The sequence below is a fragment of the Zea mays genome, chromosome 1, assembly GCF_902167145.1.
Source record: "Zea mays cultivar B73 chromosome 1, Zm-B73-REFERENCE-NAM-5.0, whole genome shotgun sequence".
Lineage (NCBI taxonomy): Eukaryota > Viridiplantae > Streptophyta > Magnoliopsida > Poales > Poaceae > Zea > Zea mays.
In genome coordinates, this window is record NC_050096.1 from 286959155 (window position 1) to 287030306 (window position 71152).

The window sequence follows — 71152 nt, forward strand, 5'->3', positions numbered from 1 at the left end:
TGGATAGCATCAACATCAATGTCTTTACATCTAGTGCAAATAGAAACATGATCAACAGTAGATGTAGAGGGCTTGCAAGCATTTAATTCATCAATCTTAGTATGTAAAATAGTATTCTCATTTCTAAGACTGGAAATAGAATCATTGCAAACAATCAAATCTTTAGCCTTGGAAATTAAATTATCATTCTCAGTTCTAAGACTAGAAAGTGATTCATTCAATTTATCAATCTTAGCAATTAAACTAGCATTTTCATTTCTAAGACTGACAATTGAATCATTGCAAACATTTGATTTTTCAACCTTAGCAATCAAACTAGCATTCTCAGTTCTAAGGTTGGAAATAGTTTCATGGCAAATGCTAAGCTCCTTAGATAAGTTTTCATTTTTCTCTACTTCCTGAGCATAAGCATTTTTTACTTTAACATGCTTTTTGTTTTCCTTAATAAGGAATTCTTCTTGGCTATCCAATAGTTCATCCTTCTCATGAATGACTCCTATAAATTCATTTAATTTTTCCTTTTGTTGCATGTTAAGGTTGGCAAAAAGAGTGAGCAAATCATCTTCATCATCACTAGAGCTACCTTCATCACTAGATGTTGTATATTCGGTGGCTCTAGATTGTACCTTCTTCTTTTTGCCGTCCTTTGCCTTGAAGCACTTGTGCCCGACGTTGGGGAAGAGGAGGCCCTTGTTGACGGCGATGTTGGTGGCATCCTCATCAGAGGAGGAGTCGGTGGAGCTCTCGTCGGAGTCCCATTCCCGACATACGTGGGCATCGTCACCCTTCTTGTAGTACTTCTTCTCCTTCCTTTTTCCCTTCTTGTCGTCACCCTTGTCACTATCACTAGACATAGGACATTTAGCGATAAAATGATCGGGCTTACCACTTTTGTAGCACACCCTTTTGGAACGGGGCTTGTAATCGTTCCCCTTCCTTTGCTTGAGGATTTGGCAAAAGCTCTTGATGATGAGCGTCATTTCCTCGTTGTCAAGCTTAGAGGCGTCGATGGGGAGCCTACTTGGTGTAGACTCTTCTTTCTTCTCTTCCGTCGCTTTGGATGCGACGGGTTGCACCTCGGGTGTGGAGATGCCGCCTTGCTCCAAGTTGATGATTTGTTTGGAGCCTTTGATCATAAATTCAAAGCTCATAAACTTTCCTATCACTTCCTCGGGAGACATTAGCTTGTATCTAGGATCACCACGTATTAATTGAACTTGAGTGGGATTACGAAATACGAGGGATCTAAGAATAACCTTAACCATTTCATGGTCATCCCATTTTGTGCTCCCGAGGTTGCACACTTGATTCACTAAGGTCTTGAGCCAGTGGTACATGGCTTGTGGCTCCTCTCCTTGGTTGAGGACGAATCGACCGAGCTCCCCCTCGATCGTCTCCTGTTTGGTGATTTTGGTCACCTCGTCCCCTTCGTGCGCGGTCTTTAGGACGTCCCACATCTTCTTGGAGCTCTTTAACCCTTGCACCTTATTGTACTCCTCTCGACATAGAGAGGCGAGGAGTATAGTAGTGGCTTGGGAGTTAAAGTGTCGGATTTGGGCGACCTCGTCCGAGTCGTAGCCCTCGTCCCCCACCGTAGGTACCTGCACTCTAAATTCAACAATGTCCCAAATGCTTGCGTGGAGTGAGGTTAGGTGATGCCTCATTTTACCACTCCACATGCAATAATCCTCACCATAAAAAAATGATGGCTTGCCTAATGGAACGGAAAGTAAAGGAGCGCACTTAGAAATACGAGGATAACAAAGTGGCATCTTATTATACTTCTTGCGCTCATGGCGCTTAGAAGTGACGGACGACGCGTCAGAGCCAGAGGTGGAGGGCAACGAAGAATCGGTCTCGTAGTAGACCACTTTCTTCATCCTCTTCTTCTTGTCGCCACTCCGATGCGACTTGACGTGTATAAGGGATTCCTCCTTGCCTTTGACGCCGGACTCCCTTGATGGAGCCTTCCCATGGCTTGTGGCCTTCTCGCCGGTTTTCATCTCCCTCTTGGCGTGATCTCTCGACATCACTTTGAGTGGTTAGACTCTAATGAAGTACCGGACTCCGATACCAATTGAAAGTCACCTAGAGGGGGGTGAATAGGTGTAATCTAAAATTTACAACTTAAAACACAAGTTACAAGTCAGGGTTAGCGTTAGAATTAAATCCGAGTCCGGGAGAGAGGGGAGACACAAATCAACCAAGAAATAAAGCGGATGACACGATGATTTGTTTTACCAAGGTTTGGTTCTAAAGAACCTAGTCCCCATTGAGGTGGTCACAAAGACCGGGTCTCTTTCAACCCTTTCTCTCTCTCTCAAACGGTCACTTAGACCGAGTGAGCTTTCTTCTTAATCTCACAGGTAACTTAGACCCCACAAGGACCACCACAAAATTGGTGTCTCTTGCCTTGCTTACAAAACACTTAGGAACAAGAATGAGGAAGGAAGAAAGTGATCCAAGAAACAAGAGCGCAAAGAACACGAGCAAAACACTCTCTCAAGTCACTAGGAGGTTGGAATGAATTTTGGCACTTGGAGAGACTTTGATCATTTGATTTGTGTCTTGGAGTGAATGCACTAGCTCTTGTATTGAATGTGGAACTCAGAAAACTTGGATACTTGGAGTGGTGGTGGTTGGGGGGTATTTATAGCCCTCAACCATCACAAAGCCATTGGGGCAGGCTGCTGTCGATGGGCGCACCGGACAGTCCGGTGTGCCAGCCACGTCACCCAACCGTTAGGGTTCTAGAGCAGACGACCGTTGGAGCTTTGTCTTCATGCGGCACCGGACAGTCTGGTGCCACTATCTGGTGCCACACCGGACATGCACTGTTCATTTTCCGATGCCCCTCTGACTTCTGCGCTCTGACTCTATGCGCACTGTTCACCACTGTTCACATAGTCAGCGCCTTTTGCAGTCGACCGTTGCGTCATTGCTCCGCTGTCACACCGGACAGTCCAGTGAATTATAGCGGAGCGCGTCCTCAGAAACCCAAGAGTGGAGAGTTTGAGTTTGTACGGCCCTAGTGCACCGGGCACAGTCCGGTGCGCCAGACCAGGGCACTATCAAGTTTCTTGCTCCTTTGAATTTGAACCCTATCTTTTATCTTCTATTGGTTTGTGTTGAACCTTTATGCACCTGTAGAACATATAATCTAGAGAAACTAGTTAGTCCAATATTTGTGTTGGGCATTCAACCATCAAAAATAATTATGGAAAAGGTTTAACCCTATTTCCCTTTCAGTTGCGATTTCAGCCATTGATGTGCAGGGGCGGGCCGTCCGGACCAGGGGAGCGGACTATCCGCGGTTGGTAGAAAGGAGGCAACGGCTAGGAAGTGGTTGGTAGCTATAAATACAACCTGAACCACCTCCATTCAATCCATCCAAGCATTCTACTCACTCATATTCAATACAAGAGCAAGCAATTCATTCCAAGACACATTCAAAGCTTCCAAACCTCTCTAAGTGACATAATTGTGACTAGTGATTAGTGACTTGAGAGAGTGTGATCCGATGTTTCATTTGTTGCTCTTGTTGCTTGGTTTTCTTAATTGTAATTTCTTTATTTCCTTCTAAACTCTCAAGTGACTTGTAAAGCTAGCAAGAGACACCTAAGTGTGTGGTGATCCTTGCAGGGTCTAAGTAACCCTCGAGATTAAGAAGAAGCACTCAACCGGTCTAAGTGATCGTTTGAGAGAGGAAAATGGTTGAAAGAGACCTGGCCTACGTGGCCTCCTCAACGGGGAGTAGGTTCTTTGGAACCAAACCTCGGGAAACAAATTGTTGTGTTCATTTGTGTTGATCATTACCTTACGATTCAATTCTTCCTCTCTCCTCTCTCTAAGTTTTCTTGCTTACAATCTTTTTGAGTTAGCTCCCAAAGTCATCCACATTAATTGAGCAACTAATAGCAAGAAGAATTCTCTTCGGCACTCCAATTTTGTTATTACTCATTTCTAATCCTAACCCTAGGTAAAGTTCATGTTCAAAGTTTATAATTTTCAGGTTTCACCTATTCACCCCTTTAGGCGACTTTTAGGAGCAATAGCGGAAGGACAATAAAGATAGGGTGGAGAAGAAACGGAGGAGGGTCGAGCATCAGATATTGATCGCAGGGATCGTGGCGCCGAGAGTGACTCGACCGATGAGTACAAGGACGAGGATGATGACACGAGTTCAGACTCCGAATTCTGGGTCATTCCAGATACGTCCCATACCGCGTCGACAACAAATTCTGTCTCGGCCTTTTTAGGTGGGTCGACAAGCGACTTCCCAGTCATGGAGGCAGCTGACTTCCCAGAACTTCCCACCCTATTCTCTAGGTCGATGGCTTTGGTGGCATTCGTTTCCTTACCCGTCGAACCTCCAGTTGGTCGCCCGTCCAGGGCTCCCTGCATGGGAAGCTTGTGCACCTCGGGCTCGTCGATGACTCTTGTCGGCGCTCCTTTAGAGGTGTCCGCTCCTCCCTCCGATGTAGACGACGACACTGGCGCTCTTCCTAGACGCCTCGGAGGTGCAGTGCCTTCTGTGGGACAAAGGTTTGTCGACGCGTGATCAGTCGGGCACGGGCCTTACCGGTCCCCGACATCTGACTTCTTATGTCGTCATAACTCCTAATCTCCTCCATATTTTTGAGCAATTGCCCCTAGCCTGTCGCCTTAATGTTGTGTGCGCAGAATGTGATTTCCAAGAGGATAAGGATAGTGCCCACCGTCGATGAGGGCGGTGGGGCGTTGGCGTTGTCGAGTTCTTTCCTGCCAACGCTTCCACAAGGCCCCTCCAGGGTCAAGATCCTAGGTTCGCTTCTCTTGACACCTCCGAGCTACCTGGTCCCGGAGAGGGTGATTGGGGGTTTACCCTTCTCTTTTCTTTTAGGGGGGCTAGAAGTCGACCTCGCCAGTGTGGCGGAGACCACAACCTCTAAGGGGATATCGTCTCTCCCCACTTGTGGGGAGCCTCAGACCGCACCACCGAGGCTTGATGGTCGAGTTGGCGTCCGACTTGCTATAGGCTGCTCTATAGAGGATGACGATCCCCTAGCCCTGTGCAGGGAGTTGACTGAGGAGGGTGATGCGTCCGAGAAGGCGTGTGGGACGGCCTCGATCGATTTTCAATCGCGTGCCAAAAACTTGCGGTAAGGCGTGTGTGGGTGGCTGGATGCGGGACACGTTCTTCTTGCTAATCCCCCATCGCTCGACTTTCTCTTTCCTAGTTGCTCATAGGAACACTAGCAGACATGCTTCGTCTCATATTGGAACAAAGGGAGGCATGGGAGTGTTCCACTATCGATATTCTGGCGGCAAGAAGTGAGGCCGCCGAAGCCCGCGCTCGCGCTGCGTCGATCTATAATGCTTACGAAAACCTGGTTGGTGCGGCGAGGAGGGACACGGAGTCGGTGACCCTTGCCCATCTCGAGAGTGCAAAGGCGAACTCTCATCTTCGCATCCTGGAGCGAGGGAAAGCAGTTACCGAGGCCCGAGTCACGGCTCTGGAGGAAGAGCTGAATGGCTGAACCAAGAAAGAGGACAAGCCCTTGGCCTCTTTGCATGGTAACCTCTTGTAATGATCTCTCTTGGGACTAGGTGTTTGTCGTTCGCTCCCTTCTTATTAAGGCTTACATTTTGTTCGTTCACATTGCAAGGGAAATTCGACATCGTCGAAGGGGACTTCCTCATGGTGCAGCACCGCTCGAAGCAGCTGGAGATGGATGAAAGCGGACTACGGTTACTACCGTTCCGCTGTGACCGGGTCTCTTGCGTATACTCCCACGACTCGCACTACTCCGTATTGTACGCACCACTCTAACGGCATAGTGTGCGCACCACTCAAGGACCCAGTCCTCTCGGTGCCCAGTTCATGTAATCTATATATGCACCGTGAGTTATCAATACAGAGATTGAGTTCATCGTATTCATTCTACATGGTATCAGCCTTCTTCGTTCCTACAGCAATCCTGTGTCTCACCTTCCACATCAATGGCTCACTCCCCACTCCCCTCCGATGACTCCTCTGATGACGAGCTCGTCGTTCCAGCACCCGCTTCCGTTATCCAAAGCATTCCCATCCGCCAGCACGTTCCTGTCGTCCTCGACATGGATGAGGGGAACTATGGGCAATGGCGATGCTTCTTTGAATCTGCGCTCGGAAAATTCGGCCTCACCAGCCATGTTCGTTCTTCCACCCCATACCGTGACCGTCCTGGTGAATGGCGCATGGTGGATTCCTGTATTGCCAACTGGATCCTCACCACAGTCTCCAAGGGCGTCTTCGACATCATCCGTCGCGACTGCAATGACGCCTTCTCTCTGTGGCACGCCATCGAAGACCTGTTTCAAGACAACGAACTTCAGCGTGCTGTGTACCTTGAAGCCGAGCTGCGTTCCCTGCAGCAAGGCGACTTGTCGATGAATGCCTACTGCACCAAGTTGAAGCGTCTCGCCGATCAACTTCGCGACATCGGCCATCCCGTCTCCGAACCCAGTCAGGTGCTCAACCTTCTTCGCGGGCTCAATCCAAAGTACCGCTACGTCAAGCCCGTGATCACCTCCAAGTTCCCAGCGCACACCTTCATGAGCGCTCGCTCCTTCCTCATGCTTGAGGAGGCCAGCATCGAACACGATGTCGCCGTTGAGGCCACCCACGCACTGACTGTCACACATGGTGACTCGTCCAGTGCTGTTCCTCCATCTGCATCTTCTGGCACCAGGGACAACTCCTCCTTCTCCAACACGCCACGCCATGACAATCGCTTCAACGCTGGTAGCACCTCCCGTTCTACCAACCGATCTGATCGCAGGCGCGGTCGTGGCAACGGCGGTCGTGGACGCTTCAACAACCAGTCTGGACCATGGACAGCAGGTCTCAATCCATGGCAAGGCATGGTTCAGGCATGGCAAATGCCTTTCCGTGCACCCGGAGCAGGAGTTCTGGGGCCACGCCCGCCGTTCCAACCTCAGCAAGCCATGGCAGCCTATCATCAGCCACCTCCTGCATCTACCGGCACCTTCGACAACAGCGCTCTTTATGCGGCACTGCAGGCTGCCGCAGTTCCAACTCATCCGCCCAACACTACTGACTGGTACTTCGACACCGGTGCGACGTCGCACATGTCGTCTTCCCCTGGTAACTTTCCACCCTCTTCCCTTCTCCCTTTTTCGTCTTCCATAACAGTGGGTAATGGTGCCCAGCTACCTGTTACACATCATGCACACACATCCATTCCTACTGCCACTTCCCCTCTTCAGTTACATGATGTTCTTATTTCCCCGTCACTCGTTAAAAATTTGGTTTCTGTTCGCCGTCTTACTCGTGATAATAATGTTTCCATTGAATTTGACCCTTGTGGTTTTTCTATCAAGGATCTTCCTTCCAAAGCGGAGATTCTCCGATGTGAGAGCAATGGCGATCTCTATCCACTCCGTCTTCCCCACCAGCATGCTCTCACTGCATCCTCGATGGCGTCGTTATGGCATCAGCGACTGGGTCATCCTGGACAACCAGTCACCTCCCATATTTTAAAATCCCTGTCTTTTCAATGTAATAAAGCTGATGCTCATTCCTGCTCCTCTTGTCGATTGGGCAAACATACTAGATTACCTTTTCGTGTTTCTGAATCACGTTCATTTTTCCCTTTCCAACTAGTTCATTCAGACGTCTGGACATCTCCTTGTTATAGTTATTCCGGATATAAATATTATGTTATTTTTCTGGATGATTATACACATTATCTTTGGAGCATCCCCCTCCGCAACAAATCTGACGTTTTTCCTACTGTTAGAGCGTTCATATCTTATGTTCATACTCAATTCCACCTCCCTATTCTTGCGTTTCAGACTGATAACGGTGGGGAATATGATTCTACTGCTATGCGTCTTCTTCTGTCATCTCTTGGCACCCAACTACGTCTTTCTTGTCCATACACATCCCAGCAAAATGGGAAAGCTGAGAGAATACTTCGCACTGTCAATGATTGCCTGCGTACACTACTAATCCATAGTGCAGCTCCTCTCGCACTTTGGGCAGAAGCTCTTGCTACAGCTACGTACCTGATCAACCGACGCCCCTGCCGTGCGACCCGCTCTACAACACCTCACGAGCTCCTCTTTGGCGTGGCGCCATCGTATACCGAGCTCCGGGTATTCAGGTGTCGCTGCTTCCCCAACACCACCGCCGTGTCCCCCCACAAGCTCGCCGCGCGCTCGACACCGTGTGTCTTCATCGGCTATCCAGCAGACCACCGCGGCTATCGGTGTTTCAACATCACCACGGGTCGTGTCATCACCTCCCGGCACGTGGTCTTCGACGAGGGAGTTTTCCCTTTCCGTGACACCTCCAACTCCACTCTACAACAAGCAACGCGCGCGTCCTCCTCGTCAGCAGTATCGTGTGATACTGACAGCGACATCGCGCCGCGCACCGGACCTTCGACGCCGTCTCCCCCACGCCTCCTCGACGTCCTGCTTCAGCATCCCACACGCGCCAGGACTGCACGTCCGGGGCGTACTCCCGTCGCTGGTTCTTCAAACCCCTCCGCCGTGGCTGGTTCTTCGAACCCCTCCGCCGCGGCTCCTCTGGCACCTGCAGCACCGTCGGCCACGCCATCATCGTCCAACCATCACCCGACTCATCCAATGGTGACTCGTGCACGCGCCGGGATCTCCAAGCCTAACCCGAAGTACGCCTTCGTGACCACGGAGACAATATTGCCGATTCCCCGCAGCGTTCGCACCGCTGTCAAAGATCCCCATTGGTATGCTGCAATGAAGTCCGAATTTGATGCACTGCAAGCCAACCACACTTGGACTCTTGTCTCTCGGCCTCCAGGTGCTCGGATCATCACCGGCAAATGGGTCTTCAAGCACAAGATGAATCCAGACGGCACCCTCGCGCGATACAAGGCACGTTGGGTCGTCCGTGGGTTCAACCAGCGGCCCGGTGTTGATTTCGGGGAGACGTTCTCACCGGTGGTCAAGCCGGCCACAATTCGTACCGTGCTGACGCTTGTGGCTACTCACAACTGGCCAGCTCACCAACTTGACGTCTCTAACGCTTTCCTCCACGGCAACCTTCAAGAACAGGTGTACAGTCAGCAACTCACTGGGTTTGTTGATCTCAGCCGCCCAGACGACGTCTGCCTGCTCTCCAGGTCGCTCTATGGTCTCCGTCAGGCACCACGGGCATGGTTCCAGCGTTTCGTCGAGCACGTGACATCCCTCGGCTTCATTCAATCGAAGGCCGATTCATCGCTCTTCGTGTATCACCACCATGGCGAGACAGCTTATCTTCTTCTCTACGTCGACGACATGATCCTATCTGCCTCGACGCGTCGTCTGGTCCAGCATGTCATCGCGCGTCTACACGATGCCTTCGCTGTGAAGGATATGGGGCCTGTTCACCATTTTCTCGGCATCGGCGTTCGACGGAACCGCATCGGCTTCTTCCTCTCTCAAGGACAGTATGCTGAAGATCTCCTCGAGCGTGCAGGAATGACGAACTGCAAACCTGTTGCCACCCCTGCCGACACCCAACAGGAGGCATCCGCTGGCGATGGCATACTGCTCGACGACGCCACTTCATACCGTAGTATCGTCGGCGCCCTGCAGTACTTGACGATCACCCGTCCGGACATTGCCTACGCTGTGCAGCAGGTGTGTCTCCACATGCACGCGCCGCGGGACGTGCATCTCACCATGCTCAAGCGTATTCTCCGGTACATCAAGGGCACCATCCACTTCGGCATCCAGCTGCGCACTGCCTCGCCTTCGACGATCACTGCATACTCCGACGCCGACTGGGCAGGATGCCCCGACACACGGCGCTCTACATCGGGTTTCTGCATCTTCTTCGGCAACTCCCTCGTCTCATGGTCGTCTAAACGACAGACCACCGTCTCTCGGTCCAGCGCAGAAGCTGAGTATCGGGCCATCGCCAACGCCATCGCCGAATGCTCCTGGCTTCGCCACCTCCTTTCTGAGCTGCTTTACAGGGTCCCCTCAGCAACAGTGGCATTCTGCGACAACATCTCTTCGGTGTACATGGCACGCAATCCCGTTCATCATCGGCGCACTAAGCATATTGAGCTGGACATCCATTTTGTGCGGGAAAAGGTCGCCATTGGTGAGTTGCATGTTACGCACATTCCCAGTGTGCGACAAATCGCAGATGTGTTCACCAAAGGTCTACCTTCGGCACTGTTCAACGACTTCAGAGACAGCCTCTCCGTCACCAACGCGACCGTCGAGACTGCAGGGGGTGAAAGCGGACTACGGTTACTACCGTTCCGCTGTGACCGGGTCTCTTGCGTATACTCCCACGACTCGCACTACTCCGTATTGTACGCACCACTCTAACGGCATAGTGTGCGCACCACTCAAGGACCCAGTCCTCTCGGTGCCCAGTTCATGTAATCTATATATGCACCGTGAGTTATCAATACAGAGATTGAGTTCATCGTATTCATTCTACAATGGAGAGGCTTCTCCTGTTAGAGGTAGTGAATGCGATGCTAGGGCGCTTCAGGGTGCTTCCATCGCTTGAGCTGAATCAGTTGTCTATCGCCTTGAAGGCCTCGTTGGTCGGTTCTGGGAGCTCGAGAAGGAATCCTTCTGCCGTGGGATCTGCCAGGATTTCACTGTCGTAATGTCTCACTATGAAGGGGATCAAGCTCAAGGAGCTGAGCAAAGGCTATTGCGACGCTTGGAGTGATTCAGACTTCACCGGCATGGTGAAGACTGCCGGGCCTTTCGCGTGGGAGCTCGGTGCAACCCTTCTCGGCATTGCTCCACCTGGGGGGCCAATGTGGTCCCACGCCTTTGTGACAGCTACGGGAGAAGAAAGAGGGCCTTTCTCTCCTTGTGTCTTATGAGACTCCTCACACTCGCATGTGTCTTCTGGCGCCTCGAGAGCGCCTTTCCCCTTAAATATGATCGAAACCAAAACACATTAACCGTTTGAATATTGTTTGCTAATAATGATAAAATTCGTGGGGCGCTCGGCACGCCTTGGCCACGGTGAGCCTCCACCGCACTTGGCTTTACAGGCTCTCGTCGGAAGTGTTGCGTCCAACGATCTTTTCGATTTCAATCATAGGTTCTCCATGCCACATGCGCAGGGTGAGGCAGAGGGCACCTAGGGTCTCTGACGTTGTGTCGGGGCCTTCAAACAAAGTTGGTCGGGAGGGCACCACCCTTACCATGTCGCTTTGCCAGCTGATGTCGGTGAGGTGGCCGTTGGCGACCCCTGCTCCCCTCGGCAGAGGGGTCGGGCTTGCGAGCCCTGGTGGCTTCTCCTTTGCTGATCAAGGGGAATGTAAGGCTCCAAAACGGATCACCATTCCGGGAGGTCAATTGTCGTCGTGGCTTGCCATCCAGAGCTTGGATAATCTCGTCGCGGAACACGCAATTCCCCTACCTGGCACGCAATTATCGGTGTTTCATACCTCTCTCCAACAAGTAATTTTATTGTGCGTGCTCCGGGCTCTAGAGGGTGCGCACGGAGGGCACAAGGTTTATAATAGTTCGGGCAGAACATCCCTACTTCCAGTCATTGGTTGCTTGTGCTACCGGCACCATTAATGATCAAACTTGCAATAGGGGTTACAAGCAGTCGAGAGAGGGAGGAGAGGCTCCTAGATCTATTGTCAGGGTGGAAGTGGAGCTTAGAAGCTACAGGGTGGAGTCCTAGCTAAGTCTTGTCTTGGCAGGGCTCCAGCATCCTGGTCCTCGATGGCACTCCTCCTCCTGTTCGTCCTTGTGGGCTCGTCTCTACGAAGGTGTCCGGTTGTCTCCAAGTCCGATCCCTCTCAATCCCACTGCCTTGCGGCGACCCTCTCCCTTCTATAGGCCGGGAGAGGGGTCGACCAATGGTGGCTTCTCTGGGAAGGAGCCATAAAGCAGGGGTAAAACTTAGAGACCAACTATAAAGTTTCTAAAGTTTCTATTGGAGGCTTGTTCTCAAATGCTAAGAATTAAGAACAAGGCAACACAAAAAGAGGTTAATGACCTTCGTCCTTCGAAGCGTTATTTCCCCTAGGATATAACGATCTTCGAACAAAGGTTATGAAGGACATACCTTCATCATCACAGTTTACATCGGTGAAAGAAGAAGTATATGAAACATGAGAAATAACATGAATAATCTTATAACATCATTTTTATATCCTTTTTCTATAGTCATGAATGGATAGGAACAATATTAAATCACATTTATACCTTCGACTTGACAGAAGACAAAGTTCAAGCGTGACGCACGAGTGAATCCCAGTCAGCGTGAACAGTACAGGGGTACTGTTCATCTATTTATAGGCACAGGACGCAGCCTGCGTAAAATTACATTCATGCCCTTCATATTCACTATTGACTTAATAACAATATGTCAAGGACTAGATAGCCTTTTCCTCCTTAAGTCGGTTTCTTTTTCTGCTACTAAGCCGAAGCTTCCTTGAGCGCAGCTTCGGCGCTGGTTCAACCTTCGTTCCGATCCTGCTTTCCATATTGTGTACAGCTTCATCCCGAGTCCAAAGGTTCCTATACATATATTATGCTTGGGAAACATTGTTAATCATGTTTTTGAGGACCTTCGGAAGACGAAGGCCCCCAACAGTAGCCCCTCGCAGTATTAATTCGTTATAATAACGAATTCAGACTACGACGTGAACGAAGGCCTTAAGCTGAAGGTCCGAAAAAACACCTTCCCTTTGCTAGAATAGCACCAATCAATGACAGACGGGGCCTTCCAAGTTGCAGCGTACTAGGCGTATAAATATGAACTCACACCAGCATCATTTGATACACTGTTTCTGCTATTTGCATTATTTTTCTCAAACTTTTAGCTCTTGCATACTAGCTCTCGCTAGATTTTCAAGCTTCTTGAGCTTCGGTTTAAAGTCACGTTTTCACCATGTCTGAGAAAAAAATATCCAAGGAAAAGAAGGTTGTTGCGAAGACGAAGCTAACTGAAGAGACAAAGCTGTTTGAGGAGAAGAAGGTTGTGGATCCTTATATTGCTGGATTTATTGAATCAATGGCAAAGACAAACACAAGGAAGATTACTAAAGAGATGCTGGAAGGTTTATCTGAAGATACTGGTGACAGCGATAGCTATGATGCAGAAAGTGGAGACAAAGATTCTAAAGATCGTTTGTGGCGACCGAGCCATACCATCTTCGGAAAATCGACTATCAAACAGAGTCACGTTGATGCTATGAGAGGAAGATGCTTCCGCGATATGACTATTCTGAGGGTTGGAGGGGACAGCACTGCTCCTGTTCCTGAAGCGAATGAGGTGGTTATCTACCGAAGCTTTTTGAAAGCAAGGCTTCGGTTTCCATTGAGCGGGTTCTTGGTTGAAGTGCTGAAGACATTTCAATTTTTTCTTCATCAACTTACGCCTGAAGCTATAATCAGGATGGGTTTGTTTGTCTGGGCTGTGAGAAGCCAAGGGTTAGAACCTAGCGCAAAAACTTTTTGCAGCATGCACGAGCTCCTGTACGAGACGAAGGCCACCGGGAAGGAGCAGTATCACAACAACTTCGGTTGTTACGGATTCGTTGCTCGATCCAATGCAAGCCATCCAGTTCCCACATTCTAAAAGAGATGGCCTGGAGCCTGGATGGAAGAGTGGTTTTATATTAAGAATGATTTAATTGAAAGGGAGGATATTAAGGAAATCATTCAACGCCCTATCTGGTCTCGCTTCGGCCTTCGGAGGCCAAAGGTGGTAATCGATCAAGATGACGAAGCTTGCCAGAAGGCTTTTAGTAAGGTCTGCGCCTTCATTGGTACAAGGGATATTGTTCAAGAGCACATAGCATACAGAGTATGGCCACTTATGGAAAAATGGGATATGCCGAAGGAAACTACTGCTGAATCAACTGAAGGTGGGTTGATTCGGCTAAAATATACTTTCAGGTTCAGAGACCGGTTTAATGAGCCAAATGATGATTGGCTAAAAAGTATTGAGGCTATCAGCGACGAACTACTTGGGACATATAGCAAGGCCGAAGATAATGCTTTGTCCGCAGCCTTCGAGGGCCGAGGGAAGAAAAGATTAAGCGGGGTATTTGATGCCATAGGTTTTATATACCCTGAGTATCACTACCCACTGCAAAGTCAAGGGAAGAAAAGAAAAAACTATTGCTTCGGCCCCCGCAGCTTCGGCCACCGCTGGTGTACCGAAGGGCAAGAAGATGAAGGTTTTGACCCACCCGCCGCGGTATATCGAACCAGCCGTGGTCCCTGACTTCGGCGCATGGTCTTCTTCAGCAGTCGAAGCAACTCAAACTGCTCCGATTGCACAGAGCACCATAGAACCAATTGTAATGCCGAAGACACATACAATTGAACCAGTCAAAGATAAGGTTGAAAAGGCTGAAGAGCCGAAAGTTGAAGAAATAATAAAAATGCCAAAAATTCTGAGCCCTCCGACAGAGGCAAATTTGCCGAAGGCGCAAAAAACTTCTGTCGCGACCCCGAAGAGGAGAAGGATGGCCAATGTGCTAGATGCTGTACTGGAGACTACAAAGGCGTTGAGCCCTGCTCCTGCAAAGAAAATTGTTTAAGCTGAAGCCAAATCGCAGGCCGAAGCTAGAACTGGGCGAAGAGAAGCCGAAGCTACACAATCTCAAGCTGAAGCCGAAGCTAGGCCTTCAGTGCCTGTTGCAGCAAAACCTGCCACGGTCGAGGAAAAATCAACAGGACATATTGCACCTGAAACTCCCACTCCCGAAGCTCCAATCGAAACTATTGACTACATCTTTCGACATGCTTCGGGGAAGAAATTGTCCGAAGATGAAATCGCGGAGGCCAGACATTATGCCCAAAGACTGAAATATCCAAAAGGAGCCTTAGTTTTTAATGGGAGTAATGAAGATGATTTCTTATACTGTCTCTCGGACAACAAAGAATTATCCGTTTGCCGAGAGATAGGTAGAAGCATCGAATTCTCGAAGCTAGAAGACGACCTTTTACTTTTGTCGAAGGATGAACTTGCTGACAGCCTAGCGTACAACAGTATGAAGGTATAGAAATTGACTTTGAATCTGAGAATGAAGTATTTTATTTGTCATAGTCAATTCTCTCCTTTTCTATTGCAGGGTTTAATTCTAAGTAACGCCCTTATGGCGCAGAAAGATATTGAAGACGAAGGGTATACAATGGCTCTGAACAATCTTCGTTCGGAGGTGATTGAATTGAGAAACATAGGTCTTGAAAAAGACAAAATCTTGATTTCTCTGGTTAACAAAGTGAAAGAAGATGAAGCTAATTTCAAAGCTCAAGCCGAAGCCCAAAAGATTGAAATTGAAGACCTTCAGAGGCAACTGGCTGAAGATAAGGAAAAATGCGCACTCGTAGAAGCTAACCAAGAAATCAGCGAATATTGGAAAAATCATTTAGAGAAAAATGTTGAAGAACTTCGCACATCCAAGGAAAGGTGCTTTGAAAAATCCTTGGACTGTGTGAAGAAAATAAAAGCTAGTTTCGCCAAAGTGGGTGCCTATTCTGCCGAAGAAAACTTCATACGAGGCGACCCCGAAGGCGTTATTGAATGGATAAGTGGAGAGGCCAAGACCTTCGAAGAAATTTTAAGTGATTGTGGGGATGTTTGCGCGTTTTCCGGTACACGGGGATTTCAGCCATCTTGGAGAAGGTGGGATGCGACCATGTTAAGACCATGGCACAGGCCGAAGCTGCCTTCTCCATAAATGATACGAAGGGTCCTTCAGCTGAAGCAACCTTGATGGGCGGGAAATTCTATAATGATATCTGGGTGAATGGTGGCCGAGAGATGACCCATGAAATTATAAAGAAGAGTGAAAAAGACACCCACGATGACCGGGCAGAAGTAAAGCGAGCTGAAGAAGCTGCAGAACGTGAAAGACGTATAGGTATTATATCTTGATTACCTAGATTTGTTATTTTCTTTAAGGCTTCGAACTTATGTGTTTATCTATTTCAGCTTAACTATCCCCGCCACCAGAGCCGTATGATCCCCTTGCTGATCCAGAGATGAAGAAATCATTGGATATCATAAGCACGACTGAATCCATTATTGATGAAGTCGTCAATAAATTGATGAACGAAATTGCTGAAAAGGTCCATAAAGAGGAATAGATTTTATTGTAATATTCACTTTGAGAGGCCTGATGTGTAAGATAACTGAAGGAAGACTAGATTTCTTTGGTAACAAACCTATGTAATGTCTGAGACATGTAATATTGAAACAAAATATGTAAATTATTGTAATTTATTTCTTTGCGATGCATGAAACGCACATACTGAAAGGGAATTAGGCTTACACCTATTTCCTAAATTGATTTTGGTGGTTGAATTGCCCAACACAAATAATTGGAATAACTAGTTTGCTCTAGAGTATATGTTCTACAGGTGCCAAAGGTTCATCTACAACTATACTAAAACGACTGTCCGGAATACCATAGATTATTCCGGACAAGAGAAGCTTTTTGGAAAAACAGACCAAGCGCGGACCGTCCGTAACACCAGGATGACCCTCGGACAGAACCAATGCAAAAATCCAAGTCTACACTACAGACTGTCCGGAGGAAAAGCAAGGATCGTCCGAGACCTCGCGCGGACCGTCCGGTAGGTGAGAAACCGAAAAACCCGAAGGTGACGGGTTCGGAAAAATGAATTATAGTGGCCTCGCGGACCGTCCGGGGTGCACGCCCGGACCGTCCGCGACTGGCTTTATCTGACATCTGACGACGCATTAAATGCAATATAGCCGTTGATATAGCCGTTACTGCTGACCGTTGTGTTTTCAGCCATTGATCTACAGGGGCGGACCGTCCGGACCAGGCGGGCGGACCGTCCACGCTCGACAGAATGGAGCAACGGCTAGGAAGTGGTTGGTGGCTATAAATACAACCCCAACCACCTCCATTCATAACATCCAAGCATTCCCACCTTCAACATTCAATACAAGAGCTAGCAATCCATTCCAAGACACATTCAAAGCCTCCAATCTCTCCAAGTTCCAAAGTTGAGACAAGTGATCATTAGTGATTAGTGACTTGAGAGAGAGAAATATCCGTGTGTTATTTGTCGCTCTTGTCGCTTGGCTTTTGCAATCGTGCTTTCCTTCTCATTCTTTCTTGAGATCAAATTCACTTGTAATTGAGGCAAGAGACACCAATCGTGTGGCGATCCTTGTGGGAACTTTGTGTTCCAAGTGATTGAGAAGAAAAGCTCACTCGGTCCGAGGGACCGTTTGAGAGAGGGAAATGGTTGAAAGAGACCCGGTCTTTGTGACCACCTCAACGGGGAGTAGGTTTGCGAGAACCGAACCTTGGTAAAACAAATCCACGTGTCACACTCCTTATTCGCTTGCGATTTGTTTTGCACCCTCTCTCGCGGACTCGATTATATTTCTAACGCTAACCCGGCTTGTAGTTGTGATTATTTTTGAGAATTTCAGTTTCGCCCTATTCACCCCCCCCCTCTAGGCGACTTTCAATTGGTATCAGAGCCCGGTGCTTCATTAGAGCCTAACCGCTCGAAGTGATGTCAGGAGATCACACCAAGAGGGAGATGGAGACCGGCGACAAACCCACTACGAGTCATGGGAGCACTTCATCGGAAGAGTCCCGCACCAAGAGGAAGGAGAAGAAGAAGAGCTCCTCCAACAAAGGGAAGGGGAAGGAGAAGAAATCCTCTTCCCACAAGTCGCATCGGAGAGGCGACAAGCACAAGAGGATGAGGAAAGTGGTCTACTACGAGACCGACACTTCATCAACATCGACCTCCGACTCCGACGCACCGTCCGTCACTTCTAAGCGCCAAGAGCGCAAGAAGTATAGTAAGATCCCCCTACGCTATCCCTCAAAGCGTACTCCTTTACTCTCCGTTCCATTAGGCAAACCACCGGTTTTTGACGGTGAAGATTATAACATGTGGAGTGACAAAATGAGGCACCATCTAACCTCACTCCACACAAGCATATGGAATGTTGTTGAGTTTGGTGTACAGGTACCATCCGTAGGGGGATGACGACTACGATTCGGACGAGGTGGCCCAAATCCACCACTTTAACTCCCAAGCAACCACTATACTCCTCGCCTCTCTAAGTCGAGAGGAGTATAACAAGGTGCAAGGGTTAAAAAGTGCAAAGGAAATTTGGGACGTACTAAAGACCGCGCACGAAGGAGATGAGGTGACAAAAATCACCAAGCGGGAGACGATCGAGGGGGAGCTCGGTCGCTTCATGCTTCACCAAGGGGAGGATCCACAAGCAATGTACAACCGCTTGAAGACCTTGGTGAACCAAGTGCGCAACCTCGGGAGCGAAAAATGGGATGACCATGAGATGGTCAAGGTTATTCTTAGATCCCTCGTATTTCTTAACCCTACACAAGTTCAATTAATTCGAGGTGATCCTAGATATAAGCTAATGTCTCCCGAGGAAGTTATAGGAAAATTCGTGAGCTTTGAGCTAATGATTAAAGGCTCAAAGAAAATCATCGAGCAAGGCACCTCCTCCACGCCTGAGGCACAACCGGTCGCATTCAAGGCGACGGAAGAAAAGAAGGAGGAGGCTACTCCAAATCGAACACCCATCGACGCCTCCAAGCTCGACAACGAGGAGATGGCGCTCATCATCAAGAGCTTCCGTCAAATCCTCAAGCAAAGGAGGGGGAAAGACTACAAGCCCCGCTCCAAGAAAGTATGCTACAAATGTGGTAAGCCCGGTCATTTTATTGCTAAATGTCCATTATCCAGTGATAGTGACAGGGGCGACGACAAGAAGGGGAGAAGAAAGGAGAAGAAGAGACACTACAAGAAGAAGGGCGGCGATGCCCACGTGTGCCGCGAGTGGGACTCCGACGAGAGCTCCACCGACTCCTCCTCCGACGAGGACGCCGCCAACATTGCCGTCACCAAGGGACTTCTCTTCCCCAACGTCGGCCACAAGTGCCTCATGGCCAAGGACGGCAAAAGGAAGAAGGTTAAATCCAAATCCTCCACTAAATATGAGTCCTCAGTGATGATAATGCTAGTGATGAGGAGGATAATTTGCGTACCCTTTTTGCTGACCTCAACATGCAACAAAAGGAAAAACTAAATGAGCTAATTAGTGCCATCCATGAGAAGGATGATCTCTTGGACTCCCAAGAGGACTTCCTAATCAAGGAAAATAAAAAGCATGTTAAGGTTAAGAATGCTTATGCTCTAGAGGTAGAAAAATGTGAGAAATTATCTAGTGAGCTAAGCACATGCCATGACACTATTGCCAACCTTAGAAATGAAAATGCCAAATTAATTGCTAAGGTTGATTCACATGTTTGTAATGTTTCAACTTCCAATCCTAGAGATGATAATGTTGATTTACTTGCTAGGATTGATGAGTTGAATGTTTCTCTTGCTAGCCTTAGAGATGAGAATGAGAAATTGTTTGCTAAGGCTAAAGATTTTTATGTTTGCAATGTTACAATTTCCGATCTTAGAGATAAAAATGATATATTACGTGCTAAGATTGTTGAACTTAATTCTTGCAAACCCTCTATATCTACTGTTGAGCATGTGTCTATTTGTGATAGATGTAGAGATGTTGATATCAATGCTATTCATGATCACATGGTCTTAATTAAACAACAAAATGATCATATAGCAAAATTAGATGCTAAAATTGCCGAGCATAACTTAGAGAATGAAAAATTTAAATTTGCTAGAAGTATGCTCTATAGTGGGAGACGCCCTGGCATCAAGGATGGCATTGGCTTCCAAAGGGGAGACAATGTCAAACTTAGTGCCCCTCCTAAAAGATTGTCTAATTTTGTTAAGGGCAAGGCTCCCATGCCTCAGGATAACGAGGGTTACATTTTGTACCCTGCCGGTTATCCCGAGAGCAAAATTAGGAGAATCCATTCTAGGAAGTCTCACTCTGGCCCTAATCATGCTTTTATGTATAAGGGTAAGACATCTAGCTCTAGGCAACCAACCCATGCTAAGTTGCCTAAAAGGAGAACTCCTAATGCATCAAATGATCATATCATTTCATTTAAAACTTTTGATGCATCTTATGTTTTGACTAACAAATCCGGCAAAGTAGTTGCCAAGTTTGTTGGGGGCAAACACAAGGGCTCCAAGACTTGTGTTTGGGTACCCAAAGTTCTTGTTTCTAATGCCAAAGGACCCAAAACCGTTTGGGTACCTAAAATCAAGAACTAAACTTGTTTTGTAGGTTTATGCATCCGGGGGCTCAAGTTGGATCATCGACAGCGGGTGCACAAACCACATGACGGGGGAGAAGAAGATGTTCTCCTCCTACGAGAAAAACCAAGATCCCCAACGAGCTATCACATTCGGGGATGGAAACCAAGGTTTGGTCAAAGGTTTGGGTAAAATTGCTATATCTCCTGACCATTCCATTTCCAATGTTTTTCTTGTTGATTCTTTAGATTACAATTTGCTTTCCGTTTTGCAATTATGTCAAATGGGCTACAATTGTCTATTTACTGATGTAGGCGTCACTGTCTTTAGAAGAAGTGACGATTCAATAGCATTTAAGGGAGTGTTAGAGGGTCAGCTATACTTGGTAGATTTTGATAGAGCTGAACTCGACACTTGCTTAATTGCTAAGACTAACATGGGTTGGCTCTGGCACCGCCGACTAGCTTATGTTGGAATGAAGAATCTTCATAAGCTTCTAAAGGGAGAGCACATTTTAGGACTAACAAATGTTCATTTTGAGAAAGACAAGATTTGTAGCGCATGCCAAGCCGGGAAGCAAGTTGGCACTCATCATCCACACAAAAACATCATGACAAGTGACAGGCCACTGGAGCTCCTACACATGGACCTATTCGGCCCGATCGCTTACATAAGCATCGGCGGGAGTAAGTACTGTCTAGTTATTGTGGATGATTATTCTCGCTTCACTTGGGTGTTCTTTTTGCAGGAAAAATCCCATACCCAAGAGACCTTAAAGGGATTCTTGAGACGGGCTCAAAACGAGTTCGGCTTAAGGATCAAGAAAATTAGAAGCGACAACGGGACGGAGTTCAAGAACTCACAAATAGAAGGCTTCCTTGAGGAGGAGGGCATCAAGCATGAGTTCTCCTCTCCCTACACGCCACAACAAAATGGTGTAGTGGAAAGGAAGAATCGAACTCTATTGGACATGGCAAGAACCATGCTTGATGAGTACAAGACACCGGATCGGTTTTGGGCCGAGGCGGTCAACGCCGCTTGCTACGCCATCAATCGGTTATATCTACACCGAATCCTCAAGAAGACATCATATGAACTCCTAACCGGTAAAAAGCCCAATATTTCATATTTTAGAGTCTTTGGTAGCAAATGCTTTATTCTTGTTAAAAGAGGTAGAAAATCTAAATTTGCTCCTAAGACTGTAGAAGGCTTTTTACTAGGATATGATTCAAACACAAGGGCATATAGAGTCTTTAACAAGTCCTCAGGACTAGTTGAAGTTTCTTGTGACGTTGTGTTTGATGAGACTAACGGCTCTCAAGTAGAGCAAGTTGATCTTGATGAGATAAGTGAAGAAGAGGCTCCATGCATCGCGCTAAGGAACATGTCCATTGGGGATGTGTGTCCTAAAGAATCCGAAGAGCCTCCAAATGCACAAGATCAACCATCCTCCTCCATACAAGCATCTCCACCAACCTAAAATGAGGACGAGGCTCAAGTTGATGAAGGAGAAAGAGATGAGCCACCTCAAGATGACGGCAATGATCAAGGGGGAGGTGCAAACGATCAAAACAAGGAGGATGAAGAACCTAGACCGCCACACCCAAGAGTCCACCAAGCAATCCAACGAGATCACCCCGTCGACACCATCCTCGGCGACATTCATAAGGGGGTAACCACTAGATCTCATGTTGCACATTTTTGTGAACATTACTCTTTTGTTTCCTCTATTGAGCCACACAGGGTAGAGGAAGCACTCCAAGATTCGGATTGGGTGATGGCGATGCAAGAGGAGCTCAACAACTTCACGAGGAACGAGGTATGGCATTTAGTTCCACGTCCTAACCAAAATGTTGTAGGGACCAAGTGGGTCTTCCGCAACAAGCAAGACGAGCATGGTGTGGTGACAAGGAACAAAGCCCGACTTGTGGCCAAGGGATACTCTCAAGTCGAAGGTTTGGATTTTGGTGAAACCTATGCACCCGTAGCTAGGCTTGAGTCCATTCGCATATTATTAGCCTATGCTACTTACCATGGCTTCAAGCTCTACCAAATGGACGTGAAGAGTGCCTTCCTCAATGGACCAATCAAGGAAGAGGTCTATGTTGAGCAACCTCCCGGCTTTGAAGATAGTGAGTACCCTAACCATGTCTATAGGCTCTCTAAGGCGCTTTATGGGCTCAAGCAAGCCCCAAGAGCATGGTATGAATGCCTAAGAGATTTCCTTATTGCTAATGGCTTCAAAGTCGGCAAAGCCAATCCTACTTTATTCACTAAAACTCTTGACAATGATTTGTTTGTATGCCAAATTTATGTTGATGATATCATATTTGGGTCTACTAACGAATCTACATGTGAAGAATTTAGTAGGATCATGACACAAAAATTTGGGATGTCTATGATGGGGGAGTTAAAGTATTTTCTAGGATTCCAAGTCAAGCAACTCCAAGAAGGCACCTTCATTAGCCAAACGAAGTATACTCAAGACATTCTAACCAAGTTTGGAATGAAGGATGCTAAGCCCATCAAGACACCCATGGGAACCAATGGGCATCTCGACCTCGACACGGGAGGTAAATCCGTCGATCAAAAGGTATATCGGTCGATGATTGGTTCATTACTCTATTTATGTGCATCTCGACCGGACATTATGCTTTCCGTTTGCATGTGTGCAAGATTCCAATCCGACCCTAAGGAATCCCACCTTACGGCCATAAAACGAATCTTGAGATATTTGGCTTATACTCCTAAGTTTGGGCTTTGGTACCCTCGGGGATCCACATTTGATTTGATTGGTTATTCGGATGTCGATTGAGCGGGGTGTAAGATTAATAGAAAGAGCACATAGGGGACTTGCCAGTTCTTGGGAAGATCCTTGGTGTCTTGGGCTTCAAAGAAGCAAAATTCGGTCGCTCTTTCTACCGCCGAAGCCGAGTACATTGCCGTAGGCCATTGTTGCGCACAATTGCTTTGGATGAGGCAAACCCTGCGGGACTATGGTTACAAATTAACCAAAGTTCCTCTTCTATGTGATAATGAGTGTGCAATCCGCATGGCGGATAATCCCGTTGAGCATAGCCGCACTAAACACATAGCCATTCGGTATCATTTTCTTAGGGATCACCAACAAAAGGGGGATATCGAGATTGCATACATTAATACTAAAGATCAATTAGCCGATATCTTTACCAAGCCACTAGATGAACAAACTTTTACCAAACTTAGGCATGAGCTCAATATTCTTGATTCTAGGAATTTCTTTTGCTAATTTGCACACATAGCTCATAAATATACCTTTGATCATGTCTCTTTTATATATGCTATGACTAACGTGTTTTCTAGTGATTTTTAAACCAAGTCATAGGTATATTGAAAGGGAATTGGAGTCTTCGGCAAAGACAAGGCTTCCACTCCACTCTATTACTCATCCTTCACCGTTGCTCCGCATCACTCTCCGTCCTTGGTATAATCTTCACTCATATTTTGTTTTACCAAAGGGGAGAAAGTTACTTCAAGGGCTCTAATGATTCCGTTTTTGGCGATTCATGCCAAAGGGGGAGAGAGCATGAGCCCAAAGCAAAATGACCGCACCACCACCCTAATTTTAAAATGATTTTCAATTGGTAAATTTCAAATTGTTATCTTATTGTGTTCAAAAGGGGGAGCAAGTAGTATTTTCAAAATTGATATCTTAAAACCCTCTTGAACACTAAGAGGAGAAATTTATTGAGGGGGAGTTTTGTTTAGTCAAAAGAAAAGCATTTGAAACAGGGGGAGAAAATTTCAAATCTTGAAAATGCTTTGCAAAATCTTATTCATTCATCTTTGACTATTTGCAAAAAGAGCTTTGAAAAGGATTTACAAAAGAATCTGCAAAAACAAAACAAGTGGTGCAAGCGTGGTCCAAAATGTTAAAAATAAAGAAACAATCCATGCAAGAACTTATATTGGCTCAATTCCAAGTAACCTTTGCACTCACAATTATGCAAACTAGTTCAATTATGCACTTCTATATTTGCTTTGGTTTGTGTTGGCATCAATCACCAAAAAGGGGGAGATTGAAAGGGAATTAGGCTTACACCTATTTCCTAAATTGATTTTGGTGGTTGAATTGCCCAACACAAATAATTGGACTAACTAGTTTGCTCTAGAGTATATGTTCTACAGGTGCCAAAGGTTCATCTACAACTATACTAAAATGACTGTCCGGAATACCGTAGATTATTCCGGACAGGAGAAGCTTTTTGGAAAAATAGACCAAGCGCGGACCGTCCGGGCCCTTGCGGCGGACCGTCCGTAACACCAGGATGACCCTCGGACAGAACCAATGCAAAAATCCAAGTCTACACTACAGACTGTCCGGAGGAAAAGCAAGGACCGTCCGAGACCTCGCGCGGACCGTCCGGCCTCAGGCGTGGACCGTCCGGTAGGTGAGAAACCAAAAAACCCGAAGGTGACGAGTTCGGAAAAATGAATTATAGTGGCCTCGCGGACCGTCCGGGGTGCACGCCCGGACCGTCCGCGACTGGCTTTATCTGACATCTGACGACGCATTAAATGCAATATAGCCGTTGATATAGCCGTTACTGCTGACCGTTGCGTTTTCAGCCGTTGATCTACAGGGGCGGACCGTCCGGACCAGGCGGGCGGACCGTCCGCGCTCGGCAGAATGGAGCAACGGCTAGGAAGTGGTTGGTGGCTATAAATACAACCCCAACCACCTCCATTCATAACATCCAAGCATTCCCACCTTCAACATTCAATACAAGAGCTAGCAATCCATTCCAAGGCACATTCAAAGCCTCCAATCTCTCCAAGTTCCAAAGTTGAGACAAGTGATCATTAGTGATTAGTGACTTGAGAGAGAGAAATATCTGTGTGTTATTTGCCGCTCTTGTCGCTTGGCTTATGCAATCGTGCTTTCCTTCTCATTCTTTCTTGAGATCAAACTCACTTGTAATTGAGGCAAGAGACACCAATCGTGTGGTGATCCTTGTGGGAACTTTGTGTTCCAAGTGATTGAGAAGAAAAGCTCACTCGGTCCGAGGGACCGTTTGAGAGAGGGAAAGGGTTGAAAGAGACCCGGTCTTTGTGACCATCTCAACGGGGAGTAGGTTTGCGAGATCCGAACCTCGGTAAAACAAATCCACGTGTCACACTCCTTATTCGCTTGCGATTTGTTTTGCACCCTCTCTCGCGGACTCGATTATATTTCTAACGCTAACCCGGCTTGTAGTTGTGATTATTTTTGAGAATTTCAGTTTCGCCCTATTCACCCCCCCCCTCTAGGCGACTTTCACATACCATTTTTGAGCCTTTAGCAAAAAAAACACATTCCCTTCTTTTCATGCTTCGTAAAGAGAAAGATCCATGCTTCGTAGAGAAAGATATCCTTGCTTTGTAAAGAGACATCCCTTCTTGTAACAAGACTGATAAAACTGTATTTTCTGAAGCTTACTCCATGCCTTAACACATTTTCATTTGGACGAAGCATTTTCCGAAGATTGGCTCCGTATTCGATTCTTGTCTGTTGATGCGATATGATGTATGATGTATGATATGACATGATGACATGATGCAAAAATGATGGGAATGCCGAAAACACATAGCCACACGCCCATACACAAAACTCTGCATCCCCTTGGGAATGACTTTGGAGTCTCTGCCGTTTATTTTTCGGCTTTACCGTTTATTTTTCGGTATAAGTTCTGCATCCCCTTAGGAATGTCTTTTGAACTTCTTCGCCTTATATTTCGGCGGTATAAGTTTTGCATCCCCTTAGGAACGACTTTTGAACTTCTTCGCCTTATATTTTGGTGGTATTTGGCTCTGCATTCCCTTTGGAACGACTTTTGAGCAGAAAACTTACGTTGCGCTCCCTTAGGAACGACTTTTTGTAGCTTCGGCAATTTTAGCTCTGCATTCCCTTAGGAACGTCTTTTGAGCACAAAACATACGATGCGCTCCCTTAGGAACGACTTTTTGTAGCTTCGTAACTTTTGAATTTCGTAAATTTGTGAAGAAAATATATTTCATTCTGATAGAAGCAAAATCATTATAAGAAATTAAAAACTAACATTGCTTATTTCTTATTAAAAAGAAAAATGGCATAGAACATAAAAGGATTTCAGAGGCAGGATATCACTCAGTATATATGCTTTGATTCTGGCACGGTACTATTGACTGTACGAGCTTCGGATTCCTCTCTGAATTCACGTTGCTGTTGAGAGTGTTGGCTCCCTTCTGGCTGCTGGCTTCGGGAATAAGTAGGTTGCAGTGGTGGTGGTGGTGGGAGCTGAGGCCAAGAAGCTTGTGAATGACTTGCCGAAGCGACAGAAGCTACAGAATGATTGCCCACATATTCTGGTATGTAAGGAGAGTGGCACGAAGCAGTGTGCAAGACCTGCTTCGGCTGATTCTGTCGAGCTTTGGCTTCAGCGATTTCCTTTTGCTTTAGAATAGTGATTTGCACATTCTTGTAGTATGGCCCTTGTCCTCACCACAGAATAAGCAATAGATTTTCCTGGGCTGATCCCCATATCTTCCTCTGAAGCCCCTGTCCCCTCTGCCCCTTGGAGCTAGTGGCCTGAAGGAGCTTTGTTGGCTGTCCCAAAGATTGTGAGGTGTGTTGTGGCCTCTGAAGCTAGCTTCCTTTGTCATCATTCTGACTGGAGCTGTGGATTGATCTGACATGCCTAGGGTGGATTCTTCCTCCGAAGCCCCTAGTCATCTCAGAGAATCTGTAAGCTTCTTCCCTTCTTTGGCGGAAGTCTTTGTCCGCCTGGATGTACTCATCCATTTTCTGAAGCAGCTTCTCCAGGGTCTGAGGGGGTTTCCTAGTGAAGTATTGGGCCATAGGCCCTGGCCGAAGACCCTTGATCATTGCCTCAATGACAATCTCATTGGGCACTGTGGGTGCTTGTGCTTTGAGTCACAAAAACCTTTAGACATATGCCTAAAGGTATTCCTCATGGTCTTGTGTGCACTGGAACAAGGCCTGAGCTATGATTGGCTTCGTTTGAAAGTCTTGAAAACTGGTGACCAGCATGTCCTTTAGCTTTTGTCATGACGTGATCGTCCCTAGCCGAAGAGAAGAGCACCATGACTGGGCCACGCTTTGGACTGCCATGACAAAAGATTTTACCATGACTGCAATGTTGCCTCCGTACGAAGATATAGTTGCTTTGTAGCTCATCAGAAACTGCTTCGGATCTGAGTGCCCATCATACATGGGGAGCTGAGGTGGCTTGTATGATGGGGGCCATGTTGTAGCCTGCAGTTCTGCTGATAGGGGAGAAGCATCATCAAAAGCAAAATTTCCATGATGGAAATCTTCATACCAATCATCACCACTGTAACAATTGTCTTGACGAAGCTCTCTATGTGGAGGTCTTCGGTCCTGGTCATCTTGAGTGAGATGACGCATTTCCTCAGCAGCTTCATCAATCTTCCTCTGTAATTCGGAGAGGCGAAGCATCTTCTCCTTCTTTCTCTGGACCTGTTGATGAATAGCTTCGAGGTCCCTTATCTCCTAATCCAGCTCGTCCTCTTGGAGGGTTGGACTTGTAGCCTTCCTCTTTTGAGTTCGGGCTTTGCGCAACGTGTCCTGGTTGATGTCTAGTGGCTGTAGTGCAGCCCCTAGCCCTGAAGCTTTCTTCGGCGGCATGACGAAGGTCACAGCTTGCCGAAGGTGGACAAATGAGTTCACCGGAGGTGGGCGCCAATGTTGTAGGCTTGTTTTCAAATGCTAAGAATTAAGAACAAGGCAACACAAAAAGAGGTTAATGGTTAATGACCTTCATCCTTCGAAGCGTTATTTCCCTTAGGATATAACGATCTTCGGACAAAGGTTATGAAGGACATACCTTCATCATCACAGTTTACATCGGTGAAAAGAAGAAGTATATGAAACATGAGAAATAACATGAATAATCTTATAACATCATTTTTATATCCTTTTTCTATAGTCATGAATGGATAGGAACGATATTAAATCACATTTATACCTTCGGCTTGACAGAAGACAAAGTTCAAGCGTGACGCACGAGTGAATCCCAGTCAGCGTGAACAGTACAGGGGTACTGTTCATCTATTTATAGGCATAGGACGCAGCCTGCGTAAAATTACATTCATGCCCTTCATATTCACTATTGACTTAATAACAATCTGTCGAGGACTAGATAGCCTTTTCCTCCTTAAGTCGGTTTCTCTTTCTGCTACTGAGCCGAAGCTTCCTTGCGTGCAGCTTCGACGCTGGTTCAACCTTCGTTCTGATCCTACTTTCCATATTGTGTACAACTTCATCCCGAGTCCAAAGATTCTTGTACATATATTATGCTCGGAAAACATTGTTAATCATGTTTTTGAGGACCTTCCGAAGACGAAGGCCCCCAACAGTTTCAATAGTATTACTCTAACCTAGAAACCAACTATAAATTTGAGACATGGAAATAGTGGATGAACATAATTTAAATAGATGGAAAATATCATAATGAACATTTTGCAATTTGAACCATCCAATTTGGAGTTCATATGACAAAGTTAAGAATTTTTGGAAGTTTTAGAATTCAAAATCCCTAATTGACACATTTTGTGATTAAAATAAAGTCAAGGGGTCTCTCTACAAGAAACCAGGGGCTCAGGCGAAAGAAACCAAGACGGCGGGTTGATTTCCGGGAAGCTGAGGGTTTCTTCAACAAAAAGACCACGTGAAGGGGTATCGGCTGTCCTCAGCCATCAGATCTTAGATCAACGGTCGAGTACAGATCCCGCGAGCGCGGGCGCGCGCGATTGATAGGTGGGCCAGGGCGGTCAGCGGCTTAGGGTGAGGCGGGGCTGATCGATCAGGCCCAGCGCCAGGAGCGCAGGCGACTAATGAGCGGGGCCTAGGGGTAGGGGCGCCAACGCGAACCAGTATCCGGAGATCCGATCGTTGGATCAGAGGCAGGCGGTTGAGATCGGGTGCCCAGGGGTTAACGGCTTCGGGGGGCACCGTTCTCTCCCGTGGCGAAGAGGTCATCGGAGACGAGGCAGGCTCGGATTCCAGTGGGTCTGGGGTCGCCGGAGCGGGCCAGGGCCGATGAGGGGGACCCAACGAACTCGGTGGTGGGGTTTTGGTCGTGAGAATGGGACTGGAAATGGGTGAACGACAGAGGGGGTGCTCCGGGCGGGGCGAGGGTACTCTTGCGAGCAATCCCGGCCACGGAGTGGGGTGATCAAGCACAACGAGGCCGGTGCGGGCTTCGGTGGGGGGGTGTGGGACACCTAGGGTCAAGACTTGGGCACGAGGCGGAGCTGCATCGGCTGGACACCTAGAGTACAAAGTAGGAAGATATTCAAGTATGAACTACTCAAACTATAACTACTCAAGTAAACATTACAGACCAACACACGGTGACACATATTTTATCCTGTGGTTCATCTCGCCACAAAGGCTTGTCTACCTCCATGTTGTTGAGGAGAGCCACAAAGGCAAAGGGTCACACATCCTACCTCGATCTCAAGCCAAGAGCTTTCGCTCTTAGTATGAGAGGGGTTTTCACTATAAATGGGGATGACCTACAAAAATCCAAGACTGCAATAACCTTTGCAACTCGTGGAAGATGTAACATGTCGACTAGGAGCAAGCTCCAAGAATTAAGAGTTGAATGTCAAAGGTGAACCGAACAAGACTTAGGGTTCTTATTGTTCTAGGTGTTCTTCATAGTTTGAGTGGGAGAGAAACCAGAAATTTTGAGCAAGGATGGAGTAAGTGAGGGAGAGAGGTTTCAAAAGAGATGGTATAAGTAGGCTTTCTGCCATATCCCTGTGTTATGATACATAGCAGGTGACTGTTGCGGACACAAGGAATAAACAATTCGAAGCTTCATATCCTCAACGGATATTTTAAAGTCCGGTAGTGTTGTACATATACATGACAGTGCCACATAGGTTAACTTTGGCACTAACTATCTAGACTTAGGTAGAGGTGATATATGGACTTTGAGCATTTGAGAACCAAAAATGACTGCAAACCCACTAATTCTTGATATTACAACATCTCTACACTATGAAATAGATAAAACATACAACATATTTTATAAGCTTCTGGTGTCCCTCCTTTATCATGAGCATTCTCCCTTTTTGGTGTTTTTCCTGTTACAATGCTTGGCAAATAAATTATTCCTCTAGTTGTATGGTCATTATCACCAAAACCCACAAATTAGGGCTTGATTGTACCTACATTCTTCAATTTGTTTTTGCGTTTTTGATCAAGCCCCTCCACCAAAACCGTGTCGCCGTACCCACGTCGGCACGCGCTCATGACGCTTATGCCGAGCCTGCCTCGGACAAGCCTTATCACACGCCAAACAAGCCTTGCCTCACTGTGCCCCACACTCGTTGAGGCGCGCCCTGGCCAAGCCTTGCACTCACCGAGAATCATCGCCATCGAGCATAGACACAAGAACCAAAAAATTATATAAGAGACAAGTGGGTCATGCATTAACAGTGAGCAGTTAACTACTACACAAACGAGATATTCTTACAACCAAGAGTTGGTTATATTACTAAACTCGCTCTAAGGGGAGAAGAGTGGTGAGAAAAGAGATGAAAAACTCAATTGTAATATAATCTTTGCACTCTGTTCTTCCTATCGCTTCTATGACTGGTCAAGTTCTTTGATGAAAACATGTTCTTCATATTGTTGCTACTTTGTGAAAATGTGTCATCGTGTCCTTTGATGACATGTTGATTTACAACCGTACATGTGAGGCCATTTGGTTCACTTGTCTCAAGTTTTAACCATTTTACAACAAGAACAATGGGTGGCCAAGTTATCATCCGTAAGGATATCCACTCACCTTGACAAGGTTGTTGCAGTACTTTCAGTTCAGTGGACCACTCTGGCTAATGTTCGGGAATATGTCGGGTTTCCTTGAGTTGGCCGGTTTTTGCAAAAAGATTGCTCACCATTTTTCAACCATTGCGAAGCCTCTAACAAATCGGTCGAAACACACACTATTATGTTGGACATTTGACCATCAACTGTCTTTGACACCCTTAAGGGCCTGTTCGGTTGTACCGGAATGAGCCAGGATTCATTCCAGCTCATCAAAATCTATATAAATTAGAGAAATAATCCGGCTAGGAATTAATCCGGGGCTCCAATCCGGAACAACCGAACAGGCCCTAAGGCAGCACTACTTGCAACTCCTGTGCTGGCCTTGCTGGACTTCACGGTTCTTTTTAAATCGAAAATGGTAGCGTTGGCATCCCTTAGCTTTTAGTATTATTAAGGCATAAGGTCTTAAACATATGAGAAAGAATACTTAGCCATATTGATTGCCGTCAGCATTGGATACGCTGCCTGCAGTTAGTTGAATTTGTCATATTCAAAAACCAGAAAAGCTCAGTGCACCACAATGAACAATGTCTGCACATGCTTTGGCAGCAGTGGGTGTTCACAAAGTTATTTGGTCTGCAATAAAAGAGATATTATACACAGTGGCCGGTGCACTTTCACACAGACCCCAGGAAATCAATTAATGAGCTCTCTACTATCTATGTTGGCCTTCCTCAATGGTGTGAGTATGTTATTCAAGGATATTCAATTGAGCCTCGTGCTGAGGATCTTATTTCGTATTTTCAGTCTGGTTTGCTGCGATAAAAAAACAAGGTTTGAATTAACTCTGATACAACCTTGCAGCATCAAATTGTTTAGGCATTGCACAGTTCATCACCTTGAGCTATATTAGACTTAGCTCATTTACTTTACAATAAAATTCAGAATAAATATAAAAAATTCACTCATACGCAAAAGAGTAGGAGTGCTAAAATCTCTACTACTATGAAGAACGCAAGAGGTAGGTTGTCTCCTTGGTTCTGCCATTCTGCCATCGATGAATTTAGACCGTCCACGCGTGATCCAACCGCGCTCCGCCCCTGACCCCAACCCGCTCATTCCCCTCCCCATCCTCTCTTTCTCCCTCGCGCTTGACTCCCCTGCCACCCCTTCCCGTCTCCACCCCGACGCCGACCGCACTCCGCTCCCCGTCCACCATCCCAGCGTGATGGCTGGGAGGACCGCGCCTGCCCCCTCCCCTCCTTCTCTCTCACGCCCTACTCCCTCGCCGCCCCTTCATCCCAGATCTCGTCATGGGCGCTACCATGACCAACAGTTCGGTGGAGCAGGCGCCGCACGCTACGCCATGGGACGGAGCCCGTCCCCACCCGACACCGACCACCTCCACCCCGAGCCCGTCCGAGAAGTGAGTGATTTCCATTTCTTCGATTGGATGGCGTGCGGTCGGGCCTCCGCACCTCCCTGTCCCCCTCCCCTCCTGCGGCGATAGCTTCCTCGAGGAGATGAGCGTGCCGCCCCCATGATCGGTCTACCTCCGCCGCCCCCGCGCGCACCGCAACCACCACGCCCCTCGTGCACCTTCTCGCCCGAGGTACGCACCCTACACCCTGTCAAACCCTAGCAGCTCAAGACCAACTAGGACATCAGTGATGAAACGGGTAGGGACGACTTTATTTGGTGCCCGCTCATGCTTTCGCTGCAGAAGGTGGTTTCCTTTGGTGTCCCCACGTGTTTTTGTCGTTGCAAGTTGAACTCGCCCTTTCATGCCTGATATTTTGCTCAGACTGCATTGGAGAATGGCTACACAAAGATCATGCTGCCAACATGTGCTTCTGGAATAGCATGCCCTATGCTATCTGCAACTATAAAGGTATATAGATGATCCGGTGATGTTTGAATTTTCTTGAGAATAACATGAGCGAACATTGAGTGCATAATGGATATACTAATTTTCCATGGGCAAGGCTAAGCTTTACCAGCCGATGTCCTGTATGTCGATGCACGATGGGAGGTACTTGTGGTTCTTCAACTTCATGGTTGTCTGGCCTAGCCGCCATCCGCCCGCGCAAACGCGGTACAGCTCCACTACAGCAGCAGGAGGCGGTGACGTCGCCAAAGGCTGGCAGGTCTTCTTGGGATGGTTATTCAACCGCGCTCCCAGTACTTTTCGTGTGAATTTGAGAATCCAAGAGTACTTCACTTCATTCAAATCGCGCTTGTGAATTGTACCAGATACTTGATGGCTCTTGATAAGAAGCCTATTGCAACTAAAGGCCACCACCTTTGTTGTCCTCACCCTAGCCGAGGACCTCATCTCCCAGGTGCTTCACTTATTATCTCACTTAACCTCTGAATTTGCATAGCATTGATATTATTTTCTTGCATCGATCCTAGCACTTCAACTCACATTTGATATTATTTTCCCTGCTGTTTCATATTATCGTTGTTGGTTAATAAATAAGCTATTAGATTCAGTGGCGACAAAATGGTCCATTAGTGGAAACACCAAGCATCATGGAGAGCTGTTTCGTCAGGTTATTACCCACTGAGAAAATACCTCAGTTTGCCCCTTGTGGATATTCCCCCATTTATTGATTGATTCTTGTTCCTTTTTCTCCCTTTCTGAAATCTACATTGGATCCAGGAGCTTCGAACGCGAGCCATAGACGGGGAGTTGATGCCACTGGGCTTATGGGCTCTTCTTTTGGGCACCAAAGCAAAGAGCAGTGGAGTAAGGTCCTCAATTTTTGTTGCATGTTGGAGATGGGTTCAATTGGGTGACAAATCTTAACCCAAGTCAGAAGGCAATGACCACCATTAATTTCTTTTCTATCAGTATAAAACTATACCAATGGGTAGTGAGCCTGCAACGTTGTGTATGTATACATGGGGAAAATATTTGGTTTGTGGCTTGTGTGAAAGGATAATTTAGGTTTGTATTCTATATCTGAGAACCATTCATAGCTTTTAGATTTTGTTATAATTGTCATCCCATGGTTCTGCTCGGTACAACTCTTTCTCCAGGATTTTTTTGGGACTGGTCATTGCGGGCATGTTGAGGGTATTTAGTTAAGCAATTTTGTTATTATTTTAGATTGAGTACATCAGCTTGCTGGTTGCTTACATTTTCTTGGTCCCTAAAGCTACTCACCTCGCTGGTTGTTTACATTTCCTTGTTCCTGGGATCCACTTTTCTAAAATGAATCTGTTTTGATCTTGTAACTGGAACTGGTGGATATTTTGATAGGGAAATTACGATGATTGATTTCTGGATTTGAGTTTCAGATTTTTTAACTTGTACTGGCCTCTTGAGATTGGAAGACTAGCGTTGTTGTGGGCTTGTGGCATAAGCTTCCTTTGTGGGTCTTTTCTCATCTGATGTAAACAATAATTTTTAGTCTGGTAATGGTGTAAAGGCAAATGTGGCATCATCACATATCTAGGCTTCCATTGCTTCTCAATCTATAGTGAAGATGAAGTATGTGTTCTTTTCAATTATACATTACTCCCTCTATTTTTTATAAGGTTCATTACAATTTGGAGAAGTCCTTAGAAGTGTATTTTGACCATCTAACAATAATCAGTAATTGTTACAAAAACAATCTGTATTTAGAAGATGTTCATGATGTGAATCTAGCGATACAGATTTTACCTACAAAGCATGCACATATTTTGCAGATAATTGTTGGTCAGACTTTAGTTTGACTTTATTGAATCCTAATGTGACATTCTATATGCAGTGATGTACATTTCTTGCCTTCAATATATTTATCCAGTTCTCTGATTTTTTTATCTTAACACTTTCAGTAATATTTGGAATGGTCATAAGTCAAACTAGACTTCCCTAGCGACAGCGATTCAACGAATAAGAACCAGGCCAACAGTTATGTAGTGCAGAGATCTACTCCCAGTCCCGGTGAGTTTGATTAGAAATCATGAATGTTCAGTACCTGACTCAGTTTTTATTAGCAGTGTAGTGAGACCGAGAGCATGAGGCTTCAGTACCTGTCTACTAACATCAGATGCATTAGTTGATGTCTTGATTAGTTGTAGCAGGTTAATCTCTATATCCATGTCACAACATCATCAACTTCACTCTTGATGCGCTAATGTTACCTGTACCGATCTTCTACAGGGAACCAGCTTCCAGTGCCTCTTGTACCGATCATCAGCAAGGGAGTGCTAGAGGAGGAGGTTATGGTGAGTTTTGTCGCGACTAATGGTGAGCCCACGACTACGGCCACATCAAAGCTGGTCTGGTGGAACCTCGTGGAGCAGATGACGATGACGCCGACATCCTGCACCTCTGCTGCGACGCTGCCGACCAGGACGCGGGCCCCTCCGTCGCGCGCGCTCTACAAGTCTGGATCCATCATCGTGCTCGGCAAGACTGACTTCCTTAGGCCAGACATGGTACGATTCTTGCCCCCGTCTTCTTATCTATACTGCTTATCATTTCTAATCCATCCATCGGCTTAATGTTTCTTGATTTCTCTATATTTTTTCTCCTTGTCTAGATTTTGCTTTTGCATTTCTATGACATATTAACTTAGAAATTTCACTAACAATTTACCATTCAGTGAATCTATTTGAGGCTTGCTTCAGTCTAAAGCACTCTTAGCTAGATCTTTTCCTTTCCACCGTAGAATATTTAGAATGAGCTGCTGCTCCACCAATTCTTTTGCAGCCTCCTTGCTTGACTCATGATGAAAACCAAGACGTAATATGCCACAAACCTAATAGAGTAAACATGTAATGTGTAGAATAATATCTAAATTGGCAGTTGTAAGAGTCGGCGCAATTAGCAAGTTTGCTAGTTTGGAATTGTGCATACAAACTGAGGTAGATGTTCTATTTGCAGTACCTTACTAGATTGTTTATGGTGCACTTTAGGTATGAGTAAAACAAGAAACCTTAACAGAAAAGGTGCCTACATGGACTTATTTTGGAATCAAAAGGATTGTGATATCCATATGAAATACACGAACCATAATCAATTTCGAAGGAACATGGCTTCCTACATAGAAAGATGGATTTTTCAGTGTAAAAAGAAATGCAGCTGTTTGTTATGCCTTTGACTGTGAAACTTATCACATGGATAAACATATACCTTCATTTTCTCTCATTTTAGCTATTTATGCTTCTCCTGGTGTGATTTTAGATACAAATGTATTAACATATATACAAACCAGGTTGTTCACTAGAGAAAATTTTAATCGCTTTCATCTGGTGTTCTTATTATAGGATCCCATAACCAGATGGACAGCCACAAAGAAAAGGTACATGCATTATTCCTAAGAAACTAGGACTGCTTAGGGTCGGAGTGAGGAGGTTTGTCTCAACTAGATCTCATTTGCTCTTCCTTGTTTGATCGGAACAAAAAAACTGCATCGATGTGATATACACATGGTCATGTTTTTAAATAATTATAAGTCTGAGCATCTCCAAAAGATCCCAAAAAAATCACCTCTTAAAAATAGTTTTAAGAGCAGCATAAAACAATTTTGGCTTGCATTTTCTGTGTTACCTCCAACAGTATACCTAAATATAATTGTAAAATTAAACAGAACATGGTTTCTTCAGCCCATATGTGTTCACATGCAAAAAAATGGAAGGGTAAGAACTAGAGTTCAATTGTAATCATGCTCGAAGGATGAAGGTAGCATATTTCTATACGTGAATGGAGTTCCAGTTTAATTTAAAGATTCAAGTTCACTACAACAAGATCTTACAGTACTGAGCCCATTTGACTTTCCTTGAGAAATAGCCAGTGCTTTTTTGGTCTGCGAGTTCTTGCACTTGGTTAATCAACTGTGTCACCTGATCTTCTACTTATTTGCGCAAGAAGGTCAAAGTCACTTTTGAAGCTATTAGTTCAGAACACACAACATCTAGCTAAATACATCACCTGTTTGAAGTAATTGATTGTATTCTTGATATCATCTTTATTCTTGAATGTCATTTGTGCCAGTTCATTTCTTGTGCTGCAAACCAACCTGATATCGTCAATTCATTTAATCTCTCAATCTCAGTTTCCTTTCTTTTTGTTTCACATTGAAGCTCCCTAATTGTTGCTTCTCGATGTGTAGTGGCCTGATTAGCTACAAGAAGCTCTTGTTCCATGGACTCGATCTCTGGACCGCACTATCGTTGCCTCAACCCCTAGGTCGTGCTGCCCTCTGGCCTCCTCATCGTACAATTCACCAACATCTCCAACGTAAGTGCAGCAGGTTCAGTAATGAACTCAAAAGTGGCATCAGAATACTCTAAGAGTTTTTTGTTCTTTTTGCCTGGATATATACCGAGGGCAATGCATTCAAAACTCCTATAGATGACGAATCCCATCTCTCCCTCTTTTCCCGGACATCGATCCCAGGTCCGTCTCCGCGCTTTACTCATTTGTTTTTTACAAGTTCAGATCCACTTGCGTACTCACACAGTGGACATCTGTTATACACATGTGTAAACCAGCATAAGAATTAGGAATTATGCTCATTTTATCTATGAAATCCTTACACTCGAAAATTCATGTGCTATTTTGCTTGAGAATAAAAAAAATTATTAGCAAGGAGAAAACAAAAAAATAGGACTAAAAATAGAGTCACATTGGTTTAAATTAGTACCTAGAAGTAAAAAAAGATGATCTAAATTAGATACATCGTACCAAATACCATATTACTATTCCAGTTACCCCTTCTACTATGCCTAGATATCATATTATGTATAAGTATCTATTAGCGCTACTATGTTCTTGGTGGTACTCCAGAATTAACTTGATGCCCATAGTTATTTTTTATACTTCAATCACTGGCATATAGTATAGGCATTATCATGCACTTGTTGGGTGGTTGAGCATTACTAGGACGCATGTAACACTTCTAAAATGGATCAACTGATGTAATATGTCATTCCTTTCTATTCAAGGAGCTTATCTGCTTGAATAACTACTTTATGTTTTTTTTACATCTGCAGTCTCTTCTTCAAGCAAGAGATGGAGCTTTCCTTGGTCGGGCTCCAAAATGCTAGGAAAACATCACTTGCAGCAGCTCGCAGCGACACCCCCGCCTCCTCATCATGGAAGTTGTATCTGTTTCAGAATAAGCAAGTGTCGTATTTAGTAAACCAGCTCGTGTTCTAATTCTTTTGCATGCTTCCATTTTGTTGTAGGCTACAAGAACACTTTGAGTAGGTGAAGAGGATTTGCGACACTACCACATTGTCTTTGGCCATGCATCATCTCAGTGATAAGATAACAAGCCAACTAGATATTTCAAAATTGACTGACAAGCTACAGTAAGGGAAGGTAGACTCAACTGCATTGACACCAAAGGAGAAGTATGAAACTTGGAAGGAGATTAAAATTATGAGTATGGTATTTCTTATATTATCTACGCTATGCATGACTTGCTGGGTCTATTCATTGTCTAATTATAAATATGCATTTCTAACAATGTTATTGTTTTTGTGGCTTTTCTCTGATTTCTTAGGTTTCAGAAAAATAGTTTCTCCAATGTGGGCAATGACATTGCTTAGCTTGTATGTTAGAGTTCATGTCACCATATTAGGTACCCATCTCTACTTGGATTTTGCCCAGTGTACAAATGGTGCACAGTTACAAGTACATCTATGCTCCAGCCTCCTCATTCTATGCTCAAGCATTTTCGTATGAATGGCTTTCAAGCACTCTAGATGTTTTGATAATTGAAATTATGTTAGAACACTGACTTAACTTGGATTCAAGTTGCTTCCTGACATGGGAATGTCTCATTTCTTTTATAGGCAGAATCTGACGCCTTTAATGTAAATGGACACAAGACCTTCGTTGCAATGGATGATTATCTTGTCACTGACAAAATCACTGCATTCATAGTGCAAACGCAACATGCAGCAACTGAAGTCCTTAAAGAGTAAATATATCTTCCCTTATCCATATGATACTCTTTGTGTCTCAAAATACTTGACCTTATAGGATTTCAATTTCAACCCAAAATACTTGACATATGACATGCACCTTTATCTTCTCCTAACACACATTTTTCTTTTTGTGTAATATGCATATATTTTTCTAGAAAAATGCTTGTTTATGTTACGTGCTGAAATTTATGTGAACTGAGCCATGAAGAGGATCCACACTTCTGTATTCAGCATAAATTTCTTGGTTTTGTACACAATGTCTCATTCTCTTTTTCTTTGAAACCTAACTGTGAACATGCTACCATTAAATGTCTTTCAACGAGTTGGTTGCCAGCTGGTTTTCTAGCTATCTCGTTTTCATAGTTTTGATTTTGTTCCATCATATTCAGTTTATTCCTTAAATAGTTTACGATTCTTAGTACAATGTTCATAAGGGTATCTGCTTAAATTTGCCTCAAATTAGTGATACATTGCATAGTCGCTTTGGCTGGCTCTTAGAAGTAACCATCTGGCTACCATAGTACCATCAGGAAATGTGTTCCTGCCTTCCTGATTGTGTATTTCCCTTAAGTGATACTAGGTACTGACATGTGAAAATTTTACAGAAAGCAACCAAAAGACTGTATGAAATGGACCAAGTATTGCAGACAATATTACAAATATTGGACACGTTCATGGCTCTTTCTGAAGATACTCATGGAGAAATTATCTTGTACCTGAGAATCCCCCTTATTTTTGCACAATTGATGGTTGTGTCCTGTAGTGGCTTTGATAATTCATCACTCCTAAACGATTTTAGAAAGCTATACCAACTAATGTGTGGAGGACCTGGGCAAGGGGTGGTAGTCGCGCTGGTTCGCTATCCACGGCGGCAAGCCGCCTACTCGAAGATCCCACCTCCGAGGACGCCGCTACGGGGAGGACATGGGCACTAATCTTGAACTAAAACTAGGGGGGTGTCTATGTAAGTTAATACTTTCTCTCACATTTGCATCAAAATTTGTTTTCCGATAATCAACAGATCTTGACATGTTTCTATGTACTTTCTCTCACATTGAGAGTTTTTTAGATTCAGTGCAAGCCATCTTTATTTGCTTAATGAGTCATCGATCTTGACACATTTTTCATATTCATCATAGTTTTTACTCATTCTTTACATGTTTTTGTCCTTTTCAGATTCAGTACATGTAAGCTTTCTTTGCTTGGACAATCTATTTCTCTTTACTTGGATATTTTCTTTTAGATTAAGATAGGCCACCTTTATTTGCTTAACGTGTGGTTGATCTTGACATGTTTTTCAGATTAATCATATTTTTATTCATTCTTGACATGCTTTTGTCTGTTTTTATATTAGTTTTTATTCATTCTTGATATGCTTTCGTCTGTTTTCTCAGATTAGTTTTTATTCATTCTTGACATGCTTTTGACTTTTTTGAAATTTAGATCAGTACATGTAAGCTTTCTTTGCTCGTACACCTGACCCCACATGTGTTAGCAGTCTCTAGGTCATGTTCATATTATTCATCCATCTCTGTTATATAGATAGTCGACACATCCATTTATATCTTTTTATAGGGCTAATCATTGAGATATCTCTTCCTCTTGGTCCTCGTGAATTTTTTGTTCGTTCTATGATGAGAAATCACAAATTCATATCTTTTTTTTTATTTTGGGGGCTTCACTTTTTTAAAAATAAAATGTAAATATTTGGACCCCGTACGTCGCGATCGCATCCAGGACGGCTGGTTCCGCCTACAACCACGTGGACAACTTCTTGCCCGACATCATCTCCCAGCTTGTTCCACCTACAACCGCGTGGACAACTTTTCACCCGACATCATCTCCTAGCTCCTCGCATTCGCCAACAAGTTCTGCTATGAGGGCTTGAAGCCAACCTACGACAATCGGGTCACAACCATGGTGTTGGCTCTTGACGACGCCTGATCCCTCATCGACATCGGCCTCTAGGAGGCCTCCCACCTCCTCGTCACCTCGTGCCTCTAGCATTCCTATGGGAGCCCCCAAAGTCACTCACCCACCTAGACATCGCCCGTGTTGTTATTTGGTGGTCAGTATGTCACAATATAGTCAGTTTTTTTTGCTTATGTTGTTGGTACTGATTTTATTGGATGTGAATTTATTTATCCTTTCATTGTATATTGGAATTCATGACATTATCTACATATGTACATGCTTACATATCTATTATATTTTTGTATAAATATTTTTTTGATAGTTTTTAATTTGTATGGCAAAGCAAGGACACATACCTATATATCTTGTAATATATGTAACTCTTTTTAATCTCTAAAAGATGCTAACAAGAAAGTATAACGATAATTAATGTTTCTGCATGCCAATATAACTTATCATTATATATTGACTCCGTAGCAACGCACGGGTATACACCTAGTTACATGAGAAGTGAAAGATTAAACCAATTTAAATAACTTGTGTATTGGTCAGTTCCTAAAACAACCATAAAACTGAAGTCGCAAGCGCACACATATTTATGTAATTTTTTCATTGTTCATATAATAATAATTATTATAATTTAATTTAATCTTAAAATTATGCAATTTGCTAACAACTCTACGTATTTAGAAAAAATAATGGAAATATAACGATTAACATGTTGTCTGAATCAAAGCACTTTCTAACTGATCTCGTTACCTATACTCTTGTCAATATTGAAATTGTAAATAAAAATATATTGTCATCAAGTGAATAGTTGAATACTCAAGAAACATAATTGCCATGTGGTGTACTCTAAGTCACTTCCAAGTTTGAAGGCAATGATTCTATTTCACTGAATAAGATATTATTTGAAAACAACCTAATTTTTAAGAAACTGATTTTTATTTTTTAGCTACGAGAAATCAGCCTTTTGGTTTTTAAGAAACTACAAATTTAATTTTCATAAACTAATACATAAATTGGTATGTTTAAAACTAACTCAATTTTTATATACTAGTTTCTTACCGACACAGGGAGACAGAAAAGGCAACAGTCGACTCTCGCCCAGGGCACGTGAGTGACGGTGTATTTGGGCGGCCCAACGCCCGCAAGCTGCCACATTTCAGCCCACGCAAACCAAGCCAGGCGAAAACCCGGCACCGGTGCGCCAGCCCAGCCACAGGCTCCCAAACCGACCGGGCGGCGATGGTGTTGGTGTCGGACTCGGAGCTGGTGGAGCGGCTGCAGGAGGTGCTGCGGTCGTCGGACCTCAACACCACGACCACCGCTGCCCTGCGCCGCCGCCTCGAGGAGGACTTCGGCGCCGACCTCTCCCACAAAAAGGCCTTCATTCGGGAGCAGGTCGACCTCTTCCTCGCCGAGGTCGCCGCCAAGGCCGAGCCGCAGGAGCCCAAGGAGGAGGAGCCCGAGGAGGCGCCGGTGCCTAAGGAGGAGGAGCCAGAGGAGCTCGAGGGGGTGGAGGAGGAGGGCGAGGGGGAGGACGAAGAAGAAGAAGAGGAGGAGGAGGAGGAGGAGGAATGCGAGGATGAGAATAGCAGCGGCGCCCGGAAGAAGCAGCGGTGAGGGGTTTTTGCTCTCCATCTCTCCATCTCTCTCTCTCTCTCTCTCTCTCTCTCTCTCTCTCTCTCTCTCTCTCTCTCTGCATGTGCTGCTTCGTTTAGATTCTGTGATGCATTGTTTGGACAAATCGCGAGGGAATGGCACCGTGCGCTTGTGGTGTGATTATCGATGCGAATAGTGATGAGGATTCAGGGTTCAGTTTGACATTCCTTCCTGGAGGTTTCTGGATCGCGCGGTAGGAAATGGTTGTTTGGTTAGTTTTGGTGGTGTGATTTTAGCCCGGATATTAAGATGTCGTGTGCCTTTGGTATTGCTAACCGCATAAAGCTGGTTACTTTGTTATTTTTGCGACTTTGGGCTGTTCGGTTGCTCAGGAACGTGGCCTGAAACTATTCCTGCCTAATTGTTTACTTTTATATAAGATTTCATCAGGTGGAATAATTCTGGTTCCAATCCTGGACAACCGAACAGGCCCTTATGCTGTTTTCTGCTTCAGATAACTCAGTTTTTTCTTACTTCCAGATTTGTTATGTGAATGCCAAAAGAAGCATCTGCCCTTGCATATTTTGTTGTTCATGGCTTGCATAGCCTAATTAGGGATGGTCTACAAATGATTGTTCTTGTGGGAGATTGGTGAATTTGTGTTCTTCTGTCTTGTTACTCAGCACCTCCTACCTTCTGTCTTCTGTAGAATTTTTTCACGCAAACTAGAATACAAATGTTTGTTGTGCTAAACTCCATGAATGTTGCTAATTTCTTCATGATAGCATAATGGCTTGTTTGGCTGCACAACAATCCACCACAATCTTCAATTGCATCCCCTGAGTAGTTCCATTTACATCCTAAGAGCAACTCCAAAAGGATGTTAAAAATTTTACCCCAAAAACTGATTATTAAGAGTAGGCTAAAAAGTTTTAAGAGTGAATTATGTTGGATACTCCAACAGTTCCTTTAAATGTGACATGTGGCACAATATGTACAGTCGTCGGGAGGCTATGGATGATCTGATACGTTGAGGAATGGATTGGGGAGGGATGAAACACACCAAAATATAAGAGAGATGAGGCTGTGGATGCGGGACGCTAATTTTTTGGGGGAAGAATTAGGGAGCTGTTGGAGTAAGAAAAACCATTATTATTGACTAGTATCTGTTTTGGGGTTAGTTTACACGTTCTTTTGGAGTTGCTCTAAGGGGACTCACTGCACTCTGTGTGTGGTGGATATTTGAGAGCACCTAGAGGGAAGGGGGAGGGGGTGTGAATAGGTGATCCTGCAAAATATAACTTAAAACACACAAACATGGTCTAAAAGTTAGAGTTAGTGCAAATTAAACCAAGTTTGTGAGGAGAGAAAGAAAGAGAAGTTCCCTTCACTTGATTACTCTATCAAGATATGAATTAGACTTGGAGCAATATCACAAGTGAGAGTAGAAAAACTTAGGAAGAGAAAAAATCTCAGTAAAGTAATTGGTACAATAGACACAACGATTTTTATCTCGTGGTTCGGTCAAAGCCTACCACCACGTTGTGGTGTCCTCCTTCGGACAAGGGTTGCAATCAACTCCTCTCAAGTGATCCAAAAATCAAACTTGAGTGCCATGGTTTCTTCCTTATATCACAATCCCGTTTGTGAGGAATCTCCACAGATTGGAGTCTCTCACAACCTTACAAGATGATCACAATCAAAACCAGAGTAAAGGAGGGAGAAAGAACACACGCGCAAGAGCAAACCACAGCAACACACGCAAGAGATGCAAAGACAAGAGCGCAAGAACACACTGACGGAGTTACAACTCAAAAGCAGCGCTCAAATCTCTCTAAAATCACTCGGAGGCGTGGTCGCCGCAGCGTATTGGAATGTTGTGCGGCTCTTGAGGTGCTTGGGTACTGGTAGAAGACGTTTAGGGGTCCCTTTTATAGTCCCAAGGGACCTAGGAGTCGTTGGAGCTTCATTTGGAAGCTCCACACCTTCCCCGTCTGCGTGTGCATCGGACTGACCGGTTTGCACCGGACAATACACAATAACGGCTACATAATCAACTTGATTGGTTGCTTTCCCATTCTAGGGGGCATCGGACTATCCGGTGCACCTAGCCGACCGTTGAATGTCGCAGTGGAAACCGAAGTAGCCGTTGGAGATAACGCACCAGGTTGAGGAGTTCGCCGTATAGGCCACCGAACTGTCCGGCGTGTCCACAGACTGTCCGGTGTGCACCGGACTGTCCGATGGTGCCCAGTCCAGTCCACAAACTTCTCTTTTGAGCCAAGCTTCCTTAACTTCCTTTGGCTTGACTTGAGATGTTCCCTATCACTTGGACAATTATAATTAGCACACAAAACAATTGACTAAGTGTTGGGACCATATCTTTTTCACCAAATTTCTCCAGGATTTGCAACATGCCTGAGACTAAGTCCAAAACACACTTTCTTTGCACAACTGAGTTAGTAGCAAAAACATAGTGTTAGAAACATAGAGTAGGGTGTGTGCAACTTATCCAAACACTTAAACCTCATGTTTATGTTGGTTTGCTCAAAGTTGCACTTTTGGCCCTTCAATTTAGCTCATATGGACTTGTTGGCTTCAACTTGCTTTTGCTATACCCTGTTGATAGGAATACGATCCCTACCACGGATTGGCCTTAGGTTGTATGAGTGCGAGGGGGCTGGGCGAGGGAGGAAACGCCCACTGCGGTGTTTGGGCGCCGTGGATGCTGGGCGCAGGGAAAGAGGGAGTGGGCTGCTGAACAGAAGAACACATTGATGAACAATAGCGCGATGAACAGTGGCGGCCAGGGTTTCTCCCAGCTCCCAAAGGGAAGCTGGAAACTATAATTGTTTCTGCTTAATTCCATATAGGGTGGTGCTTACAATTATTTATACTCCCTTCTAGTACTTATCTAATGAGATTAAATCCCTCTTTTCTCTCTAACAAATCTTATCTCCTTAATCTTCTAATCCTTATCCAACTAATCTGCATGTCTAGATCCTTATCCAACTAATCTGCATGTCTAGCCGTTGCCTCTGCTGTTATCCGGCGCCTGTAGTGGCGGTCGGTCATAACATCTCTACTCGCATGCGCAAACAGCTCGTCCTCGAGCTGGAAGTCGGGTAGAGGCCCCGAAAGTCGTCGAGCGGCTCCCATGTAGCTTCCTCCAAAGATAGGCCCTGCCATTGCACCAAAATGTGCCACGTTCCGCGCCGCTGTTGAGCACGCAGCACCTTCAGCGGCGTCGGTAGTAGTCTGCCATCCTGAACAGGGGGTAACCCCGCACGCTGCTCCGGTGGTTCACCCTTGTGGCGCTTGAGGAGGCCCACATGAAATACGTCGTGCAGGCGGGCTCCCTCCGGCAGCTCCAGCCGGTATGCCACCTTGCCGATGCGCTCCAGGACTCGAAATGGTCCGACGTAGCGAGGGTCGAGCTTCCCTTTGGCGCGTGGCTCCAGGGACTGCACGGGCCGATGTAGAAGGCGTAGCCACACCCAATCCCCGACAGCCAGCTCCATGTCGCGATGACCGGCGTCGTAGTACCGCTTGGACAGCTGCTGCGCCTGAACGAGGCGTTGCCGAACCTCCGCAAGGATGTCGTCCTGGTCACGCAGCAACTCCTCCACCGCTGCCGTCCGTGCAGACTCGGGCTGGTATGGTAGGATCGGCGGTGGGGGGTGTTCGTACACCACCTCAAATGGCGTGGCACGGAGGGCGGTGTGGAACGAGGTGTTGTAGCAGTACTCCGCCCAAGAGAGCCAGTCCACCCAGGCCCGAGGCCGATCACCTGTCACACAACGAAGGTACATGGCAATCACCTTGTTGACAACCTCGGACTGGCCATCCGTCTGTGGATGGAACATCGTGCTCAGGTGGAGGGAGACGCTGGCGCACTTGAAGAGGTCGTGCCAGACGTGTCCGGTAAACACAGGGTCCCGATCGCTGACGATGGAGGAGGGGAACCCGTGTAACCGGACGACCATCGAAGAAGGCCCGCGCGACCGATGCCACCGTATACGGGTGGCCGAGCGGAATGAAGTGGGCGTACTTGGAGAAGCGATCGACCACCGTGAGGATGACCGATTTGTCGCCCACCTTAGGCAGCCCCTCGATGAAGTCCATGGAGATGTCGGCCCACACCTGGGACGGCACCTGGAGGGGTTGCAGCAGCCCCGCCGGCTACAGGGTCTCTGTCTTGTTCCGCTTGCACGTTGTGCACGTCCGCACCCAATCAGCCACCAAGGTGCGGTCGCCAGGAACGTAGAACTTGGCGCGGAGGCGATGGAGGGTTTTCTGAATGCCCTCATGCCCCGCCGAGTGGGCCAGGAGGATGGCCTGATGTCAGAGGTCGCCATGGTTCGGTACGTAGACGCGCGAGCCGTGAAGAAGGAGGCCATCCTCTAGGCGCCATGGGGCGGTCAAGGTGCCGTCCTGGAGCTGCTGGCACAGGTGGCTGCTGTCCGGGGATGTCGCTGTGGCACGGCAGATGTCGTCGAGGAAGGCGGGGAAGTCGATCTTGTAGTAGCGAGGGGGAGCCTGTGCCGCCTGGCCATAGCCTAGGCCAGCAGCAGGCTCGACGACCCCGGAGGAGGCTGTCTGGGTCGTGGGTTCATGGAAGAGGACTCCCTCGACGCCTCTGTAGAAGACCCCCCCAGAGGCCGGCGCGTGGGGGGCTTCAGACTGCACCACCGACGATGTGATGGTCGCCGGGGTAGAGTAGATCGGCGGCTGCAACACATATGACGGGACTTGCGACGGTGATCGGGGCCACTGCATCAAGTGCAGCGGTACGCCAGGCGCAGCCCCGGCCGTGGAGGATGCAGCAGCGGTGGCAGCGGTGGGTTCTGGGCGCCGGTGATGTAGGTATGGATGGAGGAGATGTTCCCCTGCATCGCGATCATGTTTCCCTGCATGACAGCCATGTTCCGTGAGATTTCCCGGACTACCTCAGCGAGGGAATCCAGGGTCAGGGGAACAGATGAGGTGCCTGGCGGCACATAACCGGTGGACGGCACCGCGGCTAATGGCAGCGACGCCGACGCCTGAGAAAGCGACGGCGCTGATGGCGAGGACGGCAGCGGCGCGGACGGATCGCTGGACATATCCGATACCAGATTGATAGGAATACGATCCCTACCACGGATTGGCCTTAGGTTGTATGAGTGTGAGGGGGCTGGGCGAGGGAGGAAACGCCCACTGCGGTGTTTGGGCGCAGGGAAAGAGGGAGATGGGCTGCTGAACAGAAGAACACACTGATGAACAGTAGCGCGATGAACAGTGGCAGCCAGGGTTTCTCCCAGCTCCCAGAGGGAAGCTGGAAACTATAATTGTTTATGCTTAATTCCATATAGGGTGGTGCTTACAATTATTTATACTCCCTTCTAGTACTTATCTAATGAGATCAAATCCCTCTTTTCTCTCTAACAAATCTTATCTCCTTAATCTTCTAATCCTTATCCAACTAATCTGCATGTCTAGATCCTTATCCAACTAATCTGCATGTCTAGCCGTTGCCTCTGCTGTTATCCGGCGCCTGTAGTGGCGGCCGGTCATAACACCTATGCTCATGCTCATATTAAAGTGGTTAGTCCAATATGGTGTGTTGAGCATTTAATCACCAAAACAACTAGAAATGGCTCAAATGCACATTTCCCTTTCAATATTCTCCCTTATAAGGGCTGGAGATGTCATGTGGGGTACATAACCTCTGGTAGGCACAAAAAGGTCTGCGAAAGTTGCTGCATCTTTGCTAAACCAGTCCAGAGTTAAGTTAGCTAATTTTATATTGAGATTGGTAACCATATCTTATCATTGATGTGTTGGAAAACTATTTCTATATGGAGCCCAAATCGGATTGGAAATTTATCTCTAAATGGCATAATGCAAGGCAGCCAAGCTTCAATTCATCATCTCAGTCTCAACCCTGCCTAGGCAGTGCGGTAGTTGATCCCAGCACCTCAGCAGCGCGGACATGGTTCAGGGAGATGCCCAGAATATTGCCACAACGATCCCTTGCTATGTCATCCACAAATAAATCCCAACTAGAGATGGCAATGGGTACCCGCGACCTGATACCTGATGGATATTTACTCCATTAGGGTATGTATGTGGGCTAAATATTCTACTCGTGGATCTGTTATTGGGCAAAAATCTTCACCCAATGGGTAAACGGGTATTAGAACGTTCCGCCTTCACCCATACCCGTTAACCCGTGGGTATAAAATACCCAATATAAATTTAGCCAAGCATGAACTTAGACTTTAGTCATCCATCCTTTTTACTATTTAACAACCTTTTAGGCCATAATGTAATAGAAGGATTAACGACAATTTAATGACCATGTAATGGAACATATAATGTGCTATGTAGTACTATCCTAGTGTTACTACTTTATCCAATTATCTTTGGTGTGTTGAATGGATGGTTAAATGATGCTAGAAATTTTGTAATGGTATTTAGATGGATATACTTGAAATTTGTATGATATAATGTTTTGATAGATGTTTAATTTTTGTGGGTACGGGTGACCCGATGGGTAACCCATACCCACATGGGTATGGGTATGGGGGTAAATTCATACCCGCCAATGTATATGGGTGACCCGATGGAGTTATTTTTGTATCGTGGGTATGGGTATGGGGTACTAATACCCGGTGGGTATTTACCCATTGCCATCTCTAATCCCAACACATGACATGGAGTGTGAAAACTTAGCTATTTGGATTTCCTTGTATATCTTGAAAGATGATATGAGTTATGGAATGTTGTATTCATGTCTGTTCCTTTTTACTATGGTGCATTGAAAGGTTGCACTGGTGTTTGTTAATTTAACAAACTCAATGAACTGTTATTTCGATTTCGATTAGGATGGAATATCGTACTACGGTACTAGTATCTTTAAAGTTCATTAACAGATAACCTATCAGTGGCTCTCATTCGTACTAGTTAGTTTTAATTTGATTCTCAATTTTCATTCCTTTGTTCGCTATATTCTCTGGTAAGTCAGGATTCAGGATCACAATGGAGTATTTCTTAAATATGTGGGTGTCAGACATTTGTAGTTCTAATGCCGTTGGCATTGGTTTTATTATAAATATCTGTTCTCAGGTTTTGCCCACCTGAATCTTTGTTTACCATTCTTCCTGTGCTTATAGTTACTTTGGAACTTTATTCTTACATGGTAAGATCTTAAATGGTTTATAAGATTAGAAACCAACCTTATCACGACATCATGCATATTTGTTTCATATTTCTTGACAGTTTAAACTGTTAGACAGGTTTACCAGCTCTGTTACGCACTTGCACAACCTTTTTATTGGTAATTCTGATCCTTTCTGCATAACTACATCATGTTAAATAGGGGTAATGATGGCAAAAAGAGGGGTGGTGGCTTTACAAAATTATGCAGTCTTTCACCGGCACTTCAAGAGTTTGTCGGCGCCTCTGAGTTAGCCAGGACAGAGGTAAACACTGTTACCCGATTACTGTCCTATCTCTATCTTGCATTGGATGAGTGATACCAATTAATCATGAAGAGGATAATATCACTGATTTCTTTCTTCCTGTGCTTGTTTGCTTTCAGGTTGTCAAGAAGCTTTGGGCATATATTCGAGAAAATAATCTTCAAGACCAAAACAATAGGAGGAAGATTTTGCCGGATGAGAGATTGAAGAAGATCTTCAATGTCAATTCCATTGATATGTTTCAAATGAATAAAGCTTTGACCAAGCATATCTGGCCATTGAATTCTGAGGGTACTGATTCATTGTACACTAATTCTGTGTACTAGTCTCCATGTCTGGAGCTAGTAGAGTTTGCTGTGGAATGTTAGAAGGAAATGCATATAGAAAAACTCCCAGAAGGAAAATAACGAATAAGGAAGGCAATATTGTTGACAAAGATGTTCACATCTAGGAAGGAAAATGCAAATCTGAACTTTATTGAGCCATTAAAGAACTCTTCTTGGACACATAAAAAACTTTTCATGTGAGCTTAAATTCTTCATTTCCCAGCTTTGTTTATTGCTTTAGTTAAGCATAGTGCCAGTTAAGATGTTTGCACAAGGGTGAATTAATGAGCTCCAGGTTCCATGCCCCATGGTTAGATTATTTTTATCAACTGTTTTGGCTAACCTATCTCTATTTATTAACACTCACCAGTTCTAGCTCCAAAGTACTTATTTGACTATGATTTGCCAGGTCCTGTCTCTCCTGATAGATCAACACCCAAAGAGAAGCCACAAAAGAGAGACAGGAGTGAAGGTTAGAAATATATAAGCATATTTACACAATCATGAATTTCTGCTCCCACTAACCTGTTGATGAAATACCCTTTGCAGGAAAGAAGCAAAAGGGTGGCTCTTCAGGAGCTGGATCTGGTTTTCTCGTGCCCCTTCAACTTTCGGATGATTTAGTAAAATTTATCGGCACTGGTGAGAGCATGTTATCACGATCTGATGTCGTGAAGAAAATGTGGGATTACATAAAAGGGAACAACCTGCAGGTAATTTTCTTTCCCTGTATACCCGCTTTGCTGTTTTTTTACTATCAATGTGATAGAGTGGTTCAGTCGTTCAAGCTGGAGACTCTTTGTGAACCTTAAGGCTTGTTTTATTGTACTTGCATTATGTAATTATTATATGTGGGGTTGTATTTGGAATTTAAGCAATATGAGGACAGAGAGTAGAACTATTGGATCCATTGTTATCATGAAATAATATGAAGAAATTGTTAGTTTGTTACGCAGTGAATAATATTGCCCTGCTAAGGAACAACTTCCTAGTATCTAGTTTCATATTACCCTGGTGTAGATCATTTGCAAGTACCGTATAATCTACTATCCTTATTCACTAGGCAATGCATAGAAGACACCTCAGCAGATGCTCTAGAGTAGCTAATACTCGAGTTCTATTTTCTTTCAGGCCCTTTTATTTCAGTCGCCTTCCAGAAATAGGCTGTATGCCTATCCACTATGGCCAATAGCCAGAGTTCTAAATTGCAGCAGCAACCAGCCAATTACTGTCAGTAACTGGAAAAATTCTAGGGCACTTTTGACATGTTATGTTGGACTTCTTGAAAACCGTCGTGAAAGAAAATAAGAGAACATAATGCAGTGAGATGTCTCCTGGCTCCCAGCAAAAGGTCTGGGAAATTATTGAAAACAGATTTTCAAAACCCTTATTACAATACTGGCGGTGTAGCCTTGTAGGTTTGAGCTTTCATGGGCCACAGCCCAACCAAATTGTATTTGCATGTGTTAGTATACAATTAACCATTATATGGTTCTTCTGCAGCCTCATGTCTAGCGTCACTTGTTAGACATCCAAATAAGTAGTGCAATAACTTAGAAGACTGATGCATCATGTATGATTGGTCTAGGTAGAGGAATTCACCCTTTTCAGATATGCTGTGATCTTGTCTTCTCAAATAGTCACTGAATAGCCAAATCCAAGTACACTTTTGGCATTATTTTAAGTTTGTTGCAAGAATTAGCATGCCTCATGGTTTAATGTGTAGGCATTTGTTGGTATATACTCCCTCTCTGTCCTTGAATAAATCAACTTCTGGAGTTGTCTTAAGTCAAATTTTTATGTTTGACTGAATTTATAGAAAAAGACTAATATTTATGACACAAAATTGATATAGTTAGATATGACATGAAATATATTTTCATACTATACTTTTTTTTTGCTGTCATTGATGGTACTACTCTTTTTCTATAAAATTAGTAAACTTAAGGAAGTTTGACACTGGACAACTCTAGAAGTTGATTTAGCAGGGGGCTTAGGGAGTATATTGCTATAGTCAAGGAACGTCAGCTCAGTAGTAACACAAAGATCAAATCTTTGGAAGTAATGTCGCAATCGGTGTTCTCGTAAATAATATCAGGGGTGTTTCTGCAGATGCATTGTCATTAGGGTGTCAGCCACAAGGTAGGATTGCATCCCTTGTCTCCTTAAGCTAATAGCTATATATAGGCTGGTAGGATATGCATTTCTCCATTTTTGTTTTATGTTCTAACTCATTCTTTTTTGTGTGGGAAAGGGACTACTTCATTTATTGCTCAGGAAAACTTCATTCGCTTCAAGTGACCAATGTTTTCTAGTCGGTCGATCGTTTCTGATCGCCAGAGGATCGATCAACCGATTAGATTGATTAATCGAACGATTAGTCGTGATTAACCCACATGCCCCACAACCAAGTTACCTAGTAGAGATGAACGGGGGGACAGGGGAGAAGAGGTGGAGTCATGCCTGCTCCTGCAGGGTGCCGTCGCGACGGGGATGGAGGAGGAGGGGGGGGGGGGGGGGCTGTTGCCGGTGGCGCGCCGTCGTCGCCCGCGTGCTAGGGTTCATCAGTTCGACGAGCGGCGGCGTGTGGGCACGTGCAGGCAGCCATGTCTTTTTGCGTATAGGGTACTGGTTGCTTTACTCTATGGGCTGGACCGCTGGGCCAAAATTTCCAAATTCCAATCAAGGCAGATGGATCGTCCATGATTTAATCGGACGATCAGGTTTCTGGTCGCTCTGATTACGTCGTTACCGCTGATCAGCTTCACAGTTACGATGGGTCGATTAATCATGATTAATGGACGATCTGAAAACACTGCAAGTAACTTTGTAATACAGACTGGTGCTTGTGGCGGCCACACTGCACGACACTTCGCACATCTATCTAGTTGAACTAATTCATGAGCTACCCTGTTGCACTCCCTTAAAATCTCTCTGGAAGGTGATGGATTGAAAATGCCACACCACTGATCTGACTCCATCGATGCCAAACGATACGTTGACACCACTTGCACAATCCAACTAAAGTTTAGTCAGTTTCTGCACCCACTCCGCAGCAAGCTGCAATGTTTCTTAGGAAGCTATAATTCTACTTCCTCAGCACAAGCACATACACTCACTAACTGGCCATGTTGAAAGAGCTATCTGTCAATCATGATGAAGGATTATAATACCAACACTTAATTCAAGATGAAAATTTCTGTTTGCAGTGTACCACAGACAATTGTCATGTCTATTCTTGTGTTAAACTGTTAACTAGTTGATCTGTTAAAAAGAAAAAGGTGGTCTCGATGGCCAATATGGTATATTATTTCTTTTTTTCCTGTCTTCTGGATGCTACTTTGCAGTCCGACCAGTTTCCAATGTTGTTTTTCCTAAATTTCAATCTCAGTGATGCGCTGATGCTGCTGAGCTGCATCCTTGTTTGCATTTCAATTTCCAATTAACGAAGCCCTGGGAAGAAGTCATTTACTAAACGTTTCAAATCGAACAAATCTGGGCTCACTGATTGAGTTGAACAAATCTGTCCCTGGAGTTTACCTGTTTCTCTGTTTGTTTAGCTCACCATTTGTTCATGTATTTGCACGTGCCCCAGAATTATTTGGAGTTTATAGTCATTGAGACTGATCCTGTGGAAATAGTAGTAAGGAAGACTGAACTAGTCCCTATCATTATATTCTATGCCTTGTGCTTATTCCTTCTAGATAATATCAATCCTGTTTTTCATTGCTTTCCTCCTCCCTTTCATTGGCTGTAGGATCCTTCTGACCGGAGGAAAATAATCTGCGATGAGAAGCTGAAGGACCTATTTGGAGTGGAAACATTCACCGGCTTTACTGTTTCGAAGCTGCTTGCCCCTCATTTTACCAAGACGAAGTAGCAACCTGCCATCCACATCTTCTAAAACCAAAAAGGCTTGGTAATTTTGTTTTTGCAGAATGTGTAATCATGGAACAGTTAGGAGCTATGTGGGTGGTGTGAATTTTTTTTTGTTTACCTATGGGAGTCGATGGCACTTTTTCGAACATTACCAGTAAAGTAGGCTCCTTCCTCAATGTCTAATGGAAGTTATCAACTGGTCACTAACCATTTCGCGCTCTCCAAAAATGTAGGGACATAAAATTATCTGTGCGGTGTGGCTTCTAGTGCGTTCTTCCCGAGTTCATGGTCCACCATTTTTCATGCTCAGGGTTGAGGATGACATTGCTCGGTCTCCTCAGATGACCCTAGTGGTCATGGAACCGTAAAGACAAGGGGGGAGCACTAGCGCTTGTCGCCTAGGGTTTCAGGGTTCTCCACTTGCCAGTGAATCTTTCATCCTTTTTAGCTCCTGATATGGATGAAGTTTGTAGCACTAGCGCAACCGCCTTTTGCTGTTCCTTCCCACTCACTTGGTACCGGTTGTTCAGAGGACGCCAGTTTATATTTGTATGGACCACCTAAACTGAAGCTGTTTTGTCATGTGGGTGGCATGGCGAAGTGGGTCGATATCGCGACGGTTCTGTAACGCGATCTTGCGCTGTTTCCAACTGCTGGTGCCATTTGCCTGTCAGTTCAAAGTTAAATTGTGTTCAGATTCTGGTTCCGAGGGGGTACAGGTACGTACACATTGCACGAGCAGAATGTGATTCAGGGGTAGGGTCGGAGTCCGTTTCAGCAGTTGGGTCGTCGTGCTGCGTTGGTCTCCAGTCATTGTCGTAGTCGGGTGGGTGGCGGTTGCCGGGATCCGTCCATTTGAGGCGTCGGGGGTCACTGCACTGGGCTCTGGGTAGTCTGGACCGAACTCAAGCGTCGTCCTCGTGCCCTTGTGCATTCGGATCTCCAATTCTTCATGACCCATTTGTGTTGTATTTACTCTCTTGGTCGGATTTGTTGATAAATTGCTGCGAAGCTGACGTGAACGGCAGGTCTCTCCTCGTGTTTGCTGGCGACCTGAGGGGACCCGATTTTCTCGTTGTCATGTGAAAACCAACGGCCCCGGAGAGACGCGAGGAACAGAGGGAGCATAGTGACGTCCGACCGAATCGAGCTGCACGGGATTCTAGCGTCGCGTCGGCGTCGGCGTCCATCGGCGCTAAAGATTGGGCGAGATTCCAACCAGCCGAGCCGGGCGTCAGGGCGGTGTGAATCATATTTGCAGGGGAAAAGAAAGAAAGAAAGATCTGGCGAGAGATCGGCGAAGGGACTGGTGCCGTGTGGCCCGGGCACCCGTCCCTGTCGCCCCAGATGGCCTCCGGATTCGCCCGCGATCGTCTGCTTCCGGTGAAAATGCACTCGACGACGGCCTCAAATCAAATGTCTCATATTCTCAAGAGCCAAGGCGAACTGGCGAAGATACACCAGAGTAGTCGTTCGCAAGGTGACTTGGCACCAACTAGGGCAAAAGAGAGGGTCAAAAATATCCGGGGAGGGGGACCAGAACAGGATTGCAGGGCAGGAGGAGAGGTCAAAGGCAAACAAACACCTTTAGGTAGAATAGAAAGATAAGGATAAAGCGCAGGTCGGTGTGCTGGTGCTGGTGCGCGCCGTGGAGACTTGGTGGCGTTCTCCCCAGTCCTCTATCTTGCTTGGATGGCAAAAGTCAAACACTTTTTATTCTGGGAAAGTAATAATAAGAAATGAGTTCAATGGCTGGGAATTGGCAACTGGCCCAAGCAACACTTTTTATCGCCACCTCTATCGGTCCTCGTCCCACTCCCAAGTGCAGTACAGATGTACAGGACCTGTACTTGCTTCCTTCCTCTTCCTCTGTTCTGTTCTCCATGTGAAGAAGTATCGAGGTCAGCCTTTTCTTTTATGCTCAGTGACTGGGAGGGAGATGCCGGAATGGTGTGATATTCAGAAGCTAGTCACTGTAGAACTAGGTCGGGTGAAAAGGGTAATGTAAAACTATTTGTATTGTTTGTAGAGTAGAGTTTAAAATATGGAGTCTAGATTGGTGTTGTTGTAACGACACCATCTACGCTACCTACGCCTTTTAATAGCCGTGAGATATGATTTCAACTGCTTTGCTCCTATTCCATTTCCCTGTGTTGTATAGTATAGTTAGACATCAACAAAGACCAGGAAAGAAAAAAAAGTATGCGTACACACCGCTCCTACTGCGTCAAAGGACCAGGCTTTCTATACGTTATCAGGCATGCTATCCTCCATTGTTATTAGCTGGCGAATCTTGCGGATATGTTCACAAGATTCTGAGTGCCTGTTGATAATATAAAAGTTATAATAAACGCTAGTTGCTGTCACAAAGAACGGCACGTTGGAAACTAAGCTGCTCCCCCGCGTCCGCCGAGCCAATCACGCAGGCCCGACCGAACGCAGCGACTAGTAGAGTAGTAGTGGTGGCAGTGGCACTAAAAAATGGTTTGAGAAGTGCGTCCGTGTGCATCTCTCTCTCGGACACCTGGATGCGTGCGTGGAGAGAGAGGGAGAGAGAGGATGGATTGGGATCGAAGGGGACATGTTGGCATGTTGTTCTAGTAGATTCCTTTGGTGGCCTCTCGACGCAGCCATGGGCCGTTTTAGGTTCGCCCCCCGTTTTAGGTACGGCAGAGGTTAGAATGCGACTTGTCCTTTGCAACCTCCGTCTCATCTGCTCTTGACTTCTGGAAGCTGGACCCTATCTGAATCGGGGTGACAAATTTCCACACGGCGTATGGATCCATGTTACTCCAGCCTTGGGGACAGGGCATGGTGTCATTTTTTTTCTTCTAAACTTGCATCGGACTGGTAAGCAATAGAGATATTATCGTATCAATGGTCCATATTCCTGATTCTCCGAGAGAAACTTCCCTGTTGGAGAGACGCGGCCAATTAAGAGCTTATTTGAGACAAATTTTTTTAATAATTTTTATGAGAATCTGAATTCCTAGATAATCTAGGGCTCTGCACGGTTTAAGGTCTACAAAAGTGACGGATTCCTCCCGTCACGAAGACTCGATAGATTCTACTTTCGTATTGATTTGAACGATTTATACAGAAGCAATTTAGATAAAAGCAGCCCCAGTGGTGGGCTAAACCATTATTCTTGCTCTTAAACAGTCTCCAACAGTTTTCATATCTCATCTTCTAAGGGCCTGTTTGGTTGGGCTGTGGCTGTGAAAAAAGCTGTTGTGGGCTGTGAGCTGTTAAAAAGCTAAAAATCGTTTGGTGGAAATCACTAAAAGCCGTTAAAAGTTTTTCGATATATGTTTTCACAGTTTCATCCGAAAGCCACTAAAAGCAGGTCCAGATGTGCTTTCAGTTTTACACTGCGAGAAAATCAGCTTTTAGAAAAAACTGCTTTCTAGATCTAGGCCTTTGATTTGGCTTTTGGCTTTTAAAAGCCAAACCAAACACACCCTAAGATTCTATCACACCTACTATTTCAATCTCTATGGTCTTCTGAACTGTTGTCTACAACATAAATTGCATAATCTTATACACCATCTGTTCTGTTGGAGACAGCTTTAACTTTGATTTTTAGTTTGCTCTATTTCTCGAATAAATATACATGGATAAATAGCCAATTTGTTGTAGGTAAAACCTCCGAGAGACTGAAAAAAACGACCTTCTCCTAGGGATAGAAAGCCTCCGCACAGTCAGCGGGAAAAGACGAGGTAGCTTAGCCACTAGCCGGCCGGGGACAGCAATCACATAAAAAGCATGAAACAATGCCCACTCTAATGCAAGTGGATAGACATCTAACCAATCAAGGAATCCGATTCAGCACGGATAATGAAAATAATGGTGTTCTTTAATCTGGCCAGAGTCCAGAGCGGTCCGCATCCTACATTTCTGGGGGGCATCCCCTTTGTCGTATCATCTGGCTCTCCTCCTTTTAGCTGCATCAGTCGGTGCATGGTGTGGTGGCTCAAAAGAGAGAGAGAGAGAGAGAGAGAGAGAGAGAGAGAGAGAGAGAGAGAGAGAGAGAGAGGGAGAGATTCCTCTGCCTGCTCGTCCAGAGCGCAGGCCTTTTGTTTTGCTTCAGAACCCTGCCCAGCATCGTCGTCAAAATGTGGGCAGATAGGTTCTCCCGGATTCTCGTTTCATATGGTTGGAGGCCGGCGCTAGAAATAAATTCTTGACGACAAATTGTATTCCAGTGCGGCATCTCTTTCTGGTTGGTGATCAGCTTCTGGATCAAGTTTTATACTAGCATGAGAATGTAGCGTGGTATCTATCTAGGATAATGAAGAAGGGAATTTGCAGCTGGTGGCTACAGTACCACAGTAGCATGTTTACAATTACAGCACACCATACTTATGGATTCGGTGAGTCTAAGAACTCTGTAATATATATAGGACACGTAGACTATTTACGTACAAACAACATACTATTCATATTATTCCTATTTTCTAGAGCATAACGGCGGCGTGTAAAAATGTTAAATTTTGTTTTTTTCTCTCTCTCTCTCTCTCTCTCCCTCAAGAGGATTAGGAGGAGATGATTCTACATCGTCTCTTCTAAAATAGTTATCCTTCTTGCTCTTTCTGAGGATTCAACTATTTTTAAGTTAACCAAATATGTACATGCAAATATCATTATTTATATTATATAATTAGTATAACTATATAGTTGTTTTTTGAATTTTTTTGTAATAAATTTATTTAAAGATACGTACGTTGTTATTTTTATTTGTAAATATAGTTAAATTAAAAGGCTTTAATCATTATAAACACTATGGTGATAACTATTTTAGAACGAAGGAAGTTTTTGATAGAGAAGCCGTGTGGTGTACAAGAATCGTAAAATGAATGATTGACACCGTCGTAGCAGGCTATCCTGATTGGAACCATTAGAGCTAGTAGTTAGCTAATTAATAAATTATTAGCTGAGTTGAGCCAACTAATGAAATAATTGTTAGTTGTTATATAGGTAGCTAACAATTAGCTATTAGCTGATGTTGTTTGGAACCCAACAACTAGGGGCGAAGCTAGGGGGTTTTGTTGGGGTTAACTGAACCCTATAAAATTTGAAAAATACTATACAAATATATTGTTATTTAGTGTATTTAAATGATGATCAGTGAAACCGACCCTAATGACTTTGTTGTTTGGCTTGTTCCCTGCCAACAACTAATTTTTAGTAGCTAACTATTAGTTTTAAAGGTTCTACATATGGTATACGAACGAACACTTTTTACACTCTACCCATTCACTTTTTACACAACTCGGACAAGACAGACCGGAACCGGTTGGAGATAGCAACAAGCCACTGTCCACATTCTACGTTTGGATAAGAGAAGGCAGGTACAATGGATTCTTGTGTCTGTTTCCATCATCTCTCGACAGAGTCATACTAGAACCCGACCTGGAATTCCACGCACCTACATAAGATGTTGCTCTCCTTCCTCTGGCTATTTTTATTCTTCACGAATTCTGATGGAGGGGGTTCGTTTCTGGCCCTGAAATGATGGCCTGAGGTTTGAGATTCCCGACCCGTTCTCCAAACAGTGAAGGCCAGTGGATAAAGGATAGAGTCCGGTCCGTCCTGTGCTGTCACGGTCCAGGTGGGAAATGCGTGGGAGTGGAAAACAAACAAGAAAAGCAAGCCGCAAATTCGCCCGTCCCTCCCGCGGATAGATGGACGACGCAGAAACTAGCCAAAAGCCAACCGTACGTGAACCATCAGGCAGGCATCAGTGTATAGATTCCAGCTGCCCGCCGCATGCTAGAAGAAATGTGCGGTGGGCACGTACGTAAAACGTGTCGCGCGGCGACTCGGCGGGCGGGCGGAGACCGTACGCTACCAGATGCGGCGCGCCGATCCCGCGCGCGCGACGCGAGCGAGGGGAACGACCGCGTGCTATGCTTCCACTTTGGTTGGGTGATGTGAGCCGCGTCACCGCGCACGTCCGAGCGCCCCGACAGCGTCGCGCGTGGGCGCGGGCAGCGGACGGCCCCCGTTGTTCCGCTGCCCAGGCCCCAGAGCCCAGAGGAGAGTACTAGTACTACTACTCGTACCTCCCTGCCCAATCCATATCCACTACAGATGCGTGCACTTGCGCCCCTCTCGCCGATAAAGGGAAAATCACTGGCGGCCGTCGCGTTCGGTTGGCCAGTTGCGCACGCGGCATTAGAGGTGGATATCGAGTTGACTCGTTAAGGAAACGAGCTTACTCGGCTCGACTTATTAAACAATCAAGCCAGAGAACCAGCTTAGCTCGGCTCGTTTGAGAGCTTGAGCTAACCCGTTTAGCTCGCGAGCCACAACTAGCTCGGCTCGTTTGCGAGCTTGAGCTGACTCGTTTAGCTCGCGAGCCACAACGTAAAAATAGTATATATGTGTATATACAACAATATGATTAATTGCTAGTTAATTTTATATTAATTTAACATTAGAAAAGACTAACAATACTCATAATTTTATATATCACACTATTTAAACCCTAAATTAACATAGTTCATCACTTATTAATTCACTCAATACATATATAGGCTTTGTTTTGCAGGTAAATGCTAGCTCATTCGAGCTAACGAGCTGACTCGTTAACGAACCGAGCTGAGATGTTAGCTCAGCTCATGACAAAATTGAAACGAGCCGAGCCGAGTCACCACGAGTCAAGCGAGCTCACGGCCACGAGTATTTTGTTCGAGCCCTACGCGGCACTCCTATGCGCAGGGGCGTTTTACCGTATGCTACTGCTACCGATGATTGGTTTGCGTCGTCTTGTATATGAGAACTTTACTCGCACATTGCAAGTTCCATCTACAGATAGATCTTTGAGACAGATTCGGCCGTCGATATGCTTATATCCGAATAATGGAACAGAATACAAATATCCGTGGTGAACTTACTCTTTGGGATCACATTCTCTAAGTACTCGGTCGATCTGCAACTACCACAAGCAGCAAAGACGACCTTGTGCTGCTGCTGGTGGAGGATATATAATCCAGTTTTCATGGTCTACACTCTACAACGACGATCTCGCATGGACTCCTTGTTCATGTTGGTCTATTGGCACGTGTGGAACGAACACGGAATGCCACATGCTTCCGAGGATATCAACAGCTACGGTGACCTAGCTTCTCCAAATCATCAAGGACAAGGGTTCGTCGTTGGATACAGTACAACTCGGCGCAAGCGGGCTCAGAAGCCTTGACTGGGACTGGGATCGGAGGTCGTAGTCGCCAGGTTCAATGGTGCACTCTTTAGCTGTTTATTGAAAAATGCAGCCCTTAATGTATCCCGTGCGGACGCCACATGCACGATGTTGCTGGTAACATAAACTCCTTTCACTCGTGCGTACCAAGAGAAAAAAAAACTAACCTACTAGATATATATATCCCATCCGTCATTGAGACTTTTTTTTTCACTTTAGTTAAAGTCAAATAAGCTTTAATCATCAGTTTTCTTTTTTTTTTAAAAAAATATAGCTTTAATAGGACGAGATCGATTGTGGAAGAAGATAACATGAGAGGCTGTTACAAGTACGGGTGGTAATAGTCTAATAGACCATGATCAAATGTTTCTTCATAATTTGTTTAAATCTTTAATTAATTTTAGTATTCAAAAAATAAATAGAAATTGGGTCCGATTTTAATTTGTTCCGGTTCTTAAACTTTATATTATGAAATTTAGAGCTCATTACCACCCATAGTTAGGACTTAGGAGGGACCATATGATCATCATCACTTAATTGGACATGGAAGCGTGAGCTTTAAGGACTTCAGATCGAACACGAACACATGAATCCAGTCTTCATATGCATGGAAATCGAGTAGGACGCGTACGTGTATGCTAATGATTCTTATCGGACACGGACGCGTGAGCAGGACCGAAACGAACGTGGTAACATTATATAAACGATGTTTTGGTCTTTTTAGGTGTAAGAGTTTCACGTTCGCACCTAGAACTAGCTAGTTTTGTTTAAACTATTGATTGGCCCTTTTATTATCTTGGTGACAACGTAACATTTTTTAGCTATATATGGTCATGTTTAGATATTACTCACCCCGTTTCAAAATAATGTTCGTTTTATCTATTGGTTTTTATGTTTATATTGAAATAGATATGACGAATCTAGCCACATATACAAAATACATACATCAAGAACTGTATAAACCAAGTAATTTTTTAAAACGACTACTATTTTAAAACGAATATAGTATTTATTTTAGATAAGTTCAAATAATCTACCCTGTGCACTATATTGTTTGGTTTGGAATTTAACGTCCGGTAGCTTTCTCAGTTTTAGATATAAACATGTATATAAGTAATAGAAATAGATTTTTTCGATCTTTCTGCTCCCTCTCTTTTTATGCAACTTACATCATGCCTTTTGGGCTCGCTCACGCGTAGCAGCCAGTGTATCATGTATACGGATTGATGAAGTAGCTTAGAAATGGAGACTCCCGATATTTGATGATCGTGGAGATAGTTTGATTTGAGACGAAGGTCAACTTCAGTGTTTGGCGGTCCGACTATATGACACTAGCAGAATATTGTGTCTTAGCCATTGGTGTGCCAACTTTAGATGATCAAGACAAGATACTTCTTCCCCCTAGCTAGAGTGAGGTATGCACCCGTGTTTGTTTTGGGAAAGCCACTTTGCATGCTCGAGTTTTGCCAAATTAAAAAAGAAAACAACAGTGTCGAAGAAGTTAACCTTTTCGCCAGATTCCCAGGCAAAAGATCTCCATATGGAGCCATGGAACGAACTATCCGGAGCGTACGGCCTTTGTGTATCATCATCGACTTGGACTTGCATCGTGCACGAGGACAGCCAGAGAAAACAAATGGCAGGAGGCAGGACCACAGCGTGCTTGGGAGCGCTGCCAACAAAACCAAACGCATCCATCTGACCCCACCCCCCGCGCGCGCAGCCTCCAGACGTCCCGAAACGCCAATCCGCCACCGAAACCGATGGGCCAATCCTCCAGATGTCCCCCGTGAGACCAGGGACATGGAGATGGAAGAATCACCACGGACGATTCACGTCTAAAAAAAGGCGTTCGTCATCCATTCCAGGCCAGGCAGGATCTCACCTGGGCACGCAAGCTGTCAAGGCGTCGATCACGCATGTAAAAACTTGCACGGAACGTAAGCTAAAGCAAAAAAACGGAAGGGACCCCGCTGCAGTTCTCGGAGAGACGCGAGGGGTGCAGGCGCAAAACTACGCGTGTGGTGTGAGAAGCGGTAACTCGAGGCCGCGCCGATGGAGGGATCCCACGATTCACCGTGGAGTGTTGAGAGAGACAGAGACGTCCGGCTCCGGCCGCGACCGCGAGCTTATCGCGCTGGATGCGACGTGAGGAATCGGCAACGCAGCGCGCGCCCACCGCACCCCAGGCGCCGCGTGGTTTGGGGGCGTGGTCTCTCTCTCTCTCTCTCCTCCCATCCTGCGGTCCAGCTCGCAGATTCCATTCGCCCCGCTCGCCGCCACCACCCGTCTATACATATGCCAGGGCGGGCGCACCTCCGGAATCCAGATCCCCTCACAGTCATCCTCCACCCACCCCACCCACCGCCTCCGCCTCTCTCTCTTTCGTTTGTTCGTCTCGGCTTCCGGTCGCCGATTCTTCTCTGCGCAAAAGATTCCTGGTGGTGGTGCCCGTACCTTGCTCCACGCCTCGCTCGCGTCGCGTGCATGGGGCTGGACGTCGGCGGCATCGGGATGGGCCTGGATCTGGGTCTGGACCTCGGGCTGTTCGCCGCGCGGAGCGCCGGAGGGATGGCGGCCGCGGCCAAGGGTGCGCCGGCGGAGATCGAGTCCTGCATCAGGAGCCTCGAGGAGGAGCGCCGGAAGATCGAGGTGTTCAGGCGCGAGCTCCCGCTCTGCGTGCGTCTCCTCGCCGATGGTGAGAAGTGGTCTCCTGCTGTCCTTTCATGTACTTCTTCCTATCCTACGTATATACGCGCGCGCGCGCGTTGTTGTGGTCTCTCTTCTCGGCCCCTGGTTCGCTGACGCGGTGGTGGTGCGTGCGTCGCGGCCTGCAGTGATCGACGAATTGAAGGATGAGGCCGCCAAGAGAGGCGGAGACGCGGAGGCCAAGGCCGACGACGGCGATAAGCGGAAATGGATGAGCACCGCTCAGCTGTGGCTCGACAGCGACGCCAAATCCGACGAGGTAGAGCAGGCAACTCTAGTACGCCATGCTGCTTGTTTTCATCAGATTGCTCTATTGTTTTCCTTTTTGATCCATGGGTCTTTCATGTTTAGGGTCATTCTTACCAAATAAAATCAAACTGTAACACGGATTATTTTATCTCTACTTACAGTCTGACAAAGAGCAACTGAGTGAAATCACTTCGCCGGAGCCCAAGTTGCTCGGTGGCGCACCCATGCCCATAAGGGCCGTTGCGGCGGTGCCACCCCTGCCGCCTCCATTCTTCAGGAGAGAAGACAGCTCTGCCGGCAGTGGTCTGTCGCTGGTACCACCCGCAGCTAAGCCGCCGATTCCTCCCATGTCTGCCAGCGACAACGCGAGCGGCAGATTCTGTGCCACTATGCCACCGTCTGGCTCTGGGGCCAACTTGCACTCTCAGGCTCAGCAGCAAGCCAGGAAGGCGAGGCGGTGCTGGTCGCCGGAGCTTCACCGGCTGTTTGTTGCCGCCTTGCATCAACTCGGCGGCCCTCAAGGTACATATACACGACACCGCGGATCGTCTGTAAGAAGTTTACTACTAGTTGCTTGCTAGAGGAGATGTGTTAACGAATTTCACCGTTGGTTGCAGTTGCTACTCCGAAGCAGATCAGGGAGGTGATGAAGGTGGACGGGCTTACAAACGATGAAGTGAAAAGCCATCTCCAGGTGAGCAATGATCCGTTTTGTCCGGGCATTATTATTTCCTTCTAGTAGCGCCGCGCCGGTGCCTATTTCAGACGAAGGCGATGATATAGCATCTTGTTTTGGAAACTGATTCGATCGGCGTGTCGTGTTCGTATTTCAGAAGTACCGGCTGCACAACAGAAGATCCCCCGGCGTCGTGGCTCCGGTGAGCCAGTCGGTCATGCTGGCGGGCGGCCTCTGGGCTCCTCCTCATCAGGAGCAAAGCAGCTCGCAGTCCGGGTCTCCCCAGGGCCCGCTTCAGTTCTCTGGATCCGGTGTAGCGGCCACCGTCGGCGGCGATAGCAGCAGCAGCGACGAGGACGACAAGTCCGAAGGCTACAGCCGGAAATACGTGTAAAGGCCGCGTTCGACGGATGAGAGTGTAGAGATAGCGTCGCGGCTTCTGCTTGCCCGTCTGTGGCAATAACAGATTCATCAGTCTTGAGAGAGGTTGTAGTGCGTGCGCCCAAGAGCTCAACTGATCATGGGTTGGATTGTTTGTTTGTCATGTACGTACATGGAAAGCTGATGGCTTCCTGACTTTTAATTTCTGGGCAGGTCCCAAAATTTTCGCCCTGAGAATGAGATATTATATAGATAACATACATACATACCATATTCGTTGCCCGCCTGTTGTCTTGAATCGCGAATGGTTGCAGCGTTGTTGAATTGAATGAAATAAATACATGCCCTTGTCAGCGTCCCTGACGAAGATTGAGAGCTTCATCTCATTTGGTTCAGCAAGCAAATCTCTAGGTTTGCAACAAAGATCAAAACTCCGTGATGGAACCATAGCTAGAGCGACCACAGTAGATCAAGGGCCATGATGATCCAGCTAAATAAAAAAAAACTACTGATAATATGTGTACTAAGTACTAACCAACATCAGTATTGTACCGTGCTACTCACTTTGATCAGCATGCGTGTTTTCTGAACTAGCTAGTAGGCACGCCATTAGGCCTGCTAATGGCAAAAAATCCAATCCACACCCACCCATACCCAAATCTAATTACTTTGATATTCATCCCACACCCAACCAAAAATACTAGAGGGAAGTTAAACCCAACCCATCCAATAACATTATTGATCCCAAACCAACCTGTAATTGGGTGGAAACCCATGGAAAACCTGTGGGTTTAGCTTATTGTCTCACATCAAGCCAACTGCATACACATTTTAAAAATCATATTTTAAAGCAGTAAATTAATTCAAATGAAAAAGTTTTCAACTACAAATTTGTATAACTCATCGTGATGTACATTTTATATTTTGAACATTTCTTCATATGATAAACTAAAAATAATTTTGTTCATAAAACTTATATCTCTCTCATAGTTTATGGAACTACGAGAGATATGTATAGAATTTGTGCATATTGTTAGAACTATCATGTGAGATGAACAAATGATCAAACAACCAAAATAAACTTTGTAGATCTTGAAAAGTTATAGAAGTTTGTAGTTGACAACTTTTTCATTTGAAGTCATATTGTCAACGAAAACTATGCCTGAATTTAAAAAATTTAAAATTTGAATTTTGAAAACAACCTCCAAAGAAAAAACCACCAACATGAAAGTTGTAGGTATTGAAGAGTTATGAAACTTTGTAGTTGACAATGTTTTGGTTTGAAATCATCTTGCCATGCAAAACTATATTTGAATTTTGAATTTTAAATTTTTCAAACTACCTCGGATGGAAAAACCACCAAAATAAAAGTTGTAGGTCTTGAAATGTTATGAAACTTTGTAATTGTCAACTTTTTTATTTGAAATCATCTTATCATTGAAAAATTCGTGTGAAGTTTTCAAATTTAAAATTCAAATTTTGTAAACGGTCTCGGATGTAGAAACTATTAAAATAGAATTTGTAGATATCAAAAAGTTATGCAACTTTATAGTTAGTCACATTTTTAAATAAAATGGTATAGTATAGTGTGCTGTGTGTGACTAAAGAAATCAAAGACTTCTCTAAACCTGAAATAAAATGGTACTGATTAAGGTGGTAGTCTGATTGGTGAATACCCATGAAAATCCATACCTATACAAATCCATCTATACCCATGAGTATCCACCATTTTGACCCGCAATATAAAATAAACCCACCCAATCCAACCCGTTAATAATTAAAACCCATCACAACCCACCAAAACAAAACTATTTCTTAAACCCACCTAAAATACCCATTTACACCCACCCCATTTGCAGGCCTACACGCCATGGGTTTCTTTGTTGAGGCGGAACCGCTTGTCCTAGCCTGGTCTGTTGCATGTTTGCTCGGTCTTTCACGTCGAGACGGATACGCGTAGATCTCCGATAAGTTGCAAGTCGTTGTCTCGTGCATGCCAATGCCCTCTTGCAGCATTTGGAGTCAACAATGGTTAACAACCCTATCTCTGTCCGACCATGCTTATCCGGCGCGTTTAATAATAGTAAATATAAATATAATCTGGCGCGGTCAGGAATCAGAAGCACGCACGTTGACGGGGGGACGGCTGGCTTTGCACAATTTTCTGGCGTTCGACCGCATCAACGGGGCACATGAGCGAACGGACGAGAGAGAGAAAAAAATAGAAAGGAAAAGGGGGGCAAGAGCCGAGAGGGACTATTCCGATTCGGATCGCCGAATCAGGGTCGCTTGGTTCGCAAGGCGCTTTCAGAGTGCGAATATTCTTGCGGTTGCTTGCAGCATGCCAGCATCTGCATCTGCTGCCCGCGCGCGTCCATCCTTTTATTTCCGTGGCAAGACGGGTGTGTTCTGTGCTGTGCCTGTAAGTAGTTAATTCAGCGCGTGGGTTAGCTGCCATTGGTCAGTCAGCTGTTTTCTGACAGCAAAACGCATGGCCGGCGGCGGCGGAACGGGTGTGTTCTAGTCTTTTGTTGTTGCTGGCTGCAGAGAGAGAAAGAGACAGCTAACGATCGACCAATCTTGGCGTCAAGCAGTCGCGAGCTGGCGAATTCGAATTGGCTGACATTTTTCTGCTGGTGCTGACTCGATACAGATAACAGGCCACAACAAAATCTCTAAAAAAAAACGGCCAAGAACACAGGGAACTGGGTCTTTCATAAAGGAGGTTTCTCTCTCTCTCACACACTCTGTTCCTGGGTGTATAGGCCAGATCGCGAGAATCCGAAGGATCATCTCTGAGCGGTAATCAATCATCGATGAAAACAGTCGTTTCGGCAAGTGTGACGTGCGTACGGTTTCTCCTGTTCCGTTTTCACCGCCATTGGAAGTTGATTTGCAAGTTAAAAAGGGAGTAAGAGCAACTCCAACAAATAGTGTTAAACAATCCCAATAACGTTTACGGGCAAAAAAAAAACTCGTTTTGCCCCCTCCAACGGACCCCTTCTTCTTGTTAAGTAACCCTAGTTAGGGTTATGTGGGCAAATAACTGCTTTACTCCTGAGGGATCTCACATCTCTATATAAGGAACATGTACACTCCTTCATAATAGATAGATCAGAAAGAGGCCAGAGGCCCAACCCTATATTCTGTGTCTCGTGTGTTTCCTCTGTCGTGCTTATGGGAAGGGAGACGGGTCCTCTATTCTTGCGTCTCTACTGCTGACGGGAGGGAAGGGAGCGGATCTGGTGATTCGTGGTAACGTAATTCTCAATACGTTATCAGCACGGTCTACCTCGACGTTGCTACGGGATCAGATCTGCATCAACTCTTCGTCAAGCCGGCAGGCCCTCCGGCCTAGCCGAACTGTCCTACGCGACAGGCTTCGCTTAATATGTTCTCTATGCAATTAAGCGGTACGTACTTTCTAAATCGATCTGCCGCATCTAAGACCGGCTCGATCTTAAGCCGCTAGCTCTGTCCGCAGTGGTAGAATCTAGTGAGCATTTCCTTGACGAAGGCACACAGATCCCTCGCTACGCCCGTCGTGGCCGCGCCAGCAGTCGTGCGTCACGCCGCACCATGCCGGCTGCCGAGCCGCGTCGCCGTTGGAGGCGTACCCACGCCGCGCCAGAAGCGCCAGCGCCGGAGCCTTGCCAGGCCCACGTCTGCGCCAAAGCCGTGACGCGTCAGAGGCTGTGCCGGCACGAACGCTCTGGAGGCACGACGCGCGTCGGCAGCCGCACCCGTGCCGGGGAGCCCCTCACGATCATTGCTGCCTCGGTGCCATGACCCATACGCACGAATAAATGAGGAGCTCGGTCAAAGTGCTATCCAGAAAAGTGGATGTGTCGGGTAAAAACTTGAGAGAGGATAAAGGAAAAAATGCTCTCATGCATGCTTCAGGGTAAACTGGATCGGAGACAACGTCATCCGTGTGGGACGCTCCCTTGGGTGAGATAAAAAAAAGCCGGTCAAAGCTATCGTGCATGAGTGAACGCTCTGAGAGAAAGGAAAGTTGTTTGACTCGTACAAGTTGCATGCGGCTTTTATCCATTTCCATTTTTAATCTATTTATTGAAAATCACTTAGGAGACAATAGTTTTTTCCAAAAGTTCTTTATTAACAAACTTCGGCACAAATTTAATTTATACGTGTGCTCCATATTACTTATTCTATTTATTCCTATTGCAAATAATAAATAGAATATAACATGTTTTATGTTGCGATTTCTACCTTAATTAATTATTTTCTGTTGCAAATAATTAGTAGAAAAATGCATGTTTAAAAAAGGAAAAGTGGTATGTCCATGCATCAATTCTAGTATTATTTTTCTGTTTTATTTCTCGTAGTAGATAATTGACAGAAATTATTAAAATATGTGAAGGTTATACTGTGCATAATCAAATCGCTCTAAATATTTATGTTGCATTGAGCTTAAGACTCATGCTGAGCGATTAAATTGTACAGTGGGTATTCGGACACGTTGATCAGGTTGCGTTGGTAATCGGCTGAGTTATGGCATTAGCTGAATATTGGCTGCGCTCTGGCAACACGATGCAGTATTTGTGCCGTTCGAACTTGGCTGCGTCATGTGATTGCTATGTCGCGCTCTCGCTTAGTCGGTTCGCTCCCGTTGAGTCGGACCGCCATCGCCGAGTCACACATTTTTCGAGGGCCCTGAAGGCATTGCATGTGTGTCACAACTATTGAGTCACAATTGCGCTTGTTGCCTCTGTTGTGTCTGTTGCGCGTACTTATCGTGTACCCCAATTACCGAGTCATTATTGTGTCTGTTGCGCTTATTACGAAGTCTTGTTGTGTTATCGTAGCCCTGATGGCCGCACACGCGTTGACACCAGACGCTAGAGCTTGTACTCGCGTGGATTATGGTGGAGTCATAATTATTAAAAAAAACTCGTTTTGCCCCCTCCAACGGACCCCCTTCTTCTTTCCAGAAGAGTCTCGTATTCGCTGGCATTGGTCGCGCAAATATCCACGTCACAGGATTTCCCCAATCTCTCCAATCGCAAGTATGGCGGCGCATGCAAATGGAGCAGGGCAAGCAAAAGCAATTGGGCTGCAAAAGCAAGTATGGCAGCAAAAGCAATTGGGCTGCAAACCAGGCCCGTTTATGTGAGCGCAGGCCCACGTAGCCAGTTTGAAAAAAAAATTAAAGGTCAATGTTTTAGCATTCTGCTGTGGGTTTGGAGATTTTTAGGAATTTTTTTTGTAGCAGCCACCAAAATTACGTTTTTGGCAACAATATTTTAGCAATCTGTAGGAGTTGCTCTAAAAACAAAGACAAGGAACAATGTATTTGATTGTGAAGACTGAGAAAGTGATTGATTGTGGATTTGCGGGCTTTTTTTGTTGTCTCTCTCCATTTTTGGAGAAGTATACGTACCGAAATTTTGGGTGCAATTCCACCTATAGCCTGTAGGTTAACTGAGACGTGAACATGGCCGCTTCCCCGTTAATTACTGGGGTCAGCGGTTAAATGCAAGCAAACAGGTCGAATTAGCCGAGGGAATGTGAGATGGGATGTGAGCTTTCTGGCAACTTCTTTTACAAAGTTGGGCTAGGAAAAGCCTTGCACAACATAAATAAATGAGCCTAGGAGGCTTGTCTCGACTTTGCCAACCACAGCTCAACCCACCCATCTTGAACTATATTTTATAAGTAAAGACCTTGATTTCGATTGAAAAATGTTAAGAACACATTGTTGGGCCTTGGAGGCCCATAGAGCCTATTTCTATATATTAAACGTCAGCGCAAAGCTAACTTCTCGAATTGCCACGTCAGCCTTTATTTTTT

At 45.5% G+C, this 71152-nt stretch overlaps 3 protein-coding genes and 1 pseudogene across 9 annotated transcripts; all 4 read left to right on the plus strand.

Moving 5' to 3' along the window:
- Nucleotides 1-5723: 5723 nt before the first annotated feature.
- On the plus strand, nt 5724-8020 carry LOC103644057 (uncharacterized). The gene is made up of 2 exons (XM_008667252.4): nt 5724-7129; nt 7366-8020. Exons 1-2 carry the CDS (start codon nt 5983-5985, stop codon nt 7398-7400), a joined length of 1182 nt encoding a protein of 393 aa, XP_008665474.1. The 5' UTR covers nt 5724-5982; the 3' UTR covers nt 7401-8020.
- A 24173-nt stretch (nt 8021-32193) lies between these two features.
- LOC100279271 (LOC103639765-like pseudogene) lies at nt 32194-39996 on the plus strand (annotated as a pseudogene). Its single transcript, NR_158726.1, has 16 exons — nt 32194-32606; nt 32799-32885; nt 32980-33141; nt 33248-33336; nt 33485-33549; nt 33660-33746; nt 34823-34898; nt 34988-35071; nt 35151-35428; nt 36260-36294; nt 37105-37391; nt 37988-38095; nt 38183-38382; nt 38503-38580; nt 38795-38922; nt 39535-39996. The product of NR_158726.1 is annotated as a protein-like pseudogene (transcript).
- Nucleotides 39997-41996: 2000 nt separating this feature from the next.
- Nucleotides 41997-54792, plus strand: LOC100281818 (uncharacterized). 6 transcript variants are annotated; one of them, XM_035966887.1, is made up of 8 exons: nt 41997-42465; nt 49812-49914; nt 50034-50205; nt 50650-50712; nt 50790-50953; nt 53836-53883; nt 53998-54159; nt 54353-54792. In XM_035966887.1, exons 1-7 carry the CDS (start codon nt 42092-42094, stop codon nt 54118-54120), a joined length of 1047 nt encoding a protein of 348 aa, XP_035822780.1. In that variant the 5' UTR covers nt 41997-42091; the 3' UTR covers nt 54121-54159; nt 54353-54792. The 6 variants fall into 6 exon arrangements, 5 of the variants coding, with proteins under 5 accessions (XP_035822780.1, XP_035822782.1, XP_035822778.1 ...); XR_004857566.1 differs by lacking the exon at nt 54353-54792 and having other exon boundaries at nt 51372-53883; nt 53998-54322; XM_035966889.1 differs by lacking the exon at nt 53836-53883.
- An 8858-nt stretch (nt 54793-63650) lies between these two features.
- LOC100282724 (uncharacterized) lies at nt 63651-65692 on the plus strand. Its single transcript, NM_001155631.2, has 5 exons — nt 63651-64021; nt 64161-64291; nt 64443-64803; nt 64899-64975; nt 65115-65692. The coding sequence occupies exons 1-5, from the start codon at nt 63811-63813 to the stop codon at nt 65349-65351; spliced, it is 1017 nt and encodes a 338-aa protein (NP_001149103.1). The 5' UTR covers nt 63651-63810; the 3' UTR covers nt 65352-65692.
- The last annotated feature ends 5460 nt before the right edge of the window (nt 65693-71152 follow it).

Bases quoted from the DNA above. Each gene is read 5' to 3' on its own strand.
- LOC103644057 (XM_008667252.4), top strand. From the start codon at position 5,983: ATGGCTCACTCCCCACTCCCCTCCGATGACTCCTCTGATGACGAGCTC. The intron at 7,130-7,365 runs GTAACTTTCCAC...TTTTCTATCAAG, and splicing joins GCACATGTCGTCTTCCCCTG to GATCTTCCTTCCAAAGCGGA.
- LOC100282724 (NM_001155631.2), top strand. From the start codon at position 63,811: ATGGGGCTGGACGTCGGCGGCATCGGGATGGGCCTGGATCTGGGTCTG. The intron at 64,022-64,160 runs GTGAGAAGTGGT...CGCGGCCTGCAG, and splicing joins CGTGCGTCTCCTCGCCGATG to TGATCGACGAATTGAAGGAT. The intron at 64,976-65,114 runs GTGAGCAATGAT...TTCGTATTTCAG, and splicing joins AAGTGAAAAGCCATCTCCAG to AAGTACCGGCTGCACAACAG.
- LOC100281818 (XM_035966885.1), top strand. From the start codon at position 42,092: ATGGTGTTGGTGTCGGACTCGGAGCTGGTGGAGCGGCTGCAGGAGGTG. The intron at 50,713-50,789 runs GTTAGAAATATA...TACCCTTTGCAG, and splicing joins AAAGAGAGACAGGAGTGAAG to GAAAGAAGCAAAAGGGTGGC. The intron at 50,954-51,371 runs GTAATTTTCTTT...ATTTTCTTTCAG, and splicing joins TAAAAGGGAACAACCTGCAG to GCCCTTTTATTTCAGTCGCC.